We start from the raw sequence: 72,089 nt of genomic DNA on the forward strand, positions 1-72,089 counted from the left end.
ATGCGAAAAATGTTCTGATTAAAGCAAACCTCTAGTTTATAACTAATAGCTGAACAAAATGTCTCAATAAATTATCACCTTTCTTTAACAAAATCAATTTCTTAATTAGGTTTTACATGTTCACGCATCTATTTCTTTTTTTTTTCTTTTCTTTTTTACTTTTTTTGTCTTTTTTTTTCTTTTTCTTTTTCTTTTCTCACTCATCTATTTAAATGCTACATTTTGTGAGTCAAAATGTCTATGCTTCCCCATTTACCTGCTATTTATTTATTTATTACTTACTGCTTTTTAAGGCCGTACCCACGGCATATGGAGGTTGCAGGCTAGGGGTCAAATCAGAGCTGTAGCTGCTGGCCTACACCTCAGCCACAGCAGTGCAGGATCCAAGCCACATTTACAACCTATACCATAGCTCACCGCAACACCAGATCCTTAAACCAATGAGCAAGCCCGGAGATCAAACCTGTGTTCTCATGGATGCTAGATTCATTAACCTCTGAGCCACAGGGGCAACTCCTATTTGATATTTAAATTGATATCAAAGCAAGTTCATTCATCATCTATTCAGTACATGACACAACTTGAAAAAATTTTCATGCTTTTAATTCATATATGTATATACATATATATATATAGAGAGAGAGAGAGAGGGAGAGAGAGAGAGTAGTTTCTTATCTGAAATTTGGAGATTATATCTAAACTATTTATCAATTAAAAAAATATCAAAAATATCCAAAGAGACTAATATTTCAAAGTTAAAATGAAGGAAGGAGAGCTCGTAAATGCTGAACTCAATTCAACCCCCTGTTTAGTTTAGTTCAATTTGTAAGACAAAAATTAAAAATGGTATCTCAATTTATAATTGTGCAAATGAAAAATTACTTTTAAAATCTTTGACAGAAATAGCTTGAAGACTTTGAAATGTTTTAATTTTTGTGGAAAACATAAACCACTATGTTTTACCTCTCAGAACAGAGAATTTTTAGTGTTTTTCCATTGACAAGGACAAAAGATCCATTTTCTGAATGTTCGACTACTCCTGGTCACAGGTGTAAGAAAAGAAACTTACTGGCAAGTTCCTGCAAAGCTGACTTTTTCTTTTAGCTGAGGGACTCTGTTTCCTTTCAGTAAAGGAAATTAAGTGAAAATGACTTTGATCTTGGCCTTTCAGTGCTTTAACATTAAGATTATGTATTCCCAAAATTCAGTGAGCATAATTTGTACTTTCAGAGATAACATTCATAAAGTGAAATGAAGGATGATTTTCTGTGATTTGAAGAATGTATCCCTTGAGTTAAAATTAACTTTCTGTCTTTCTCTTTATACATATATCTAACTCTCTGATTTTTTATGTCTTCATATTTTTCTTCTTTCTGATCTTTCCTCTAAATATGGCTTTATTATTTTTCTCATTTCTGTTAATCAATAACATAAAATAATTCCATAATATACCTTTAAAACATTCTCTGTCCTGGGCACTTTCATATCATTATACTTAATTCTCATCATAACCTATTAAAGTAGTTGATATTAAGCCTATTATTATTACATGTAAAAATGACACTCAAATGAATATATCATGAAACATCAGACATTTAAGACATCAAACATTAGTAAGAGGTGCATCTGTGCTGTTCAATGCTAACATTCCACTCCTCTCTGTTTCCTCAAGGTTATCTCTCTCTTATAATGTCTATATCTCTTTATTTTTACCCCAATCTTAGTGGTTCTCTTGCTCTCATTTTCCTTATGTGTCTGTAGGTTGTGCTTCCTCTGATTTTCTCTTACTTTCTCAGTTTTCTTTCTTTTTGCCTCCCTTCTTAACCTCATTGGATCTCTATCCAAGTAGCTTTATAGCAAATTTGGTAGAGTTTGGTAGCTATGGAATTAAGTTTTATGCACCCAATTACCATTTTAAAGCATATAAGGAGCCCTTTTCCCTTTGCTTGTATTGGTACCAAATATGTAGACTTTGGGGATAGATATATGAATATGAATGAGGCATAATTGTTTTCCTTATAAGACATCATAGTATCCTCCCCTTACTGCCTTTTTCCCCTATTTTCTCTTTATTTTCACCTTTTCTCCTTAGACCTTGCCTTGAGATTTTACTTTGCATTTCCCCTGCATGTAAATCCATCAGAAAGGAGTATTAGCATCTGGATCAGTATGATTACAGACAAACATACTTAAAAAAAAAAAAAAGAAAAGATTCCTATCTCAGAAAACAAAACAAAAGAAAAATCAATATTTTCCCTTTCAAAGTTCTACTTTTGGACTTGGTTTCTACTCAGAAAGACTTACACGCCTAAATATTTAAAGAGCTCTTATATCCAAAGTCTCTTCTAAAAATAAGTGGTATTCAAAAAATGAAAATTGTCAGTATAGTATGGCATCATTTATTCCTCATCACTTCTTTCTCTCCATCCCAATATTTTATTTTCTTGTCTTAGCATATTTGTGTTTATTTACAAATAAAAGAATAATTATAGGTCACAAAAGAATATGACAAAAGTGTATTCACTTACAAAGAATGGAATGACTACTCAAGCTGTAACTGTAGGAAAGAAGAAAATAATTCCTGAAATGTATATATTAAATGCACCTATACATTTTCCAAGCTTCTGCTCTTTTCATTTGCATCTCTATGTAAAAGATACTGCATTGCAGAAACAAATAGCTGTATTAGACATGTCTGCACAGCTGCTGGGCAAGTTAGGTTTATTAAAATCTTACGGTAGATATTTAAAATGCTTGTTGGACTTTTCTAATGTCATGGAGACTAATGAGGTGAAGTGTATTCTTATTCATTTTATCTTTTCTAATTCACACCTCACACAAACTATGTATGCTCATACAGTAGATGCAATGGATTCTACAGTTGTCAGAGGCAGAGCTGATATATCTGTATGTGCATAAATATAGGTAGCAATTAAATCTGCTAGTGAAGTGTGGACAAAAATCAAGCATAAAGAATCTTATAGCAAAAGTTTCTCTACAGCTTGGTACTTTGTAAAGATATTTGGCTGGGGGTAGGAGAGACAAATTCTCAAATTAGAAACATACAGGCCTTAGCAAAAAAGAAATATTGTGAAATAATATTTTAACTAGCATACTGGAAATGTTTCATCTAGTTTTTGATAAGTTTTGAAAATTGATGACTTAAAGGCAAAGAGTTTTTCCATTCCTATAAATAGCAAGCAGTGGTTAAAAACACATTAATGGAATCTGAGTTGGGTCTGTAACCTATCATGGGAGATTAAACATGTAAAAATCTGTATAGCCTTGTACAGAGTAACACAATTATTATATACTACTATGTTTAGTATTATTATCTTTTTTGTTATTACTATTTTATTGTTAGAAATCATCTCCACATATGTTGATTAGTGAAAATATGTACAATGCTTACAATCAGGTAAATACTCACCAGAACAACAGGCACATTGTGTTTCCTGTTAATTTGTCTGTGTGTCTATTATTGGATATATTTTTGGATCTTACCTGTCCCCTGTGGTTGAGGTTATGAAATCTGGAGCCAAACTGTTTGAGATGGAATCTCAGCTATGCCACTTAACAGCTGTACAATCTTGCCAAGTCATTTAATCACCGTCTTGGATTCCCTCTGCAATGTGGAAATAGAAACAATAACTTAACTAATTCAGAAAAAGAAGACAAATACCATATCATTTATATATGGAATCTAAAATATGAAACAAGTGAACTTACCTATAACACAGAAACATACTCACAGGCATAGAGAACAGACTTGTGGTTGCCAAGGAGCAAGAGGGGTGGAGGAGGGATGGATTGGGAGTTTGGGGTACAGAGGCAAACTATTATATACTGAATGGATAAACAACAAAGTCTGACTGAACAGCACCAGGAACTATATGGGAAAAAAACTGTAATGGAAAATAATATCATATAAATTATCTGTTTAGCACATATTAACACAACATTGTAAATCAATTATATTTCTGATAGAGTTTTTAGGATTCTCTAGGTATAGTATCACGTGATCTTCAAATAGTGATAGTTTTATTTCTTCCTGTCCAATTTGGATTCCTTTTATTTCTTTTACTTCTTGACTGCTGTGGCTAGGACTTCCAAACTGAGCTCATCAATGAATTTGGCAAAGCCACAGGACACAAAATTAATACACAGAAATCGATGGCATTTCTATATACTAACAATGAAAGATCAGAAAGAAAAATTAGGGAAGCAATTCCATTTACCATCGCATCCAAAAGAATAAGAGACCTAGGAGTAAACCTACCTAAAGAGACAAAAGACCTATATACTCTGAAAACTCTAAGACACTGATGAAAGAAATCGAAGATGACACAAAGAGATGGAAAGATATACCATCTCATGGATTGGAAGAGTTAATATTATCAAAATGACTTTACTACCTAAGGCAATCTACAGATTCAATGCAATCCCTATCAAATTACCAAGGACATTTTTCACAGAACAAAGTATTTTAAAGTTTGTTTGGAAGCACAAAAGACCCAGAATAGTCAAAGACATCCTGAAAAAGAAAAATGGAACCAGAGGAATCAGGCTCCCAGACTTCAGACTATACTACAAAGCAGTAGCCATCAAAACTATATGGTACTGGAACAAAGACAGAAATATAGATCAGTGGAACAGGATAGAAGGCCCAGAATTAAACCCATGCACCTACAGCCAACTAATCTACAACAAAGTAGGCAAGAATATACAACAGAGAAAAGACAGCCTCTTCAATAAGTGGCACTGGGAAAACTGGACAGCCACATGGAAAAGAATGAAATTAGAACACTCCCTAACACCATACACAAAAATAAGCTCAAAATGGTTCAAAGCACTATACATAAGACCAGAAACTACAAAACTCTGAGAGGAAAACATAGGCCAAACACTCTCTGACATAAACAACAGCAACATCTCAGATCCACCTCCTAGAGTAATGACAGTAAAAACAAAAATAAACACATGGGACCTAACTTAAAAGTTTCTGCACAGCAAAGGAAACCCTAAATAAAATGAAAGGACAACCCACAGAATGGGGAAAATATTTGCAAATGAATTGACTGACAAGGGATTAATCTCCAAAATTTATAAACACCTTCTGTAGCTCCATATCAAAAAAACAAACAACCCCATGGAAAAATGGGCAGAAGAGCTAAACAGACAATTCTCCAAAGAAGACATATGGATGGCCAAAAAATAAATGAAAAGATGTTCAATATCACTCATCATTAGAGAAATGCACATCAAAACCACTATGAGGTACCACCTTACACCAGCCAGAATGGCCATCATCAAAAAGTCTACAAAAAGTAAGTGCTGGACAGGTGGGGAGAAAAAGGAACCCTTGTACACTGTTGGTGGGATTGTAAATTGGAAAACAGTATGGAGAGTCCTCAGAAAACTAAACCTAGAACTACCATTTGATCCAGCAATCCCACTCCTGGGCATCTACCCAGAGAAAACCATGACTCGGCAAGACACATGTACTCCAATGTTCATTGCAGCACTATTTTCAATAGCCAAGACATGGAAGCAACCTAAATGTCCATTGACAGAAGAGTGGATCAAGAAGAGGTGGTACATACACACAATGGAATATTACCCAGCCATTAAAAGGAATGAAATACCGGCATTTTTAGTAAGATGGATGGACCTAGAAATTATCATGCTAAGTGAAGTCAGTCAGACATTGAGACACCAACATCAAATTCTATCACTGACATGTGGAATGTGAAAAAAGGACAGACTGAACTTTGTAGAACAGATACTAACTCACAGACATTGAAAAACTTATGGTTTCCAAAGGAGACAGTTTGGGGGGTGGGAGGATATGCTTGGGTTGTGGGATGGAAATCCTATAAAATTGGATTGTGATGATCATTGTACAACTATAAATGTAATAAATTCACTCAGCAGTAAAAATAAATAAATAAATCATATTTCTTTTTCTTTTTTTTTCACTTTTTAGGGCCACACCTGCGGCATATGGAAATTCCCAGGCTAGGGGTCGAATTGGAGCTACAGCTACCTCTGCCAGCCCACACCACAGTCACAACAACATGGGAGCTGAGCTGTGTCTGCAACCTACACCATGGCTCATGGCAACACCAGATCCCTGACCCACTGAGTGAGGCCAAGGATCAAACCCACATCCTCATGGATATTAGTTGGATTTGTTTCCGCTGTGCCATGACATGAACTCCCCCTTTTTTTTAAGTCAATTATATTAGTCAATAAAATATATTAAGTCAATAAAATATATTTTTTAAAATAGTACCTTCCACACATAGGATATTTGTGACAACTGAAGGAGTTAATATGCATAACTATGTTAGTGCAGTGCTTGACCCTGGGCACAGAATAGCTCTTAGCTACTTTCTACCTACCTGCCTATGCAACTCATTTGTTTTTCATACCCTTTTTATCAAGAAAGGTGATAAAGGCAATATCTATAAAATCAAAAAAAATAATTACATACATAATACTTCAGAATTGTTTGCATCTGTCATGCACTGCTTTCCCAGTAACCATGGGAAACAATTATATCATACATTGGATTATACAGATTCATGTGCACTATATTTTTTAAGTTTTCCTATTGCATAGAGACATGTGAGTAGATTAATAGAGGGAAAATAATTATTTTATGCACAAAGTCACTGTGGAAAATATTTTTAGTTCTTTGAAGTGTTTTTCCCTCTCTTGGCTAATTATCAAGTAGCTGCCTGATTGCTGATGATTGATGACTGATGGAGAGGAGGTTCAGCAGGTGCTAATAGTTTGGTTAGCATAAGTGGTTCTGAGGAGGGAGCTGCACATTTTTGAGGCAGACAGAGCTACAGAAGATTCTCTCAAGGGTGGTGATTTGGAGGGTATGTGTAGAATTTGTGTTACAAATTGAAAAGCGTGGGATCTGAAGATTGTCTTAAATATAATTGCTAATGATAATAATAGTTCTCCTTCTGACGATGATGCATAAAAAGATTCTTTGTATTTTAAACTTTGAGGAGACAAAAGAAAGTCGAGGAAAACTTAGAGACAAACCTAATTTCCCTAATCTAATACTTTAAAAAAAAGGTGGGTATATATTAAAAAAAAAAAAGAAACTGATGCTAATCACAGGGAACTATATTCACTATCTTATAGTAACCTATAATGGAAAAGAGTCTCAAAAAAGAACATATTCATATGTATATGTATAACTGAATCACTTTCCTCTACAACTGAAATTCAACTATACTTCAATAAAAATAAATTTTAAAAATCCTGATGTATATTGCATGGCAAGTAAATCAGAGTGCTAAAATAAAAATAAATGAATTATAACTATATAATTTATTATTTCTTAAATATATTTATAATTAATGTCTTATTTATTAAAAGCAATGAGACTTGCATAATTCTATTCAGTAAATGATTATGTGTTATGGGTTTTTGGTTTTTTTTTTTGCTTTTTAGGGTGGCACCTCCAGCATATGGAGGTTCCCAGGCTATAGGATGAATTGGAACTACAGCTGCCGGCCTACAGCTGCCAGCTAGGGGTTGAATTGGAACTACAATGCAGGATCCGAGCTGTGTCTGTGACCTACACCACAGCTCATGGTAACACTAGATCCTTAACTCACTGAACAAGGTCAGGGATTGAACCAGCAACCTCATGGTTCCTAGTCGGATGTGTTTCTGCTGCACCATAACAGGAACTCCATGTGTGTTAAGGGATTTTAAAGTTTAATTTTCAACTAAAATTAGAAATTAATACATTTCATCATTTTGATGTTATGCAAACACATAATATGTTTGACAATTTTTGGTAATGATAAGCTGTGACATCTCTAAAAACTAGTATATTATTTTACTGGAAGTCTGTGCAACTAAAATTTCAACACACAAATATTCTTGGAAAACTCCTCCCTTAACAGTAACTTGCTGATTTAGTTGAGGTAATCTGGAAGAAAAAATAAATAAATTTTACAGGGTCACCAACAATGGGGAAACACATGCCACATTTTAGATGATGTGAGTGAGAGCCTATGGGTAAGACCCTGCCTGCATCTATCACCACAGAATTTGAGTATCCTTAACACACAGGAATGGATAATAGGACAGACATCAAATATCTACAACCAGCTGCTATATCAATGCTTAGTTGAAATATGTGGCCCCAAGCTAGATACATAGCTTTCGCCTCCCTTTTATTTATTTATTTATTTATTTATTTTATTATTTTTTCCACTGTACAGCATGGGGATCAAGTTATACATATATGTATACATACTTTTTCCTTCCATTGTTGTGTTGCGATGTATCTAGACATAGTTCTCAATGCTACACAGCAGGATCTCATTGTAAATCCATTCCAAGATCAATAGACTGCATCCGTTAACTCCAAGCTCCTGATCCCTCCCACTCCCTCCCTCTCCCCCTTGGCAGCCACAGTCTAGTCTCCAAGTCTATGATTTTCTTTTCTGTGGAAATGTTCATTTGTGCTGTATATTAGATTCCAGTCATAACTGATATCATATGGTATTTGTCTTTCTCTTTCTGACTTATTTCACTCAGTATGGACAACCATGTGACCCAGCAGTCCCACTCTTGGGCATTTATCCGGACAAAACTTTCCTTTAAAAAGACCCATGCACCTGCATGTTCACTGAAGCACTATTCACAATAGCCAAGACATGGAAACAACCCAAATGTCCATCAACAGATGATTGGATTAGGAAGATGTGGTATATATACACAATGGTATACTACTCAGCCATAAAAAAGAATGACATAATGCCATTTGCAGCAACATGGATGGAACTAGAGACTCTCATACTGAGTGAAATAAGTACCTCCTCTTAAACACAATTCTATATCATGATTTCAACACACTGTCTTGATGCCTGAAGGAAAAAAATAAAACAAGACTTAACAAAATGGAACTAGGCAGGGAGCTGTGGACAAAATGACCTGACCTGTATCAATGAGCTGCATGCAAAAGGGATATAGAAAGAGGGGAGAGATTAGGATAGATTTTCTACCCTAAAGGTCTAGGCATTGCCTTGGTCTTCCTACCATATGAAAGGAGAAATGCAATGCGAGACCCCTAGGCATTCACCTTTTAATCCACAGTATACCTGACTGTAGTAACTGTTCAACTAGACTCTGACAAGACTATATCTGCAATCCCTGTGCCTGAACATGTATCTGAGAAAAATTTAGGCAGAGCCAGCTGTAAAAGCCCCTCTCTCACTAGAGAGCTTGATTTCTTTCCCCCATGGCATGAATTCCTTTCCTCATGATACTAAAAGACCTAGGTAAGGCCAAGATTGTAATTAGTGAAAATAAGATCAGCTAAACTTAATTGAACCCTTATGATTTCCAGACATTCTTCTCCAAATAAACTACCAATTTGATCCTCTCAATAAATGCTATTATTGCCCTTTTTTACAAATAATGAAACTCTGGTAGAGAGAAATTGAGAAACTTGATCAAATTTTTATTCCAAGTAAACAGTAGAGCCAGAATTTAGTTTGAACCTAAAGCCGTCCCTTAGAAAGGTACCATATGTCCCACAGTTGCACAGACTTAGGTCCAGACTCAGACTGTTTTCCTAGGACAGTTACTTATACACGGGAATTTTACCACCTAGCTGATAGAGTTATTGTGAGACTGATATTAAGTCACTTATAAATTCTATCTCTCTGGTCATTTTTTTTCCCTCTACAGCACTCTTTAACTCCCAAGTGCTCTCAGCTTGACTGTCCTTTGTTCATGTTACTCCAGAATGTGTTCATTGATCTTTATGGAAAACGTCTTACTTGATAAACATATCTCTCAATTCTATTCACAAACACATTGATTTTATCTCTTAAATTTTACTGAAAACTATTTCCCCTCCAGGTTTTTCCAGCTGAATTTTGTCTTTTATTCCTAAACTCCTTCCCCATGGAGTTCCAAAGCCAATGCTATAGATAGAATATACAGTATATGTATTATATTTATATATATATGCATAATGTTATTTAATGTGTGCATATACAATGTGTATATAGTACATATTAAGAACCTAGTAGACTATATTCTATATTATATTAATTATATTAATCTATATTTTTACTTTCAGTCTTCCCCAAATGTCAAGAGAGCCCATGAGTTCAGGGCATCACTAGAGAATACGGTAGTGCCTGGTACTTAGTGGGCCTCAAATTATATTTGTTAAATGAATGAGTGGATGAAAACTGAATTCTAAGTGTGTATATATGTGTGTATATATGTATATGTATACATGCATATTTATGTTTATACATATATATATATATATATATACTTATAAATCCTGAGACGAGAAAATCAAGGAGAATATGAACCGTTTCCTAGCATTTATCTCCATAAACATGTAGAAATCCCAATAGCATATAAAAGCTCAATTTGTTTCATCTAGCAAAGCAAAAGAACACTGGCATCTTTGATATTGCTGTGCTTCAGATCTTTAGTTTTATGAGAAGCACACCTAGGTCTAATTGCATCCAATTAAGATAAAATCAGAATACATTGTTGATGTTATTGACTTCATAAATCTAATGCTCAATTACAAAATGACTCGAAACCACTGCCAAGATCTAGACAACTGTTGCCTCTCCCAGAATTTCTTCTGCAAAAATAGCTTACATTATAAATCACTTTGAACGCAAAGAAGGTCAGCTGTCTATAGTTAATGGAATGTTTTCTTACAGGATAATTTATATATATTGCCTTTCTTTAATCACAATACACTTCTGGCTACATATGGCCTGATACTGAAGTGTTGCTATATTTCTGAAGACAAATGTTTTAGTGGATGAAGGCTTGACTGAAAGGAAAAAAAAAAAAAAAAGAAGAGGGGATTTATTCTATATAATTAAAATTTAGACTTTAAAATTATTAGTAGTAATTATGCGACTAATGGGTAAGTTTTTAATTTCAAATGAGAAAATTTAAGACTTTTTTGTATGACATTAAACTGGACAAGGGAGTATTCAAGCTATTTAGTGGAGGAGTTCTTGGTTTTTTAAATAGGCAAAAAGATGAAGATGTCTAATAGATAACAACATATCTATAAGAAAGTATACATTTTATAAGTCAAAATTACCCAAGCTTTATGAAGAGAATCCATCTCTGAAACCTCCTTTACCTAAAATGTTTAGCCAACCTGATTATAACAATGTGGAGACAGGCCCAGTGACCTCTCCAACCAAGGAGTGTGTTTGAAGGCAGTAATGTCAAATGACCTGGGTTCAAATCCCAAACCAACCAGGTACTGCCCGTTAAGTCTTGGTCCAGTTTTCTTAAACTCATTTGTAAAATGTGAGCATTCACCTCTTTGGGTTTTCATGAAGATCAAATGAATTAATACCTATGACATGTTAAAATAATACCTGGCTCAGAGTAATTACTCTTTAAGTGTTAGCTCTTACTATTTCATTGAGGAACTTGTTCTAGCAAATATTTTTCCAAGGCATAAACAGAATGACAATCTACCCAAAAATAGTAAAGTCCTTATGGGCCTGTCTCAAGTCATAGCTTGACATGTCAAAATCAGTAAGGGCTTTAGAAAAATAAAGATTAAATATGCCATTACTTGTTTTATCACTTACCCAATTATATTTTTTTAGCAATCTATTTATCATGACTAGGAATTTTAAATGATCTATTTACCATGTACTATTGTTTGAAATCATAAATTTGCAATCTTTTCCTTATCTTTTTAGGTTAACTCCAGGCAATATTATAAAGGAAACAAACCCGAGGTGATTGCCTAAACTGTTTCAAGGGAAGTGTTTATTATTCCTTCTTGGACAACTTGCAGTGTTTATACTCCAGCAATTTTGCCAAAAAAGAGCCCTAATTTGTAGCATTTGCCAATTTCTGTGGTGTAAATTGTGAAGACCTCTTAAGAGGAATTTCAAGTTACCATGATGACGTCAATGAATGTAGCACTGGTATAAGATACACACAAGGCTCTCTTGAGCCAGCAGGGATGGTCTGGTTTCAAAACATAAATGATTCTATCCAGTATAGGATTCTCATCAGCTTGTGATCCATGTACAAAGGAACTTTCTCCAGGGTAAAGAAAAATAACCCATCACAATAGTCACAGAAAAATCCATGATCATATGTTGAGTCTGCAAATTCCAGAGTAACCAGTTATACAAATGGCTCAGATTTAGTCCTATTATCTAAAAAGCATTTTGCAGAGTATAATGGAGTGGGGAGCTAGTATTCTATAGGACTTAAATGCTAAAAATCTATGTTTTTTAAATATTCTACTTAGAACAAAATCAAGGAAAAGACGTGGAGTAAATAATAAGAAACTGAAAGCAACAATTGGGCATCAAAGCACCAGGGTGCAGAACAAGATAAAATATAAACTGGAGGGGAGAAAAAAAATCCAGTCTGCATTGTATCAGCATTTTTCAGACTTTGATATGCATACAAATCACCTGGATCTCTTGTTAAATGTAAACTGTGATTCACTAGGAGTAGGAAGGAGTCTGAGATTTTGCATTTCTAATAGTTAATACTGATTCCTCTGGTCTCATAACTACATTTTGAATAGCAAAGTAATAGATTATTTTAGCCACCTTCGGTTATTCAGCAGTAAGAAAATGGAAACTAATTTCAAGAAAAAAGATGCAGAGTAAGTAAATAACACTAAATTGTTTTCAGAAATTGAAAACTAAGTCATTCTCATGGGGGTAAGATAGGGAAGAGGTTTTTTTGAATGTTTATTTATTAGTTTGATGGCTTATCTAGGAAGCAATGCCAAATAGTTTGGAAAGCCGAAATAACTTTGCTGAGGCTTGAGAGTAGGGGAAATTTTTCTAAGAGACCATTCTTAGCTCACATTGTAACTTATAATAAAGGCTGCTAGTGTGAAGAAAATCTAGGATGTCCATGAAATACATAAGCTGAATTTCCCTCACTGCTCAGCAAAAAAAGTACATGCGTCATTTACTACCCTCCACCTTCTACCACAGAGTTGAGAACTGTGGACATCTTTCTAGGCTCCAATGGTTTAGCGAGTCTATCTCTAAGCCACTCTGTTCTCAGTCCACCTGTGGCATCATAGAAAAAAACATCTATTAACAGTCTCCTCCAAAGATTGGGAAGTGTCAAGTTTCTCACTAGCCTTCAATTGTTAGTAGCATGTGATTCATTCAAACTAGGAATTTAAAGAGAATTAGGTTCTAGTTATGTGTTTTCTGTTCTTGAGAGACTGTTCTCCAAAAAGCATCTCCTTCATATTTCACTGGTAAATATTCTGAGAGTGAACATATGTAGTTCCTTCTTTGCTTGCTCCTCTGTGTAAATAAATACTACATTCAGTGCTTAGGGACTGTATGTGGCCAACCGCATAATACTATTCTGGGCCATCCTGGAACCTAAGACCAAAGAAAAATATCAGCAATACTGATCCCATCTTTACTTAAAATTTTGATACATTATGCATCATGCTTTTTTGCATTAACTGTGGTTTTTCAGAATTACATTTAGCACTATTAATCATTATTACTGAGATTTTTGGTGTCTCCTTAATTTTGTGACCAAAATGAGTAACATATCTATTAGGCAGATGGAAAGACACCAAAGCTTTCTCATTCAGGTTTTACAAAAGCCTAAGCCTATTGCCTAAGACACAGTTTACAGGAAGGTATAGAGAAGATATGGAAGAATTCCCTGCATGAGTGGGAAGAAAATCTTTGAGCCAGGGATGGGGGGGCAGTAAATAGCTTTGTGTGTGCCAGAGTAGCTTGGATGCAGGTTTTTACCCAAGAAATACTCTATTAAAAAGGAAAATGCTAAAAAGAAATGGATTTTTGTACTTCTAAGGAGATGAGATTTTAGCCAATGGGATTCTCAGACTTGGAAAGAGATTCCTATGCCCCAAGGACAACATGGAAGCAGATGAAAACTTTTAGCTAGGAGAAGACCATGGGATGAGAATAATAAATACCTTGGTGGGATGTTAATGTGAATCTAGGACTCTTACGAGGTTACTAGAAATAAACGAGGTTAAACTTTTTTATGGTTTCAGCAGACTGTGTGTCTATGTGTTTGCTGAAGAGGGCTCCTAGAGGATAATAAAGAAATATGCTATTTCTTATTCATTTTGGACAATAATTCATATAATATATAATATATATTATATATGTATATGTGTGTGTATATATATATATATATATATGCTTACATCTGATGATTCAGCCTTTTAAAGAGCATCCAGACACTGGATGCTCTTTAAAGTATTCCCTAAAGGGTTTACCTCATGGGAGACCATTTATTTATGGGAATATTAGATATTCTAATTATTGCTTCTAGGTCCAATTCTAATTATTATTTCTAAGAATATCATTTCCTCCATCTCCCTGAAAGAAAGAGGATCCATCTGCCACAATTATATTACTGAACCACAATTCCCAGACCCCGAGATGACTGGATCTGAATGGATCTGCACCCCAGTGAATTAATTCATAGGCTAAGTTGACCGCACTTAAATATCTTAAAAATATGTAATTAGGACACCCTCACTGGCCAGTTAGCCAGTTCTAATGTGAAGGACACTAGAATCTAATAGTCATGTAGAATCAAGAAGGAAGTTAGTGCTAGGACTATGTAAGATCCTCTGCATATTTATACATGATACATTTATAGGGAAGAAAGAGAAGTCTTGTAAAATTGAGAAATCGGTACAGTAGATAGAAGCACAGTTTAGAGACAGACAGAGCAAAGCTGAAATTAAAAAAAAAAAAACTATACCACATGGAGAAAATATTTGTATTATTTGAGAGTATTTAACTACTGATTCCCGCCAGCTTTTGGTTGAAAGCTCTCCTGGGGGGATGCCCTGCGCCCAGCATTTTCGTTCTGCTGACTGCCTCTGCATGACTGCAGAAGACTCTAGAAGCCAAAGAGAGCCCAAAGTCACAGGTAGTAGCAACTGGAAATTAGGCTAGCATGCAGAGAAATGTTAAATACTAGAGAGGGACAGGGCCGAGGGTGGGAGGTTCAACTTGTTAACCATTTCTCCAAAATTAAAAAAGTTAAAAGAACACTTAGATAAACCATATGGGTTTTAGGAGAAAAAAAAAAAAAAAAAAAAAAAAAACCAATGATAGAGAAGAGAACTTAGAAATGGGACCAGCAAAAGCTGTGTCTGCTATAATTGGCGTACATTGAGAGTTACACTACAGAATTATGAAAGGGCTGAACACTGATCACATAAAAGGCCCAAGCGCTTGATGTTACAGGCATCATACTTATGTGATGCCCTGAAACACAAGTCTATGCATCAAATCCCTTCTGAGATAGGACTAATCTTTACACTTTAAATTGGGCCATGGTACAGAGGAAGCATTATTACACTCACTGGAAGCCACATCTACCTCAAAAGAAAAAAGTGCTTTGACCACAAAAGTAAATTTTCAGAGATGAAAGACTAGGGGTCTGTAGGGAGACTCAAGTTGGCAGCCTGCAAAAAATTCAAGCCAAACTGAAAGCCATTCTATAGCCACATACTGGGCAATTGAATCATTCCACTGGAAATTTTTAAACCAGTTACTATGCAACTACTTTTCAGGTACTCAGGGATGCTTTAAAGTGGCCTGTGAACTCTATTTAATGTGTAAGCATTCTGAGAAGATTTTGCCAAGGCAGTGATAACCTTATGTTAGAGAATAAAAATGTCTATTCAAAGTTAAAAAGGGGAACTTTAAAGAGACTACTGTGTTTTAAAAATTATATCAATTGTAATTTCACTAATTAAAAAATATGAATGTTTATACAAAAAATTAACCAGATAATTAGATTAAACTTATAAAGCCCAAGGAAAACATTTTAAGGAATTTTCTTAAAGATAATGTTGTTTGTTAGGTCATTTTCATAACAAATTACAATATCTGTGAGATGACAGTTAAAGGTAAGATATTTAAAAGAAGAAGGTATAACTTTATTAAAAAATCTTTACAGTGTGTCAAGATCAAAAAATCAAATAGCAAGAGACTTAAGGGAAAGAGATATTGCTGATCAGTTAGATGTAAGTCTAAAAATAGTTAAGGTTACTGATTCTGTAACTGTTATGTAATTTATCAAAAATGTCTCAAATGAGGATTTTTTTTCCCAGTTCTGATCTAGCAGTACCTCAGAAAATTTTTCTTTAATAAGACAGTATAAGAGCAATTCTAAACCCACTCCTCAGTTATTAGTTCTTAAATTCTGACCTTTTTATTCACTCTCAGTAAGTCAGCTTATTTCTGACATTTCTGAAATTTGGGTACATTCCTTTCCCATATTCTACAAAACATTCTTTTAGTAAAACTTATTCCGCCCCTCTCCGTATTGATATTCATTATCCATGATTCTACCTGTACAGATAAGCATTTTAGATTCATCACCGAGGCTAGAATCTAGCAGGTGAAACAGAAAGAGAAATTCTAGGATTAGGGAAATCAAAGTATCTGAGGGTTCAGAAAAAGAAATTAAGACCTGAACTAAGGGGAAAAAACAGGATGATGACCATCTGAATATAAGAGTCAATCTACAGAGGGCTCAGATTTTTGCCCTTGGCAACTGAATGGGGCCATTCATTGAGGCAGAGACACAGCAGCAGAGAAGTGTTTGTATGGCTCTGCGAGTGTGGGCATGCCATGAAGGTAGAATGGGTGGCACTTTGGCAATGCTCATTTCATTTATGTATTTGTACATTATCTACATTTGTCCTTTTCCAGTATTATCCTTTCCCACTAAGTTATAGCTGTCTTTTCCTTTAGTCTAATTTCCTTAACAATAAAAGTCATTTGGAATCATCATCATCCCTTGAAATTTTTTTTGTTCCAAATGTATGTAAAATTTAACATGATATCTTCTTGAGATTGTTCTTACAGATAATCTATACATTTAGAATATATAGTAAAAATTCAAATCAAAAGCCCACTAGATTCCAAGGTGGAGGCCATCCAAAATAAATGGGAAATTTGACTCATTTGTGTATAAAAATCATATCCCCAGGCTCAGTCTAGAAGAAAACCAAAGGCTGACACTATTTAAAAAAATCAAATCCAGCTGCTGATTTCTAAATTGATCTTGTCATTTTGTCATTCAGAAGGTTAATATCTCTGCTAAAATATGGAAGTTCAAAGCAACAAAAATAATAGGAAAAGGAAATTTGATAACACACTTCTGTGAAGCATATAAATCCAAATAGTTAAAAGCAGGCATAACCAAAGAATGATTAAGATGTGATACATATATTTAATAGAATATTACTTAGCCATTAAAAAGAATGAAATTATGCCATTTGCAGAAACATGGATGGACCTGGAGACTATCATACTAAGTGAAGTAAGTCAGATGGAAAAAGATGAATGTCACATGAGATCACTTACATGTGAAATCCAAAAGAAGGATCCAAATGAAATTATTTGCATAACAGAAACAGACTCACAGACTTTAAAAACAAACTTATGGTTACAAAAGAAGTCAAGTACTGGGAGGGATGGACTGGGGGTTTGGGACTGGCCTATGTACACTGCGGTATATGTAATGGTTGGCCAAGGGGGACCTATTGCATAGCATAATGAACTCTACCCAATATTCTGTGGTAAGCTATATGAGACAATAGTGATATCTACTTCAAATGAAACTTTCTGATGCTTAAATGATATTTAAGTAATGTAAATTGTCTTATATTAGTAAGTGAGCAGTAAATTATTATTATTTTTTCTCTTTTTAGGGCCACACCCAAGGCATATGGAAGTTCCCAGGCTAGAAGTCAAGTTGGAGTTGTAAGCTAATGGCTTATACCACAGCCAGAGTGACACCCAATCCAAGCTGTGTCTGTGACCTATACCACAGCTCAGGGCAACACCGGATCCTTAACACACTGAGTGAGGCCTGGGATTGAACCAGTGTCCTCATGGATACTAGTCAGGTTTGTTACAGCTGAGCCATGACAGGAACTCCTAAAATGTATTGTTTATGATAATATTATATCATTATAATTTGGCTACAAAGCAACAAATTTATTACTGTATATGTCCCTGATCCATATGTCCACTGATAGGAACTCTTTACATGGTAGATGAGTGGTTTGCCAGTTATGTATGTGGCCAAAGTTGCTCACACTGTGACTTGTCTTTTCGCTCTCTTGTTGGTTTTATTAACAGATACTTTTAATAGAATGTAATTTTTAAAGTGTTTTTCATGCCTATTTCAGGGTTATGAAATGGAAATGAAGGAAATGGAATAATTCAGGTGGACATGTTGATAAATGGGATGCAGAAACCGCAATCAAGAAAAACATCTGGGTTTTTGCCATGAACAACTGTGTGATCAGTAAGACCACCTACTGTCATTGGAAAAACCATAGAAATAGAAGACACAACCAAAACTCTATTCTGAATATGTTAGGTTTAATATTATCCATATCAATTTTTGCAGATGATGTGGTTCACTGTATGTCTCATGCTCATTGGAATGCTAGTACTACAGATTAAATTTCACCACATGATACTTAAATATATGATATTAGAAGAGAGTTTCTAAGAAATATGTATATATAGAGAAGTGGATACAGGGCCAATGCTGGGATAAGCCTGAATTTAAAGTTTTAGAGGAAGAAACTTGAAAAAGTAACTAAGGAGCAGTTAGTTGGGCAAAAAATCAGGACTGGTTGATGACATAAAATCTAAGAAAGTAAAGTATGGCAAGAATAATACTGCTGAGATGTTAAATAAAATAAAATCAGAGAAGTGTCATCGGATTTGGCAACACACAAAAGTTATTTTTGATCTTAACAAAGCAATTTCGATGGGCTGGATAGAGGGAAATAAACTGAAGAATGATGACAATGAGGTCAAATGCACATTTCAAAAGTCTATTCTATAGTATAGAAGACAATAAAAACAAAGGAACATTTAGAGGAGAATATGGAACCAAGGAAATTTTTTTTTCTGAAAAAACTACCACTATTTATTGAATACTTAATAAATGCAAGAAACTGAGGGAGACCAATACAGGGTAAGATCCCTAGCCAGAAGGAGCTTACCATCTACAAGGGGTGTGGCAGATATGCAATGTGCAATGACAATAACTAATACATGGGAGTGCTTACTATGTGCAACTAAACACTTATACATATTAACTTACATAATCCCCACAAGGACCATAAGGAAAGTACTATTATCTCCATTGTATGGAGCAGGAACAGAGAGGTTAAGTAGCTTGCCTACATCTGCCCAGGCTGGGTCAGGAACGTACACATTCCCCAGCCTGGCAGCTAGAACACCAGCTCCGTGGGTACGGGAAGGCTGGTTCCCGGAATTCCCGCCAGCCATCGCCCTCATGTCTATTGGCCCTTGAAGGTCGAGGAGGCCGCCTCCCCATACCCCTGCCGCTCGGCCAAGGAAATTTTTAAATAATTTTATACAGGGAGGAAAGAAATATTATGAGAGGGCAAGAGATCCAGAGCTCAATGGAAAAGCAGTTTAGACTAGATATGGACTGGAACTTAGTTTCATTGTGAGTAGGGAAACCATGATATGTAGATACAGACCTAGGTTTGTTTGTAATCAGAACACTAACAGCACTGAATTTATATTTCATACAAATCATTCTAGTTGCAATGTGGACAATGAACTGAACTGGTTATTTTAGTACTTAGAGAGATATGGTGAGAGACTGATCTAGCAGAAGACCAGAGATGATAGAGAACAGGAAGCAAGTTGACAGACATTAAAAAGAGAATAGACTGAAGGTGATTATGAATTAGAGGCAGAGAAGTTATAGGTAAAATAAAGAATTTGAAGACGATTTCTACTTATTTCCTATGGAACAAATGATGGCATCTTATTATCTAGCTAAAGAATACTCGAGAGAGGAGGGGGAAGCTTAGAGGAAAAAACAATTCTTATTAAATTACATAGATTTTGAGGTGCCTGGGAGATGTGCAGGTGACTGTTAGATACATGTTTTTCATTTAATTTTGTTATTAAAGACCAAGATACAAGTCTAAATGCTACATAAGCTGTGATGTTTTTACTTCAATTAAAAATAATGGCCAGTTTGACTTTTTAATTATGATTTGTTTAGCCTCTAGACATATGAAAAAATTAAAAACACATTTAACTAATCAGTACAGAAATTGCTTCTATTAAATTAAACAAACATTAAAACACCTAACCTAATGTACCATATCAAGAGGAGGTGGCAGTGCCTTGAGTAAAAGTAATGGATTCAGACCCAGCCAACACTAGACTATAATTGTTAAAATAACTGATTGTGATAGTGTGGGTTACTTACCTAAGACTCTTAAAAGAAGTAAACTGCATTACATTCATCTAATTGATAATATGATCAATGTATAAATAGAGATATATTTAGAATTTCCATTTCCCATCTTGACAGTCAAACATTTGTTTTCTATACATATCACATATACATTGCAATTGTATGCAAATGATAGCCTGGAGACCATTTTTGTAGAAAATGGAATTTTTGTTGTTGTTTCAAACATGCTTAAGATTGGAATGAAAGTAACACATTATAATTTCTAATGTGATTCTTTTCATTTCCAGGAAGATTGTATCTTGCCCAAGGAAGATATGTTCCTTTCGTGGATTGATTTATTTAGTTTTACCAAAGTTTAGGTAAGGAGACAGCAAGGTATGAAAAACACAATTTTGAAATTGCTGTGGAACATTTCAGATAATTTAAACTTAATTATGATATCTTATTTCAGTGTTTCAGTCATACTGCCCTTCACCATTAATTAGGCAACAAAACACTGTCTATGTGGATATATTTATACACAGCTTCCAAATTTTAAGTTATCCTCTACGATATGAATATTTATCATGCTGAGCAAAGTCGGAGAAAGACAAGTATATGATACTACTTATATGTGGAATCTAATAAAAATAACAAAAGAACTTATTTATATAAAAGAAACAAACTCAGATTTCAAAACCAATCTTACAGTTACAATAGGTGAAACCACTGAGGGGGAGGGAAGAATTGGGAGGGTGGGAGTAACATAAACACACTACTGTATAAAAGAGATGATTAATGAGAACCTACTGCATAGCACAGGAAAATCTACTCAATCATATATAATAATCTATATGGGAAAAAAGAATGAATATATTTATATGTATAATGATCCACTTTGCTATACACCTGAAACTATTATAACACTGTAAGACAACTATACTCAAATAAAATTAAATTTTAAAATGTTACCCCATTTCCCTTTCTTTTTCTCGCACAGAGATGACACTGTTGTGTGAAAGGAACTATGACCACTAATCTCACCTTAACATGTCAGGTTTATCATCTTAGTATGGGCAGCAGGTGAGAGGGAGAAAATAAACCAGTTACTGGGTGCCAGCTGTTGTCACAGATTCTGTATATGCATGACTGTGTCTAATAGCCACATCTCTGTGAGGGTGGTATTATTACTGACTGTTCCCCTCATTTTAGAGATGATAAAGTGATATTAGTAGACAATTTTCCCAAATTCATACAGCTTATTAAATGAGCTAAAATAGCCCTGATCTATACAATTTGTGAACTCAAGTTCTATCTATTACATGATTTTGGGAGTAAAGAAGGTTGCTCCATAGATCTCTAGAGATCTATGTAGACCTCTCTAGAGATCTATGGAGTTACCTGCTGGGCTGGAATTGTTTTCCGTGGTTTCCCTGGGATCCTAGAGACATTTTACGACTTGCTGTGTGATTCTATCATCAAGCCAAATTTGTTTAAATGTAATTCACCTAAATTAATTCAAAGTATAAATGAGCCTCACTGGGAAATAACAGATTTCTTATCAAATTTGATAAATGAGCAAAGAAAAGCTGGGTCCCATGCAAACTGGAAATGAAAATCAGAAACCAAAATTATGTTCTCTGCCTCTTCAGGACAACGTGGGTTTTCTCTTCTCTCTCTTTTTCTTTTTTTTTAATATCAGCAGTGTCCTACTTCATTTGACTCTGTTTCACCCAATATACACCTAGCCCCACAGTTACTTTCCTGACTACTACCACGACGCTCTGGATCTTGCTATCAATAAGTAGCCACTAGCCACATGTGACTATTTAAATCCAAATTAATTATGTTTAATAAAAATTCCATTCCTATGTTTTCAGCCACATTTCAATTGTCCAAGAGTCACAATTCTATCATCCCAGAAAGTTCTCTTGAACAGCAGAATTACAGTTCTTCTTTGCCCATCACATGATGTTTGTAATTTCTGTGCCTCTTTCTTCAAATCTTAAATTCATTTGAAACAATTTATGCAAATTTGCAATCTCCTACCAGAATCAGGTGTTCCATCTCTGGTCAAATTGCCTTTCACTAGAAATAGAAATGTTTCTTGAATAACTGGCAGAGCATGTGGTAAGGGCACATGCTTTATTTCACAGACACAATATCCACACATGATTATAAATTATCTACTACTGTTTTTTTTTTTTCTGACAAAGGATCATAGGTTGTGACTTTAGTTTGTATTGTTCCTCTTATTCTTATAAAATTTGTATTAGATTTGAAATTGGTAACTTGCAGAGGCATAATTAAACTAGCAAAGGATCCACAATATTTTCTCTGATAATTGGATTTACTTCAAAATTAAGGTTTCAGTAGAATATAAAGCTCAAAACTATATTCTGGAGGAGGAAAACATTTTTCAACCATATTGGAAAATTCATTCTTTCTCTGTTTTACTTTCGTGTATGAGGCCCCCTGCAAGTGCTCTCATGAACAAACTACCATTTGATATTTGGGGCTGGAATATATGACTGTTAATGTAACAAGTGAAGACAGTAAACTTTTTTCAACCCAGAGCTACAAATGTCAACTCATTTTCCCAGTAAGTAACAGCAAGGGAGTTTTATCCTCCATATGCATCTATGGACTTGGCTACCACTTGTTTATGACCTTGTGAACAACATGTTTTTAGGATATCTACCAGGACCATGGAAATGGATGTGCAACTGAGGGAAAGCTTATAATTCATTATCTGCAGAGAAAATTTGTCTCTGATCCTTGGTATATGAGGGGTTTTTCTGAAAATTTTATTGTGATTTAAAGGGTCTGTGAAGATTGCATGAACAATGAAAAAGTAACATCAAAAAATAAAATGTTCTGGAGTTTCCGTCATAGCTCACAGGTTAAGACCCAATGCTGCCTCTGTGAGGATGCAAGTTCAATTCCTGGTTTCGCTCTATGGGTTAAGGTTCCATTATTGCCCCAAGCTGCAGTGCAGGTTGTAGATGAGGCTTGGATCTTGTGTTGCTATGGCTGTGGTGTAGGCCTCAACTGCAGCTCCAATTTGACCCCTAGCCCAAGAACTTCCATATGCCTCAAGGGTGGCTATAAGAAAAAATAAATAAATAAATAAAATGTTCAAATAGCATACTCTTCTTTATCAAGATGTACGTTAATTTTATGCTTCAAATGCTCTGTTTATCAGGTATATTGCTTTTTAATGCCTTTATATGTAGATGATTCTAACAGAGAAATCTACCCAAATGAATCTAACCCTTGGAGACTTTTAAATATAATTAATGTTTATGATAGTTTTTAGTTATTTGGATTAAAGGACCTTTTGAAATAAATTGCTTATTGACATTATTACATTGTTGGTGATAGAAAACACATTTTAAATATTATTTATATGAAAATTGGTACTATGTTTCCAGTGTGAATAAAAGAACAGAATCCAGTGAAGTACATAATTTTACTACTCTTTAATATAAAATTCAACTTAACATTGTGTTTTATAAGACTAAGATAAATAGCAGGTCTATTTAACAATTTTAAATGAGGTTAATATTAGGGTTAATATTCCTGTACATTTCTCATCAAACTGAAACTAAATCATCAAATATCTCTTATCATTGATATTTTCCAATATTCTTCAAAGCTAAATTTAACAGCTGATAAATTGTTCACCTCTAGTAATTACAGATATAAAATTCCCTTATGCTAAGTCCTTAGTTTTCATCAAAACTCTCATTGCCTCTAACAAAGGCTATGTCAATACCTTCCCAGCTGGTCTCCCTGCTCCTCTTTTAGTCTCTTTCCTCTCCAAACCATTCTTGTTAAGGCAGAGAGAGAAGACAACTGAAACATACGAACAAATTTTAAATCTATTTCAGTGTCACTTGGGAGCATCATCTTATTGCTATAATATTGGCTTTTTCTCTTCTGTAAAGTGAAAATAATATGTGCCTTGCAGGATTACTTAATGATTAAATGATGTAAACCATGGGCAAACAGCAAGCCTAAGACAGAAACACAATAATCCTAACTTGTAGAAATGCGTAATGTCTCCCCACTATGGGATTAGAAACCAATCTTCTTACCAAGACAACTAAGTCTTGCATCATAAAATCATGTTCCCTTTCAAGGCTTTCAAATATCAGGGTTCTGGACAAGCCAGAAGTACCACTGTGTGATAAAGATGGCTTTCCTTTTTTTCTACTCTTAGCTTGGACTTCTCTCTAAAGCCATGTTTTCACCTGCCCTGCTCCCTCACATGGAATGACCCAACACATAATTTACTTTATCTAAATCATATCCACATCTAATCTTCCTACCACTTTCTTCAAGACACTTCTGAATTTCCAGAGCAGAAATCTACCCTCTCTTCTCTATACTTAGAGTTTACAAACCCAACTAAGATGCAATCAATAGTTAAAAAGTGAGATAATTACATATGTGCAAATATTATGTGAGTTTTACTCCTTGAAAATTAACGTTTAGAAAATAGGGAGCATTTCACTGTGAGCATTTCATTTCTAACAGACTTCTGTTTTACAGGGAGTCCTTTTTAATTTTCTTTTAAAGAGATATATACAAGATATACCTTAGACAAAAGTCATCCCTAGATCAGGGAATTTATAGAGGTGACTTGACGTAATTAGTAAAACAAGGATCAAAAAACAATAATAACAAATGCAGACTCAGTCATCATTCTGGGTATACTCTCTCACAACTGGAAGTGTTCATTAGAGAGAGAAGGATAAAAATTTCATAAATATTATGTGAAAAGTATATTATAAGTTGTTAAACACATGAAAAAAATTGTAAAAGAAAAATTTTTCTCTATTTTAGTACTATGGAACTTATTATTATAGGTTACACTATCTTATATCACACGTGATTCATCTTGAACAGTTTAGATGAGAGAGAAATGTGGAGACAGGGACTGTGTTAGGTAATAAAACGATTTGATGTATAATGAGAATAAAAATATAATATTTTAAATTAATTCATTATGATATTTTAATTGTTGTACACAAGTTAAATATAATAGTTTTCAATATTATCAAAATCCTGGCATTGATACACTCAAATTAGCCAAAAAATTATTTAGTGTGTCTTTTAAATGGGAAAACAGAAATCACCTCCTATTTGATGTTGTCATATAGTCAAAGATTGGGAGATTCTTGAAATGTTGTGTAATGTTATATAAAGAACAATGTATGTGCAGCTAAGTAGGAAATCATAAAATATTAATTACCTTTATTCCACTTTCTGTTCCCTACCCAGTTTTGGAAATTATATATATATGCCATAGCATTTGTTCATTCATTTATTTACTTAAATATTTAACTGAGCACTACTTATATTTCAAATATTATACTACACACTAGAAATACAGTAGGGAAAGATAGAAAAAAAAGGCCCTGCCCTCATGAAGCTTTCAATCTTTATGTAGAGATAACAGATAAATAGATAGATCAATTGATAAATTACCATAGATAGATGATTGATAGACAAATAGATTACCAGTTGTTAATAAGTACAAAGGAAAAAAATATAAGTGGGTAAGGCACTTAGTACTGGAGGTGGGTTGTGGTTTTAAATACAGAGGTCACAGAAGCCTTTTGTTAAGGTATCTTTTGGACATAGACCTAAAGGCGTTGTAGAAGAAAGCTTTGAGAATACATAGGGCAAGGACCTTCCACACAGACAAAAAAGCCCTATGAAGGCCCTGATTCCAGATGGCCTCTGTGGCCAGAGGAAAGTAATTAAGGCTAAGTTTATTAGGAGTTAAGTTTGAGAAGAGAGTGGAAGTGCAGTTCACATAATGCCTTTGACTCCTGCTTTTACTCTGAGAAATAATGGAGATCACTGGATTTCAAGCACAGTATTAATTTAGTTGCCATAGGTAAATGGGCATGTGTGTAGATGTGTGTGATGAAAAAAAAAATCATGGACTTGGAGAAGAGACTTGCGGCTGCCTGATGGGAGAGGGAGGGAGTGGGAGGGATCAGGAGCTTGGGCTTATCAGACACAACTTAGAATAGATTTACAAGGAGATCCTGCTGAGTAGCATTGAGAACTTTGTCTAGATACTCATGTTGCAACAGAACAAAGGGTGGGGGAAAAAAAATGTAATTGTAATGTCTACATGTAAGGATAACTTGATCCCCTTGCTTACAGTGGGAAAATAAAAATAAATTTGTGGATGGTAAAAAAAAAAAACCACACTAGTTAAGAATCAATTATACAATCCTCAGTGAAAGATGATGGTGGTTTCTACATAGCTGTGATGGTGGAGGTCCTGAGGAATGGTTTTATTTTGGATTTTATTTAATTAATTAATTACTTTATTTTTTGGCCACACTGGTGACATATGGAAGTTCTCGGGCCAAGGAGACTGAATCTGTGCACAGCAGTGACCCAAGCCACTGCAGTGACAACACTGGATCCACAACCTACTGCACCACAAGAAAAGTCCTGGATTTTATTTTTTTAGCAGATCGAAAGAGATTTGCTAATTCAGTGTATGCAGGAAACAACAGAAAGATAAACACTGAAGATAACGTCAAACAGCTGAATAAATAACTGCATTACATTATTCCAGGCATGACATATCTTTTGGGAATCTGGAAATACCGATGACACAGACAGTGTCTTTTCCATTTTTTCTTTACCCATATCAACTAGGAAGTATAACCTCACTAGAGTTAATTTGACAAGAATGTTATTTTAAATGAAAATTGTGATTGAAGAACCACACTCATGTTGTTAAATGAGACACAAAAAGTAGATTTAGGTGAGAGCACTGGGATGGAAGAACCATACCTGCATTGGATACACTTGAGTTTGAAATGTCTTTAGCATTGTAAGTGGAAATATGGGAGATCAAAGTTAGGGTAACAGATTTCTGAATCCCTCCCATGGTTTAGCATTTGAATAATGTAATTAAACGGAATTCCTAGAGAGACCATGCATAACCAGAAAGCAAAGAGGACTGAAAATAAAGCATTTGAAAATTTGCAACATGTGTGAGATTATTAGCAGTATGAAACAATGAGATAAGTAGGAAGAGAACCAAGGGAAAAGGCTGGTTAGATATGCAAGTAAAGAGTTCTATCAAGAAGTATCTAACTAGAGTTCCCTGGTGGCTCAGCATTGTCATTGTTAGGGAAACAGGTTGAATTCCTGACTCTGGGAACTTCCACATGTCACAGGCAAGCCAAAAAAAAAAAAAAAAAAAAAAAGAAAAAAAAGAAGAAGAAGAAGCATCTATCTAAGTATGACCAATATGTCAACTCAAAAACCACTTCCACTATTCCACTATAAATGACAGATAACACCCAACACATAATGATTTTGACCATTTGTCAATAGTGGTTATAAAGTGACTTCCTTCTGCCCACTGAAAGGATTCATTAAAAACTTTGTAAGCCAATTTGAAAGTATCAAGCCCAGAGTTTCAGATAATACTGGAGAATATCATTAAATTTAATTTATTCATAAAATACTTAATGAAAATTATTACATCAATTTTAAATGTTATTTATCCACTCTCACAAAATAATTGGAGGAATAAAATAATCAGGGGATAATCAGGGTAATCAGGGAGCCTAGGATCCTATAACCTCTGGTATAAAATGATCCTGCTATTATCACATGGGTTATGTTGGGGTGAGCATATAGAATGTTTTTAGATATTCAGACATATGAATAAGTGCACTGCAATACTTTTGAGAAAAAGAAAAATAATTCTGTGTAAAAGGAGAGAACAATGTGATGAAGAGGGTCCTCTCCTTTTTCCTGCCTTTATTTATTTATTTATTTATTTATTTATTTCCTTCCTTTTTAGGGCTTCACCTGCAGCATGTGGAAGTTCTTGGGCTACTGGTCGAATCAGAGCTGCAGCTGCCAGTCTACACCACAGCCATAGCAATGCCATATCCTCAACCCACTAAGTGATGCCAGGGATCAAACCCACATCTTCATGAATACTTGTCTGATTCTTAACCCATTCAGCTACAAAAGGAACTCCCTTTTCTGCCTTTAGACATATGGAGGATATGATGCCTAAAGGTGTGATAGCTATTTTAACTGTGTGATTTCCTGTCTTGTACCTCTAAAGGCTTAATTAAGCCTGAAGATGAATATCAGCAAACGTCTGATGAAATATTAGAAGAAAAAAAAAAGAATAAAGAACTGAGGTCTCTGAAATCAGTATTGAGCCATTAAACTAACTCTAATACTGCAACCCCTTGACAGTTTGTCTTGAGGGTTAACATCTATTTTTGAAGCCAATTATGGTCAGATGACCTCCATCTCAAAATGGTTTACACAATGCAATAAAACCAGACAAAAGTTAGCCAAATGGCAGCAAGCTTGATTTAGACACATTTAACATGACAAATTGCAAGCTTTCAAATGGGGGACTGAAGCAAGAAATAAAGATGGTAGGTAATGCCCAATATCAAGCAACTAGAAATGCCGTATTTTTAAAAAGCATTCTAGTGTCTTACCGCTAATTTGTTCTCTGAGTAGCTTCCAAGACACGCAAATCACAATCACTTTAAGACACTTGTTAAAATGTTGATTTATCGGCCCTATTTTCAGATTCCAAATTCACAAGGGTTCATGGATCTGCATTAAAAAACAAATAAACAAATATACAAAACTCCAAAGAGGGGATTCTTCTATAGATTAAAATAAAGGCTGGCAAGAGGTAAATTTAGAATGCTAATCCTAACAGCTCCCAACTAGGGGGAGTGGAACAGGGATCTCAGCCTCTCAGACAAGTAAAACACTTCCAAAAACAGAACTTGATAGGTACATGACTGTCCAGGACTATACAAAAAAATATAATAAAAACCAAATCCATACAGCAAGTCTGAACCTCAAAGACTGGATTGGAGAGCTGAAGCTGATGACAAATATCCTGCATTGGAGGTAACTGGCTGGCTCATGGAAGGTCAGGTGCTGAACCTTCAAACGGCTGCAGTACTTCCCACTGGATAGGACACAAAAAGCTGGGCCCTAACAGAAACACAGCAGAGATTTTAAGCAGATGAGGTCTGAAAAGAAACATTTGTTTTTGGCAATTAAATAAATTGAAGAACTAAGTAAGACAAATTCAAACAGTGGCCAAGGCCAAATTAAGATAGTTCAGAATAAAGAACAGCACTTATGAAAGTACAGAACATGAATACAGAGGATGTTTTCAAGAAAACTCTGGATAAGGGAAGGAGAACTAAAAAGAAGTCCCATCGCCACTCCACTTCCTGAAGACATGGTTTCTTTTAATTAAAGGAGACAAATAGTCAACTTGTGTTACTATATTATCAGAGAAAAAGTTTTGGTCAATATTCACGACAAAGAAAGAAGCTAGTGCCTGACTCTACCGGCCACTTCAGAAAAAAAAAAAAAAAAGAAAGGTTAGAAACCAAAATGTTCTGGAACAACAATGAGTTGTCAATATACTTCCAACTGAAGCAAGTAAATGTCAACCTGAACTTCTTATCCCAAATGAGGGCTATAACTCTCTGTGAATGGACTCTAAGATGGAAGTTAGCCAAAGTACTCTTGCAAGTTTTTAATATAATAAATGAGTTATAAACTGATTGTTACTGAAGAACATTGTTTATTCTCAATTACGAAGGGTATCAAAATTTGGTGATTACTTCAATTTTATCAGGATGGAAACTGGGGACCACTAATTAATGTTACATTTTCCTACTATGTTCTTTTAGTCATTTATCAAGAAATGCATCCAAGATAGAAATTAAAGTATCTCAGATTAAATAAAATATATGCAGAACTCCTTGTACATGCATTCATTCATTCTTCTAAGCATCACTATCACTCAACTAACTGTTCAGGACAAAAATGTTATTGCTTGATAGATTCTCTAGCACTAGAATCTACTTTTTGAAACATCAATACATGAGTCTTGAAAATGGGTTAAAAACAGACTTGATTGTAGTGGCTCCACTGCAAAACAATGAGCCATCTGTTTCATTAAGTCTTTAACAGTGCTCGGTCCTTTACTTCCTCTTGGCTAAATCTGTTTTTGTTATTTTTTTTTTCTAGAATTGTTGAGTTTCAGCCAGCCTAATTCACAACCCTCTTCAAGAGTTGTTCTCTTGCTAAATAGCTGAGCATCAGCTGGCTCTGCCACTAAATCACCACCAGAATATTACTGCTTCCCTCCTCCCCACACTCTCTTTATTTAGAAATCCATTTTCTCTTAGTGGGAAACAGCTGACATACATTTGAACAGAAAGAATGTTGTATATGATATAATGAATTATAAAATATAACATTCAATAGATATGTATTGGGTATGCACTTACATAAGTATATACATACAATAAAAGTGGTGTCTCAACTTTTCTTACAATTTCAATGTCACAAATATTCAATATTCAACATCACTTAGAAATCGTCACCAAAATGATGCCATTGTGGCAGATACTATTGATTTTCTTGTAACCATTCTCTTCACTGCTTTTCCTTTTTCTAAAGAGGATCTTGATTTCACTTAACCACTTCCATCAATTTGGCCATTTGCTTTTGCTTTTACTCCAGAGAAAGTGGTCCTAAGTGGATCTCAAAGGCTGTTTTATTAACTTATTAAGAGAAAACGACCAATTATAATTAATCATTCATATGTTTAAGAAACTATCAATGAGATCCTCCTATACACCAGACATGGTGCTAAATTCTAAGGAGTAAACGTTGGGAAACCTCTGTTCACGGTACAGTTGTAAGGAATAATATGCAGAGAGTTCATAAGGAGAGCAATAAAAGAAGTGAAATCTGACTGGAAGGATAAGGGAGATTGCTCCAGGGAACAGGCTCTGCTATGATAAGTAGGAGTTTGTTATAAAAATAAGGAGAAAAGGAACTGTGTCAGGCAAAAGGAGAAGCTCAGTGATGTAACACAGTGCATCAAGGTAACTGCTTACAATTTGGGACCAACGTGACACAAGGTATGAGGAATGAGAAGGCGTACATTATGTCTGGATTTAGATCCTAGAGGACTCTATACCAGGCAAAAAGTGATTAGTCTTTATTCTGAAGATTTTAGACTGGGCATGGGTATGGATGTGACATAAGACTTAGAGTCTAGAGAGATTATTTGGTTACCACCATGAAAGAAAGACTAAGACTGTTCATAGATTATAACAGAGGCACAGAACATGTTACTATCCAGAGGCAATATCACTAAAGATAGAAAAGATAAACCTGATTTGAAGCATATGCGGCAGGTAATATCAAGAGTGTTGGTGAGCAAGGAATGTGGAAAATTAGGAGATGATGCTTTAGGATTAAACTTTGATTTCAAGTTTAGGTTATTGATGATATCGTGAGGCCATTAAAGTTTACAGTTAGTGGAAAGAATAGGTTTGTAAAGTGTTAAAAAGTGGATTTCTTATGGCAACTCTATTTTTAGCTTCTTAAGGAACCTCCATACTGTTTTCCATGGTGGCTATATCAATTTGCATTCCCACCAAGAGTGTAGGAAGGTTCCCTTTTCTCCTCACCCTCTCCATATGCCAAATGATCTAGCAATCCTAGATACTCCTGGGTATAAATGCAGAGAAAATTATAATTTGAAAAGATACATGCACTATTTAAAATAACCAAGACATGGAAGCAACCTAATGTTCATTGACCAATGAACGGGTAAACATATTCAGCACACACACACACACACACACACACACACACACACACACACACACACACCAGAATACTACTCAAGCATGAAAAAGAATGACATAATGCTATGTGTCACAACATGGATGCGAATAGAGATTATCATGCTAAATGAAGTCAGAAAGAGAAAAACAAATATATCACTTACATATGGAATCTAAAACATGATGCAAATGAACTTGATTTACAAAATGGAAATGGACTTATAGAAAACAAACCTATGGTTATTGAAAGGGAAAGGGGGGTCGGAGAGGGACAAACTAAGACTATAGGAACAGAAGATAAAAACTACTATATACAAAATAAACAATGAGGTGCTACCACATAGCACAGGAGATTGTATTCGATATCTTGTCATAAGTCACAATGGAAGAATATGAAATTTATACACACACACACATACACATAACTGAATCACTTTACTTACACCAGAAACTAACACAACACTATAAATCAACTATACCTCAAGAAAAAACAATTTAATGGGTTTCTTTTTAGACATATTAAATTTGAGATGCCTGTGGCCCATCTGAATAGATACCTGGATATGTAGATTAAGAGTAGAGTCTATGTTGGAATTAAGATTTGGAAGTCACCAGCATCAGCAGTGATGATAAATACAAATATCAATGCAAGTGTCCAGAGAGTTGGGAGCAAGAAGAGGGAGCTAAGGCTAGGAACTAAGTACTTTCTGAACATAAAGAGAGAAATTCCAGAATGACACAAGAAGAAGAAATGTCAGAGAGGTGGGAGAGAAATAAATGTTGGTTAGAAAGTGGATTTCAATATAGAAAGAAATTTGGAGAAAAATAACATTTAAAAATTTAAAAGACAAGTACATAAAAATTAGTATTATTCACTGAGTTTACTATTAGTAGTTGCTAATTTTGAATAAAAATGCATATAAAAGTTATTTAAACACAAGAATCAATATACCTCCCAAATAAAACATTTTAAGGTCCTTTTCTGATAAATAAATTCCTAAAAGGCATAAAAATTAAGATTCCATTTCATTACAACAAATTTTTTACAATCTACTCATTGTAAAGTATTCTACTTCTGGGTAATTTTAAAATACCAGGGCTCTAAATGTAGGTATTTTGTGTCAAAATTTAAAGATGATAAAAGGACAATCATCAATTTGTTTTCAATCTCCTTTCCAGGCTACAGTCAAAATGTAAAATAAACTGTTTATCCTCAAATACTGTATATTTTATTTCAAAAATTGTCTCAGAGTTGCTGTCATGGCTCAGTGGTTAACGAATCCAACTAGGAACCATGAGGTTGCAGGTTCAATCCCTGGCCTCACTCAGTGGGTTAAGGATCTGGGCCTTGCCATGACCTGTGGTGTAGGCTGCAGACACGGCTCAGATCCCGAGTTGCTGTGGCTGTGGCGTAGGCCGGCAGCTGTAGCTCCGATTAGACCACTAGCCTGGGAACCTCCACGTGCCATGGTGCGGCCCTAGAAAAGACAGAAAAGACAAAAAAAAGAAAAAAATTGTCTCTTTTTCCTATAAACTCCCTTATCAGTCTGTCTGTACCTTTATATCACTATCCATCTGGAAAGTATATACATATATACATATATATATATATATACATACCTTACACTTCAAAAATATTTAAATCTCCTTAATGGTAGGTGAGGTCTATTATTTTTCATTGAATATTCTGAAACCCTGAAACAGTATGTTGTGTGAAATACATGTGCAATAAATATATGGTCACATGAATATTACAAATAAATGAATACACTAAAAGAGAAAAATGGAAAAATTTCCAAAATCTTGAACCCATGCACATGAGTACTGAATGAGAAGTAACATAAACAAGGCAAACAGCCAAAATATGCCAGCTGTGGTAACCAGGACAGAGACAGAAAGAGAAGGGCATGGTATTATGAAGAGTGAGGTATATGCAGTCTGATTTGGAAAAGATCACAGGTCACTAGTAGATATGCGTAGTCTTAGATAATACAGAAACACTCCTGACTGAACCATTTTTGAATAACTAATGATAATGTCAGTAGCATGTAACTCTACTCTTCCGGAGTTACTGAAATCTGTCAAAAGCATGAACTGATGTGTTTGTGCATTGGCAGGTAATAAATTCCCCTAGTCATGGAGATTAGATCACTACTGAGAAAACATGTAGATAGAAAGATTACACACTAAGCAGAGTGAGGTTAGGGGCTAAAGTCCAAATAACTCTCCTTTTCTGACATTTGTTAGGCCTTAGTTCACCTTGAGCTTTAGAGTAAATGCCACTCTTCCTACAGGATATCTAAATTTGATTTGTGTTGTATTACATATTTTGATTAAGTGAGCTTATTAGATAGTTTATTGACAATTCCACAACCATAAATATTTGGTTTACACCAAAAAGTACTACGTTTTTGCAAGTACAGAACTTCATGTAAGCCTATCTTTTCTTGGAACACTTTTATTATTAAAAGTCTAGAACAGAAGTCTGCTTATGCTAATATTATTCTAGTATCTTTTTTTTTTTGGAAAATTTTTATCATTTCATTTGAGCAAGTAATTGAAAGCTGGTTCAGAAGAAAAGTGTCCGTGCTTCCATTTTTGATCTTATCCAGAAAGCTATCATAAGAAATACCAAATGTCCTGTTGAAGTCCAGGTGCAGAGTTCAATATATTTGCCTCTTCAACCAATCAAGTAACTATATAAAAAGGGAAGTAATGTCACATAAAATGCCATTATGTATATAATCCACATCTCTCTTCTTCTACATTATATATATGACCTTTGATTCATTTCTAATATTAATATCTTTAGGTGTGTGTCCTAACTTCTACTCATCTTTCATATCTTAATTGTTTTCTAATCCCCAAAGTCTAGTCGCTTTTCTCTTTTTTTCTAGTATATCTATATCCATTACAACCCACACATTCCTATCAGATACGTCTTTTAAAGGCACCACTATGAACAGCCCTGCTCAACAGCCTTTATTACCTCCCTATGCCTACTGATAATATATCAATGCTTTGCATCTTAGTATAACCATTCTCTCTACCAGATTTTAATATTTTCAAAGCATGTTTGTCATTTGGTTTGTTCTCCTCTTTACCTACACTATGTTTAATGGCATACTAAGGGCACGTGATGGGAACAGTCTACTCTGGATGTAGGCAATAAAGGATAGGGCATAGGGATGAATGTTGGGTGTACTATCCATATGAAATTATTAATGATATAATTATTAATATATATACCAATACATACACAGCCTTTGATGAAGGCTAGCTCAATATATATAGAAAGATGTAGATATAGATAGATTAGATATAAATATAGATATCTCACAGTATCAAAGAAAATAGAGGAAGTCCATATATTTTGGGGTGATATAAAGTCAACAGATTTTGGATCCAACTACTATGAAAAATGATGATGTCAAGGGTATAAGAAGATAAGACACAGAGAAACTACTTGCAAAAAACATATCTGATTAAAGATCCATTATCCGTAATCTACAAAGAACTCTTAAAATTCAATAAGAAAATAAGTAACCCAACTAAAACATGGGTAAAAGGCCTAAACAGATATCACATCAAAGAAGATATACAGTTGGAAGCTAAAGCATATGAAAAGATATTTAATATCAGTTGTCATTAGGGAAATACAATTTTTAAAAAACAGTAAGATGCCACTGTGGTATGGCCAGCATCCTTAACTCTATAGCGTCAAATGCTGGTGAGGATATGGAGCAATGGGAACTCTTATTCATCCCTGGTGGGACGACAAATGGTATAACAATTTTGGAAGTCAGTACACAAGTTCTTTAGAAACTAAATATAGTCTTACCAAACAGTCCTGTAATCACGCTCTTTGGTATATACTAAAATCAATTAAAAATTTATGTACACATAAGTTTTTGTAAACCTGCAAACAAATGTTAATGGTAGCTTTAATTATAATCACCAAAACTCAGATGCACCTCAAGAGCTGAATGGACAAACTATGATACATTCATATAATCGAATATTATTTAGCTCTTAAAGTAAATGAGTTATCAAACCACAAACACACAAAAGGAGAAAACTTATAAGCATATTTTTAAATGAAAGAAACCAATCTTAAAAGGCTATACAGCATATGATTTGAACTATGCCCTCCTATAAATAGTGCAAAATTTTTGAGACTGGTAGAAGATCAGTGGTCCTAAAGGTTGTCGGGGGAAGGAGGGATGAGCAGGTGGGACACAGGATACTTTTAGAACAATGAAACTATTCTACGTGACACCAACGAAGTGGATACTACTTATTACACATCTTTGAAAACTCAAAAAATGTAAAATGCCAAGAATGAACTATAATATAAAATATGGACCTTAGTTTTTAATGATAGATCAATGTTGGTTCACTGATTATAACAAATTTTAAAACCATATCAGTGTTAAGTTGTTAATAACAGGAAACTCTGGTGTAGGGGGCAGTGGAGGGTGTACATGGAAACTGTTGGCACTATCCATCCTGTTCTGCTGTGAATCTAAAACTTCTATAAAAAGTCTTTTTTAAGTGGATGTCGAATGATTTAGCAGAATGTCTGAAGAGGAGGATGCCTGCCAATACGAATTTAACCTGTTCATTACCACAGCAGAGTAGATGTTGCATCCTTGGAAAGAGAAAAGGATACAATTAAAAAATGCAAAGCCAGGGAAGATTTTGCATATTATAGTAAAAAATTTATAGAAACATAAGCTGAAGTTGAGAAAACCCCAGAGAAAGTGGATGTAAAATGAAAATATATAGATAATAGAAAGGAAATCTTAAGAGTATTAATCTATGAAATTTAATACATAATTAGTAGAAATTCAGACAAAATGGACAAAGTAATTCAAAAACATTTTCAGAAATTGAATGAAATGACCCAGCAAAACCTGGGAACAACAACAAAACAAAGCCTACAAAATTCTGAAAAAAAAAACCATTTCAACTTAAAATTCTGAAATTTTCAAAGTGACCTTATACCTCATCCCAAGAAGCAACCAGAATGATTACTTCCCATGCGATACACTAAATTAAACAAGAAAAGAAAAGAAAGACTTGGATCCAGCAAATAGTGCATTTACTACTGGAGGATGACAAAGAAAAATCCAGTATGGAGTCAAGAAAATTCTCAGCCATGACAACTCTGCAGCATTCTTAAATTTAAGAAATTATGTAATAGATACATTTGAAAATACATGATTTTGTAAGAGCAATTATTATCTATAGGAAAAGAAGAAAGGAAATGCAATCTCAGTAAGTGCTTACAATATTTACAGAGTTTATCATAATATAGGACTATAGATTTAATAAAAAATCATAATATTAATTTAGAAGGGTTGAGGAAAGGAAGATGAGTAGTACTTAAGAGTGAGAATTCTTTATCTTTTATGAAATAAGATAATGTCTGAAGTTGGTACTTGGAAAAAAATAGCAGCTCTATATATATGTAATATTTATATATAAATATATATATATATTTTCAAACATGAACATAAACAAAACTTATTTTATAAAAGGTGAAAATAGGAGTTCCTGTCATGGCTCAGTGGAAACGAATCTGACTAGTATCCATTCTCCCTCAGCGGGTTAAGAACCCAGTGTTGCCATGAGCTGTGGTATAGGTTGCAGATGCGGCTCAGATCCCACATTGCTGTGGCTCTGGCATAGGCTGGCAGCTACAGCTCCAGTTCAACCCCTAGTCTGTGAACCTCTATATGCTGTAAGTGCAGCCCTAAAAAGACAAAAAAAGTGAAAAAATTTGTCTGTCAGGAGTCAGACTAAGTGAAGCAACAGAGTTCTAATGCTTTATTATAGCCTGTAGTACTAGTTGACTTTTTCAACTATGTGCATTTATTACTCTCATAAAATAGTTAAAACAAAAGATTAAACAGAATAATAGGATGAGGAGGAGTAAAACATTTCAAAGTCTGATGGTTTTGACAGTTCCCCAAGTATGGGTGCACATAAAGTAGTTACCAGTACTGCAAAGCTATTGTGGGAACTGAGACAGGCACCTAACTTTTCTCTAGGCAGAATATTTAAAGAACAAAGAGATTTTCAAGTTTCCATAATTATATTTAATAATGTATATTGGTTTTTCTTAGTAAGAACTGATGCCCCTCAATTACTTGAACTTCTTCAAGGTACTTGAAATACTCATCTGAACACACACAAAGACACAGATATGCACCCACAAAGTCAATTTCTATGGTTTATATTTACTGCCCTTTCTAGTTCTTATGGCACCCCATATCTAAACTAAAAAGTCAAAGATCATAATGTTATTTACAATACACCAGTTATTATATTTCAAAACTGGAAATATTCATTTATTTCTGCAGTTAATAACTCTTGAGCAGATTTTTTTTTCTCCTTTATTTGTTATAATCATGCTGAGCAAGCATACACCCACTAACACACTCATATGCACTGTTAGTGTCCAACTAAATAGTTACAATCATTTCTTTAATAGTAATTTGATTTTTAAAAGACCCAAACAACTTATATTCATATCTGAAAAAAAGAATGAAGTGAGGTGATGGTATTTCACATGGACATGGCTAGAAAAGGATTCACCTGTGCAGGTTGGAGGGCTGTGGAAATCAAACTTCCCTCCAGTGCAAAGGGATTAAGAGGGGCACAGGGGTTTCCTTATCTAAAACACCAGATGTGTGGCGGTGAGGAAGGGAAGTGTGAAACCTAAACCCTGTCAAGGGCCAAACATCAAAAATCATGTCAGAATTATTATATCTTCACTTACAAAAGTTAAATATAAGTTGATATTTTGGCGATCCCCAAGGATTTTATTTTCCACTTAATTGATACTGTTGTTAAATCCCAAGATGATAGATACATGAGTGTGTCCTACTTGTCTAAGTGCAGCTAGAACTTTAAAGAGTTTAACTTAAAAATGCACTAAGAATGTTGGAGCACCCTTCCTGTCAATATCGGTTTTTATTTACCTTAATTTTTACTATTTTCATTACTCTTTTGTCTTAAACCTTTCATCTGGGATCGCACTCCTTCTGCCTGAGGAGTACACGTTAACATTTGCTTTAAGAGGACTTGGCTGGTACAGAATTTCTAAGGTTTTTCATTTTTATTTTTATTTTTAAGTTGTTGCAAACCTGTGCCACAACAGTGACAACAATGGATCCTTAACTTGCCAGGATGGCCAGGGAAATATAAATTTTCTTAGTTTTTGTTGTAAAATATATCTGCATTTTTGCTTTTATTCTTAAAATAATAAATTTATTTATATATAGAATTCTTGGTTTGTAGTTAATTTTTTAAACATTTAGAAGATATTAAATATATTGCCTTCTGGTTTCTATTACCTCTTTGGGAGATACGCTCAGTCTATAACTGCTTTCAAAATAGTATGCCTATTATCTGCCCTTCTGAATACTACTATTATTTCACTCTTTTGTTGATTTTCAGCAATTGTACTGTGATTTTTATGTGGTTTAATTATTTATAATTAAACTTATTTGGGTCAACAGTAATTTTAAAATCTGTCTTAATATTGTATATATATCTTAAAAATTTCTTAACCATTTCTAATAATTAATTGCTTTTATTCCCTTTCTTTACATTTCCCTCCTGGGATTCAATTACATTTATGTTCAGACATTTCTCTGTGTCCTTTACGTCTCTCACCTCCTCCTCTCAATTTTCTACTACTTTGTCTCCTACGTTTTAACCTGTATATTTTCTTTAACTGTCTTCTATTTCACCTATTCTATTTCCAGACATACTGAATTTGTTATTACCTCTATCTACTGAGGTTTAAGAATAAATTAATGATTTCCACTGTTAGAATAGTTGTGTTTATAGAGCTTATTTTATTAACATCTTGTGTTAGCATGGTACATTTGTCATAATTAATAAACTAACACCGACACATTACTATTATAAAGTCCACTGTTCATTCAAACATTTTTAGCTTTAATCTATGGCCCTTTTCAGTTGCATGCAGGAAACCTCATTATATCTAATCATCTTATATCCTTAGGTTACTCTTGGCTATGACAATTTCTCATATTTTTCTCTTTTTTTTTTCCCTGAACCATAGCTGTAACCAGAGCCATAGCAGTGACAATCCCAGACCCTTAACCTGCTGAGGCAGGAGGGAACTCCCCAGGTTTTCCTTGTTTTTAATGATTGTGATAGTTTTAAAAACTATCAGTCAGGTATATTTTAAGATGTCACTACAAAATTTATCAGATGTTTGGAATTTGTTATAGATTAGGGTTATAGATTTTAAGAAGGAACAGCATACAGGTAAAGCGCTATTTTCATTCCATGACATCAAGGGTACATGATTTTTGAGTGCTAATGTTGACACTGACTTCCTCCCTGAAGTACTGTTGGTCAGGTTTCTCTACTGTAGAGTTACTCTTCTTACCCCCTTTTCATACCCTTTTCTCTGGAAGGAAGTCACTCTGTGCAACTCATACTAAAGGACTAAGGAATTATTTTCCTCTTCCTTTAGGGCTGAGTATCTACATGAAGTAGTCCAAATTCTGAATAGGAAATTTATTTTTTTCCTTACTTATTTTCTCACATATTTTTATCATATGGTGTCATAAATTTTTACACATTGAGTTGTTTTTTTATTTTATTTATTTATTTATTTTTTTGGCCACTCATGTAGCAATTCCCAGACCTGAAATCAAACCCATGCCACAGCAGTGACCTGGGATGCTGCAGTGACCTCACCAGATACTTAACCTGCTATGCCACATGGGAACCCCTAAATTGAGTTTTAATAAAATACTATTTTGTTACTCAAATTGTTCTAGTTTCGGTCACTGATACCTGTTTCATTTGGTTCCTGCTGTCCCTTTCACTTACCCTCATGCTGCATTTGCTTGATATTATACCCCTTTATTTCCTGGCACTACAAGCTGTTTTGTGATCGCCTTGTTTATTTCCTGCCCTGGTCCTAGAATAGCCATTTATCCATGTTGCCCTAGTTCCTTTTATTAGAACATGGAATTAGAAACCAAAATCTGGGTACCGGGTGTGTTCACTACTACTGGTGTAATCCATTGAGGGTTTGGGGAGAGGATGGTTTTTGTTTGTTTGTTTTTTAGTTTGGGGATTACCTTATTTCTTATTTCTCCAATGTATTCTGTCTCTTTTTTTAGTGTTTTCTTTTTGAATTCTTGGTCAAAATTATATTTAATTTCTGTGAATAGAGAAAATTTAAAGTATCTGTCTGATGATTCAAATATTTGGAGCCCCTCTAGGAATTTTTACTAGATGTTGTTTCTTCTCTTGGTTGCTCATGTGATCTTACACCTTCACTAGATAAATGTTCATTGCCAGGATACTCCATTAGAAAAACTAAGAAAATTGGAGTTTCCGTCGTGCCTCAGTGGTTAATGAATCCGACTAGGAACCATGAGGTTGCGGGTTTGATCCCTGGCCTTGCTCAGTGGGTTAAGGATCCGGCGTTGCCGTGAGCTGTGGTGTAGGTTCCAGACACAGCTCGGATCCCATGTTGCTGTGACTCTGGCATAGGCTGGCGGCTACAGCTCCAATTGAACCCCTAGCCTGGGAACCTCTATATGCCACGGAAGCGGCCCAAGAAATGTCAAAAAGACAACAACAACAACAACAAAAAAAAAAGTTATGAAAATAATTCAAGACCTAGAAGTATATTATCTTTCTCCAGAAACAGTTATGATTTGTTTACAGCAGGTGGCTATGGGCACTAGCGATCTGGTAACTCCTGACTAGATCAACTCAAAACTCCAAATTAAAGGCAGAAATAAATACATGTCATTTTAGGCATTAAAACTATTTAACTCCATATCTATTATCTTGACATCTAACTTCACAAATAACTTTCAAGGTATACAATAAAGCAAGATAATCAACATACTGTCAAGAAATAGATTCAGATATGACACAGATATTAGGAGAAGGAGATATTTTAAAATAATCATGATTAAAGAATCTTTAAAATGGGAGTTTCCAAAGAACCCATTAAAATAGCATGACATATAATGAGCTGCAAATATTTTCAAAGATCTGAGAGTGCTGATGCTAGACCACTACCACAATACCCACTGAGTAAAAACTTTTATTCTATGCTTGTCTCCCACCAAAGTGTTTAAACCTTGCTCCAACTTTTCCTTAATAGAAGCTTAGTAAACATTGAGATTGAAGCTAGCAATATGGAAGCAAGGAGTAAAAATGATTGTTGAGAACAAAAAAAATGATCAAACTATGGATTCCTATTTCTTTCTTGACTTCAGACTCTGCCATGGGATTGGAGAAGACCTACCTTCCTTTTTTTTTTTTTTTCCTTGTCTTTTTAGGGCCACACTCATGGCATATGGAAGTTCCCAGGCTAGGGGTTGAATCAGAGCTATAGTTGCCAACCTACACCACAGCACTGCAATGCCAGATCTGAGCCACATCTGTGACCTACACCACAGCTCAAGTCAACATTGGATCCTTAATCCACTGAATGAGGCCACGGACTGAACCCATATCCTCATGGATACTAGTCAGGTTTTTTATTGCTGAATCACAACGGGAACTAGGAGAAGACCTACCTTAAACCCATGTTCATAGTTGTGATTACTACACAGTAACAAACACTTAGACTACTGGAATGAGACTGTTTTGTAACTTAAAGTAATCACAGGAGTTTTTTAGTTGCTAAAAATAACCAGAGAAGACCTAGGAACCACTCAAGTTTAAATGCATAAATTGATCAATCAATAATCTGGCCCCATAATAGTTTTAAAAATATAGATTAAAAATTAATTGAGATCCTTAACCAAGTATCAGGAAATGAAATCCAACAATGTATAAAAAGAATTGCATAATATAACCAAATAGCATTTATCTCAGTCATGCAAGTCCAGTTCAAAATTTGAAAATCAATTAGTAAAATCCATCACATCAACTGACCGAGAAAACAAATCATATAAGCTTGTCAACAGATGCAGAAAAAGCATTTGACAAAAATCCAACACCAATTCATGATTAAAAACTCTGGGTAAACTAAAAAGTAGAGGTAAACTTTTTCTACTTGATAATGAAAACCTACAAAACAATATAGCTAATATTATACTTGATTATGAGAAATTCAAATTTTCCCACTAAGATCAAATACAAGGCAAGAATTATCTCTCTCATCACTCCTTTTCAACATCATACTGTAATTTCAGATAATGCAATAAAAAAAGGAGATGAAAGATATGTAAACTGAAAAGATATAAAACTGTCTTTGTTCAATACTGACATTATCATCTATGTAGAAAATCTGAATGCATCAACAACAACAGAAGAACCTCCTACAGCTAATAACTGATGATGGCAGGTTTATAGGGTACAAGGTTTCCATACAAAAGTCAATTGTTTTCATATATATCAACAATGAAAACTAGTATAATTTGAAATTAAAAACATAGTACCATTACACTGTCATCTCCCCAAAATCAAATATTTAGGTATAAATCTAACAGAATATATGTAAGATACATATGAAGAAATCTACAAAACTCTAATGAATGAAATCAAAGAACTAAATAAATGCAGAGATATTCTACCTTCATGGATAGAAAGACTCAATATTGTTAAGATGTCAGTATTTCCAACTTGATCTATAGATTCAATGCAATCCCCATAAACATCTCAGCAAGCTCTTTTGTAAGAACTGAAAAACTGATTCTAAAATTTATATGAAGAGGTAAGCGATCCTTAATATCCAACACAATATTGAAAGGTAAGAATAAAGTTGGGAGACTGACACTACTCTACTTTAATTCTTATTATAAAGCTACAGTAATCTAGACAGTGTAATATTGAAAGAATAAACAAGTAAAGCGACAGAAGAAAAGAGAGCCCAGATATATACCCATATAAATATAGGAAGCTGATCTTTGACAAAAGAGCAGAAGCAATTCTGTGGAGAGAAAACAGTTTCCACCAAATGGTGCTGGAACAACTGAACATCCACAGGCAAAAAAAGAGGTGAATCTAGACATAAATCTCACATTCTTAACAAAATGTAAGTGAAAATTGATGACATACCTAAACATAAAGTGCAAAATCATTAAAACCCTGAATGATAGCATAGGAGAAACTCTAGATGACTTTGGGTTAGGCAATAACTTTTTTTTTTTTTTTTTTTTCCCACTGTACAGCAAGGGGGTCAGGTTATCCTTAGATGTATACATTGCAGTTACAGTTTTTTCCCCCACCCTTTCTTCTGTTGCGACATGAGTATCTAGACATAGTTCTCAATGCTATTCAGCAGGATCTCCTTGTAAATCTATTCTAAGTTGTGTCTGATAAGCCCAAGCTCCCGATCCCTCCCACTCCCTCCCCCTCCCATCAGGCAACCACAAGTCTCTTCTCCAAGTCCATGATTTTCTTTTCTGAGGAGATGTTCATTTGTGCTGGATATTAGATTCCAGTTATAAGTGATATCATATGGTATTTGTCTTTGTCTTTCTGGCTCATTTCACTCAGTATGAGAGTCTCTAGTTCCATCCATGTTGCTGCAAATGGCATTATGTCATCCTTTTTTATGGCTGAGTAGTATTCCATTGTGTATATATACCACTTCTTCTGAATCCAATCATCTGTCGATGGACATTTGGGTTGTTTCCACGTCCTGGCTATTGTGAATAGTGCTGCAATGAACATGCGGGTGCATGTGTCTCTTTTAAGTAGAGCTTTGTCCGGATAGATGCCCAAGAGTGGGACTGCAGGGTCATATGGAAGATCTATGTATAGATTTCTAAGGTATCTCCAAACTGTTCTCCATAGTGGCTGTACCAGTTGACATTCCCACTAGCAGTGCAGGAGGGTTCCCTTTTCTCCACACCTGCTCCAGCACTTGTTATTTGTGGATTTCTTAATGATGGCCATTCTGACTGGTGTGAGGTGGTATCTCATGGTGGTTTTGATTTGCATTTCTCTTATAATCAGCGATGTTGAGCATTTTTTCATGTGTTTGTTGGCCATCTGTATGTCTTCTTTGGAGAAATGTCTATTCAGGTCTTTTGCCCATTTTTCCATTGATTGATTGGTTTTTTTGCTGTTGAGTTGTATAAGTTGCTTATATATTCTAGAGATTAAGCCCTTGTCAGTTGCATCATTTGAAACTGTTTTCTCCCATTCTGTAAGTTGTCTTTTTGTTTTCTTTTGGGTTTCCTTGGCTGTGCAAAAGCTTTTCAGTTTGATGAGGTCCCATGGGTTTATTTTTGCTCTAATTTCTATTGCTTTGGGAGACTGACCTGAGAAAATATTCACGATGTTGATGTCCAAGAGTGTTTTGCCTATGTTTTCTTCTAGGAGTTTGATGGTGTCCTATCGTATATTTAAGTCTTTCAGCCATTTGGAGTTTATTTCTGTGCATGGTGTGAGGGTGTGTTCTAGTTTCATTGCTTTGCATGCAGCTATCCAGGTTTCCCAGCAATGCTTGCTGAATAGACTTTCCTTTTCCCATTTTATGTTCTTGCCTCCCTTGTCAAAGATTAATTGACCATAGGTGTCAGGGTTTATTTCCGGGTTCTCTATTCTGTTCCATTGGTCTGTCTGTCTGTTTTGATACCAGTACCACACTGTTTTGATGACTGTGGCTTTGTAGTATTTCTTGAAGTCTGGGAGAGTTATGCCTCCTGCTTGGTTTTTGTTTCTCAGGATTGCTTTGGCGATTCTGGGTCTTTTGAGGGTCCATATAAATGTTTGGATTGTTTGTTCTAGTTCTGTGAAAAATGTCATGGGTAGTTTGATAGGGATTGCATTGAATCTGTAGATTGCTTTGGGTAGTATGGCCATTTTCACAATATTGATTTTTCCAATCCAGGAACATGGAATATCTTTCAATTTCTGTACATCTTCTTTGATTTCTTTGATTAAGGTTTTATAGTTCTCGGCATATAGGTCCTTTCCCTCTTTGGTCAGGTGTATTCCGAGGTATTTGATTTTGTGAGGTACAATTTTAAAAGGTATCATTTTTTTGTATTCCTTTTCTAGTGTTTCATTGCTGGTATACAGAAATGCAACTGACTTCTGAATGTTAATCTTATATCCTACAACTTTGCTGAATTTATGATTCAGTTCAAGGAGTTTTGGGGTTGAGTCCTTAGGGTTTTCTAGGTATAGTATCATATCATCTGCATACAGTGACAGTATGATCTCTTCTCTTCCTATATGGATGCCTTTGATTTCTTTTGTTTGTCTAATTGCTGTGGCTAGGACTTCCAAAACGATGTTGAAGAGCAGTGGTGAGAGTGGGCATCCCTGTCTTGTTCCAGATTTGAGTGAGAAGGCTTTCAGTTTTTCCCCATTGAATATTATATTTGCTGTGGGTTTGTCATAAATGGCTTTGATTGTATTCAGGAATGTTCCCTCTATACCCACTTTGGCGAGGGTCTTGATCATGAATGGATGTTGAACTTTGTCAAATGCTTTTTCTGCGTCTATTGAGATGATCATATGATTTTTGACCTTTTTTTTGTTAATGTGGTGTATGATGCTGATTGATTTGCGTATGTTGAACCATCCTTGTGAACCTGGGATGAACCCAACCTGGTCATGGTGTATAATTTTTTTGATATGTTGTTGGATTCGGTTGGCTAAGATTTTGTTGAGAATTTTTGCATCTATATTCATCAATGATATTGGCCGATAGTTTTCTTTTTTGGTGGTATCTCTGTCTGGTTTTGGAATGAGGGTGATGGTGGCCTCATAGAATGTCTTTGGGAGTATTCCTTCTTCTTCAACCTTTTGAAAGAGTTTCAGGAGGATGGGCACCAATTCCTCTTTATATGTTTGATAGAATTCACCTGTGAAGCCATCTGGTCCTGGGCTTTTATTTGTAGGGAGTGATTTTATGACCTCTTCAATTTCATTTCTAGTGATCGGTCTGTTCAGTTGGTCTGTTTCTGCTTGATTCAGTTTTGGCAAGCTGTAAGATTCTAGAAAATTGTCCATTTCTTCCAGATTGTCAAACTTGTTGCCATACAGTTGTTCATAGTATTCTCTTATGGTTTTTTGTATTTCTGCTGTATCCGTTGTGATTTCTCCTTTTTCATTTATAATTTTGGTTTTTTGGGTTCTTTCTCTCCTCTTTTTAGTGAGTCTGGCCAGGGGGTTGTCAATTTTGTTCACCTTTTCAAAGAACCAGCTCTTGGTTTTATTAATTTTCTCTGTTGTTTTTGAGTCTCTATTTTATTGATTTCTTCTTTGATCTTTATAATTTCCTTCCTTCTGCTGACTTTAGGACTTTTTGGTTCTTCCTTTTCTAATTCGTTTAGGTGGAGGGTTAAGTTGTCAATTTGGGATCTTTCTTCTTTTTTGAGAAAGGCCTGTATTGCTATAAATTTCCCTCTGAGCACTGCTTTCGCAGCATCCCATAGGTTTTGAGAGGTTGCGTCTTCATTATCATTTGTTTCAAGGTAGTTTTTAATTTCCTTCTTGATTTCCTCATTGAACCATTGGTTTTTTAGTAGCATGTTGTTGAGTCTCCATGGAGTAGGTTTTTTCTCTTTCCTTTTCCCATGGTTGATTTCTAATTTCATGGCATTGTGGTCAGAGAAGATACTTGAGATAATTTCTATGCTCCTAAATTTATTGAGATTCGCTTTGTGTCCCAATATGTGGTCGATTCTTGAGAATGTTCCATGAGCATTTGAGAAGAATGTGTATTCTGATTTTTTGGCATGTAGTGTCCTGAAGATATCAATTAAGTCTAACTTTTCTATTGTTTCCTTTAGGACCTTTGTTGCTTTATTGGTTTTCTGTCTAGAGGATCTGTCCATTGATGTGAGGGGGGGTATTAAAGTCTCCTACTATGATTGCATTCTCATCAATATCTCCCTTTATGTCTGTTAATATTTGTTGTATGTATCTGGGTGCTCCTGTATTTGGGGCATATATGTTGACGATAGTAACATCCTCTCCTTGGATGGATCCCTTAATCATTAAATAGTGTCCTTCTTTGTCTTTCTTTATGTCTTTTGTTTTAAAGTCTATTTTGTCTGATATGAGCGTTGCAACTCCTGCTGTTCTGTCATGTCTACTGGCGTGAAATATTTTTCCCCACCCTTTCACTTTCAATCTATATGTATCTTTTGTCCTAAGGTGAGTTTCTTGTAGGAAGCTTATTGAAGGTTTTTGCCTTTTTATCCACTCAGCCACTCTGTGTCTTTTGATTGGGGCATTCAGTCCATTGACATTTAAGGTGATAATTGATAGATGATTATTTATTGCCATTTGAACCTCGTGTTCCAGTTGATTCTATGGTTCTCCATTCTTCCTTTCTTTTTTTTCTTTTTTTTTTTTGGTTGGATGGTCTCCTGTTATTATCTGCTTGAGTGGTTTTTTTTTTTTCATTTTTTGCAAATGCAATATTTGGTTTTGGCTTGTGGTTGCCCTGTTTTTTAAGTATGCTAACCCCTTCCCATAAATGTGTATTTTAGCCTGATGGTCCTATAAGTTCAAACACTTCATTACTATATTAAAATTAAGAAGAGAGACATACATATAAACTAAAAGGGTTATTTACCTCCTGACATCCCTTGCCCACATTTTATGGTTTTGATGACTCTTTTTTATTTTTTTCTTTTTAATTTTATTTTGTTTTAAGCATGTTCATGATTAAATCTGTATGCTGGCTTATTTGAGTGACTGCTCTCTGATTGCAGTTTCCTCAGTCCTAGTTCTTCCTCTTCTTTTTTTTTTTCTTTTCTTTTCTTTTTTCTTCCCTTTCCTTCCTTTCTTTTTGGTTTAGAGAAGCCCTTTCAATATTTCCTTTAACCTGGGTTTTGTGTTGCTGTATTCTTTAAGTTTTTGTTTGTTGGGAAAAATTTTTATTTCCCCTTCTATTTTAAATGATATTCTTGCTGGATAGAGTATTCTAGGTTGCATATTTTTTCCTTTGAGCACTTTAAATATCTCTTGCCATTCCCTCCTGGCCTGTAGTGTTTCTGTAGAGAAATCAGCTGATATTCTGATGGGGGTTCCCTTGTAGGTAACATTCTGGTTTTCTCTTGCTGCCTTTAGGATCCTGTCTTTATCACTAACTTTTGCCATTTTTATTATGATGTGTCTTGGTGTGGGTCTGTTTGGGTTCAGTTTGTTTGGGGCCCTCTGTGCTTCTTGTATCTTGAATCCAGTATCCTTTAGATTTGGGAAGTTTCCAGCAATAATTTCTTCAAATATATTTTCCATCCCCTTATCTTTTTCTACTCCTTCTGGAATTCCTATTATGCGTAGATTGGCCCGCTTTATATTATCCCATAGGTCTCTTATATTGCTTTCCAGTTTTTTGATTCGGTTTTCTGTCTGTTGACCAGATTGAGTGATTTCCATTATTCTATCTTCCATATCACTGATTCGTTCTTCTGCATTATTCATTCTGGTTTTTACTGCCCCTAGTTCAGTTTGCATCTCTGCAAATGAATGTTCTAGTTTTTCTTGGCTCCTCCTTATATTTTCTAGTTCCTTTCTGAGGGTATCTGGGTTACTGTTTATATCTTCTCTTAATTCCTTCAGTATTTTCACTATTTCTCTTTTGAACTCCAGGTCTGTCAGACTGCCGAGATCTGTTTCATTGTTGACTGTTTTAGGTGAGTTCTCCTGTTGGTTTGACTGGGGGTGGATTCTCAGCTTCTTCATCTTGCTTGTTGTTTTCTTTCTCCTGAGGGAGTTGTACTCTCCGTTATTGGGCAGTGTTTGCCTTGTCACTGCCGTGGAATATTTCCTGAGGGCTGGCGTTGTTGGTCAATCTTTTTTGAGGCAGTGTGGCTTTTCTGGAGTGTTGATGGGGCTAACAGTGTTTCTTTGAAGCAAAGGAGGACTTCCTGAGGGCAGACAGGACTGGGAGGTCCACACCACGATGGTAGCAGATTTCACTTGGTCATGCAGAGCTTGCTCTGGTGTTTTTAGGCTGTGGGGTTCTTGCAGGGGGTTGGTGGTGTTGGGCAGCTGCTCTTTATGGGTGCATCACCCCCTGGGGGCTGGAGCAGCTATCTGGGGCACTGAGAACCTAAGAGGCTCTTCCCTAGGGCAGCCCAACTCAGAAGGACAGCCTGAGAATGTAGGTGGATCTTTTCACAGTCTGGCTGAGCTTGTTGCAGCTTTTCTGGGCTGCAGGGGGTCCTGCCTGGAGCTGGCAGTCCTATGCAGCTGGTCCACTAGAGCATCCCCTGGGGGCTTGGGTGGGTAGCAGGTCTGTTGGAAACTGAAGAGGCTCCTCCCCGGGGCAACCCGACTCAGAAAAACCGTCCGAGAATTAGGCCGATCTATTCACAGCCTGGCTAAGCTTGTTCTAGCTTTTCTAGGCTGCAGGCCTTTTCTCGGGGGCTGGTGCTGTTTGGTGCTGCTCTTCGGAAGTGTAGCCCCACCAAAGGGCAAGCAGGCCTGTGCAGGGACAGCCCCTTCGGTGGTAGGCTTCAGGCAATTGTTGAGGCCAGCCCTCCTGGATGGCAGGCAGCCCCAGGTCCGTGAGAGCGTAGGGCGTGGCGGGGGTGGGGGAGGGGATGCACTGGGAAGCAGTTTTCAGCTAGCTAGCGGGCCTGTAAGCTTGCTGTGGCGTGGGGGTATTCTATGGGGACCCACCCCTTCTTTTCTCCCCTCCCCAGCACGGGCGCAGACCAGGCTCTTCTCCCAGGTTCCCTCTGATGTGGCTTTCCACTTCCCCGCCCCTGGAGTATTGCTCCCTTCCTCTGCAACAGCTTTGTTTTCTAGTCTCCCAGGCAGTCTCTGCCCCGTCAAATGGTTCCTAGACCTCCCAAGCAGTTCCCGCTCTGCCCCGCCCCCCTAGCCCGTGGACTAATCTCCGGAGGCGAGGTCTCGGTGCCCAGCCCCCACCCAGGCGGCGCCCCCCGGCCCTTTCTCGGGGACTAACCTTCTGCGGCGAGGTCTCGGTGCCCAGCCCCCCTCCCAGGCGTCCCCTGGCCCTTTCCCGGGGACTAACCTTCGGAGGCGAGGACTCGTGCCCAGCCCCCACCCTGGAGTCTCAACTTTTGGTGACTGTGCCCGTAGTTCAGATGGTCCGCTGGGTTCTTGATCGGCCCCTCCGCACTCCAACTCACTGCCACACTCCTCTCTGCATCTGGAGATTCCTCCGGTTCGTTTGATCTTTCGCCCGGTAGGTGACTTTCCAGGGTGGGGGATCCCTTTCTCCTCCGCAGTTCCCTTTCGGGAGCCCCCGTCCCACTCGGATTCACCTTCTCTCACTCTCCTCTTTTCTCCTGTTCTGCCCAATAATGTCACGAATTTCTTGCCGTTATTGGAGTTTAGGTTCCTCTGCCAGCGATTGGTTGCTGTTCTGTGCGAGTCATTTATTCTGTAGATGTGCTTTTTTTGTTGTGTTTGTGGGAGAGGGCGAGCGTGTCTTCCTACTCCTCCGCCATCTTGTCCTCTGAAGTGAATTTTATTCACTTTAGATGTCTTCTTTTCCTCCTTCCTGCTTAGCCTCGTTTCGCTTGCTCCCAGAATCCCGTAGCAGAGGCGTAACACCAGCTCTTTAGCACAGAATGGCTGTGCCGGAACACTGTGGACGGAGCAGCGAAGGACGCCACAATCAACATGGCGGCAGCCAGCTATCGGCAATAACTTTTTAGATGCAACACCAAAGTCAAGATCCATGAAAGAAAAAAATTGATAGGTTGGACTTCATCAAAATTAAAAAATTTCTGATCTGCAAAAGACACTGCTGAAAAGCAAAAAAAAAAAAAAAAAAGAAAAAAAAAGAAAAGAGCCACATACTGGGAGGAAATATTTGCAAAAGACTTATCAGACAAAGGACTGCTACTTATATATCCCTTAAAAGTCAACAATGAGAACACAAACAACCTAATTAAAAAATGGGGCAAGGACCTTAACAGACAACTCACCAAAGAAGACATACAAATGGCAAATACATACATAAAAAGATGCTCCATATCATAGGTCATAAAGGAAATTAAAATTAAAACAAGATACCATACACACCTACTAGAGTGGCCTAAATCAGGAAAACTGACAACAAATACTGGTGAGGGCATGGAGCAATACAATCTGTGTCATTGCTGGTGGAAATACAAAATGGTCCAGTCATTTTGGAAGACAATTTTGCAGTTCCTTACTTAATGAAATATACTTTTACCATACAATCCAGCAATCATCCTCCTTGGTATTTACCCGTAGAATCTGAAAATATATTTCCAAACAAAAACCTATTCTCCTATATAAAAATCTACTACAAATGTTTATAGTAGCTTTATTTATAACTTCTGACACTTGGGACCTGCAAGCTTCCTTTCAATTAGGTGAGCAGACAAGTAAACTGTGGTACATCTTTATAGTGGAATAGTATAGTTAGCATTAAAAAGAAATCAACTATCTAGCCATTTAAGACACGGAGGGAATTGAAATGCATATTGCTAAGTGAAAGAAGCCCATCTGCAAAGTTTACATACTATAATATGATTTCAACTATATGGTGCATCAGTAAAGGCAAACCTCTGGAAATAGTAAAAAGATCAGAGGTTGTCAGAGAAGAAAAGGCAGGATGACTATGCAGAGCACAGAGGATTTTTAGGCCAATAAAACTACTCTAAATGATACTAAAATGATAGATATAAATCATTTTACATCTGTTCAAACGCTTACAAGGTACAACACTGAGTGAACCCTAAGGTAAACTATGGAATCTGGGTGATAATGATGTGTCAAAGTAGGTTCAGTTGAAACTAAAGTACCAAACTGGTAGGTGATATAAATAATGAGGAAGCTGTGCATGTATGTGGGCAGAGTGTATATAAGGGAAATCTCTGTACAATCTCTTCAATTTTCCTGTGAACCTAAAACGTCTCTAATAAATCAAGTGAGAGACAAATATTAAGTTTCTTTACTGTTATACATGACTATTATTTTTTGTAAATTATAATATGAAGGTTTCCAGATAAATACTGTGTTAAGTCAAAGAAGAATATGTTCTAAAAATTAACTTGCCCCTGGAATGGCAAACATCTAGTTTGATCATTACATGGCGGTGAGGGGGGGGGACCTGCCCCCCCCCATTTTTGAGAGCTGGATTACTCAACAAGTAACTGAACAAGACAATATTTTATGTTGCTATTATCATTAACTTAGAATTATGGGATTTTTTAAATTTTAAATCTTCATCTGGTTATATTTGACCACTGGGATGATTTTAAAAGACTATTTATAAAAATACTGTTGCAAACACATAGAAACATCAAATTTATGAACTAAAATAAGTCAGTCTTGAATGAGCTTTTCAAACCTGGAAAGACACTGCCTTAGCAAAATAATCAAAATTATCACAATCAGTACAGGGATAAAGCAACACCATGGGCCTCTAGATACATTATACTGAGAATAATTTCACACTGTTTTTGTGCTATTGCTTTCTCAAACAAAATAAGTTCAGTGTAATTCTGAGAAATATTAGAAATAAAATTATGGGACATTCTGTTAACAACTAAACTGTTGCAAAATAAAGAGTACTAAAGAAACATGAAATATAAATGTACTCCATGTCCCTGGCTTAGAATAATAATAGTTATTATTACTATCTGCTATCAAAGTCTTTATTGAGATAACTGCCAAAATCTGAATATGGTTTGTACACTAGATAATGATATTATACCAGGGTTAATATCCTGATGTTGATGATTTCACTATAGTTATACAAGAAAATATCCTTATTTCAAACTAAATAAACACTAGAGTATTTGGAATGTATTTCTCTTTCTTCTTAAATATCACTATCTCTCTCTGTCTCTCTTCTCTAAATATCCCTAAATATCTGAGAGAGAGTTTTAGGTATATAAGAGGAAAGGGAAAATCACAGAGAGAGACAAGGAGTTGGGAAAGAGGGAGAAAGAGAGAGAGAGAGACAAAGAGACTGAGGAAGTGAGAGAGAGATGAAGAAAATATCGTAAAAAATAATTGAGGAATATGGTTGAATGCTATGAGTTCTATACACTAATTTTAATTTTTTTCTCTAAGTTTGAAATTATTTAAAAATAAAATTTATTCCACAAAAAGCATCTTTGTATTCAGATGAGGTAAAGCTACAACATTAAAGAAAATTTTAACTGATTTTTATTTAAATTAATATGATAAAGGTGAAATGCACACATATAACCACAACTTCCAAAGTCAACAAAAGTCAAAAACTAAGATATCTTTAAGATTCTATGTATAATCTTATTTTACATGATTAGCAATGACCCTAAGATATGGAACCCATCATATTTACTTGTATTTTCAATTTAATGTTTCACATTTTAAAAATATGACTATTTACTCTTTCGGCCAAATTAAGTTGAGCTTCTTTGTGATGTAGACCTCTCACACTTGAGGTATTATCTCTAATATTTTTAAAAGTCTTTACATCATCATTCCAAACTAAAAGATAAAATTTAAATGTTATTAGTTACGATACTAGGATAAATCGTTTTCTTTGAAGTTAAATGCCTGTATCATATCAGTATTTGATCACATTCCAGTAGCTCTAATGCCATTTTCCAACACTGCCTTCTCCTGTGTGGTCTGATTTTATGAAGAAATAAATTTCAAGGTCAAAGCTTTAATGAATACACCTGTCTCCCTCATTATTTCAAAAAGTATATTAGTTCCCTTTGAATTTTAGGGATATCTTTGCAACATTACTATCTGTAAATACTTCCTAAACTGGAAATTGTCCCACACACAATCAAAAACAAAGAAAAAAAAATCAGTTAATTAATTAATTACAAAAAAAGCTACATCATCACTTTTTTCATTAAAAATTTAAACAGAAAGATGAACCAACTCCTGGGAGTTCTGTTCACTGAAACTTCAGAGTAAGGGAAGGACAGTTGAGCATCTGTAAAGTGACAAAATCTGGAAGCAGTTCTCATGTAGTGCTCCTGGAACTGACTTTGGTTTCTGGAGAAAGCTGTCTAAAAGAGATTAAAAATCTCATTGCTAAACATTGAACCTCTTCCAGCTTGCAGGGTAAAAGGGCTTGACTGAAACCCAAAGTAACTGAGTATGATATGAGAGAAGAACTGTCTGGAAAAGGATCTGTCTGCTCTGGGAGTAGTGCTAACACTTAAGCAGAGGACTGAGTCTCTGCTGTTAAGGGTGTTTAAGAAAGTTAAGGGAATCACAGCAATTTGGGTGTTTAAAGGAAATGTACCTGGTGGTTTTTTCACAGACTGGTGATAAGAGGGCATACTTTTTATTTATATGAATAATTCCTTTAGAAATAAACTTCAGAAGGTCATTGACCTCTTTTGAAGAAGTATAAGCTGAAAACTTAGGCTTATAGTGAGTGAGTATTTTATATTTTAAGCAACCAGATTTGTAGGAAGAATAAAGTAGAGAATATATATCAACTTTCATAATATTCTGAATGAAGAAGCTCCTGGTTAGAAGAGTGTCAATGTAAGTTTCCTTAATTTGATAGACATTTTGAATCATTGTTCTAAGTATACTGTATATAGTTCATGATCTGATTCTGGTAGTGGATAACAAGATATTTTAATAACTAAACTCCGCCTTTAAATAAATTAAGTGCTAAAATTATCAAAAGCATTCATATGTATAGTGCATAAGAACTGTCAACAAAATGTTAAAAAAAAATAAAGCTACATTTCCCTGCACATTTCCATCATTAGTACAATTTATAGTTAAGTAAATTAAAGACACTCAATGCATCCTTTATTATCTAGAGTTTTGGTCTTTTGGCATTTTTCTGGTTGACTGAGCCTAAGAGAAACTGATGTTGGAAGAAGGATGTGTTCTTGTTTAATATTGAATCATGCTAAGGGAATATTTTCTTATTATATTGAAGGGCATACATATTCAACTGAGTGCTTTTGTCCATTTTGCTGAAAATGGGGGGGGGGCAGTGTTTGGTTGTTTTATCAGCTACACCCTCAGTATGAAGAAGCTCCCTGACCACAGATCAAAGCCCACACTATAGCGGCAACCCAAGCCACAGCAGTGACAATGCCCTCTAAGCCACCAGGAAACTACTGAAAATGTTTTTAAAACCGATCAAATAAGAGGTTATTCATATTATTGAACCCAATAATATGAATTTAAATATGTTTAAATATGCTAAGCAAAACAAAATAAAAACTTCAGATCATAGATACATATATATAGATAACATAAATCTAATTTCAATTCAAATACTGAAATTTTGTTTTACACAACATGCATATATCAAATTCATTCTATATATATTTAAATACTTAAATATATTTATATATTAGTACATTGTATAATACCATATATATTATAATTTATATATTTTATAAGTTCATTATATTTCTATATTATATATGAGTTATGTAACACTCTATTTATACATGTTCTCAGAAGTAGCCTATTATATCTAAAAATTACAATAATGGCATCTGGTGGTTTGTAATTCTTACCAGGTATTCCCATGACTGATTCTCATTCCCTTTTTAGGAGTTAATTTAGGGGAAAAAAATCCAGACCCTCAAACTAATGCAAGCATTCCTACAAAGTGTATGAGAATTTAAGGCAATTTTACTGCTTGAAAACGTTAAAGAGAAACATCCCATCAAAGCCGCAAGAGAAAAAGAATGCCAACAACAATTAAGCTGAAACAGCTTTACTGGCTCCTCTGCTCTCACTTAGACAGAGTCGTGTAGCAATATTTAATCAAAAGTGATTTGGAAAGGATTATAAAGGATTGTGTTTACCTTAACCTAGGCATTGAATATTTAGCAATGTGTAACAAACCACAGAACCTGAAGATGTAACTACATATAAGATTTTAAAAGGGGGTGAGGCAAAGTGGAATGCAGTGTTAAAGCAAGAATCTCTACTACCTCTTTCCTCTGGTCTTAAGAATTACACTTAGTTCAGATGAATATAGGAGACCCATCTTATTGGTAGCAGCCTAATAGACGGTCGGAAAAACTGTAGCTTATAGCTCAAAGGTTATTAGCTTGTGCTCCAAACAGCCATATAAATATAGCATAAAGTCTGGCATCAATTATCTATAGATGCAGTCACTACGTAACGTTACGGACTTTCTTATCAGTGGAGAACTCTAAGAAACAGTGTTCAGTGGGCCATCCACCTCATAAAGCATAGGCACTCGGAGACTGAGCAAAAAAGATGATGAAAACTCACATTTCTCTTATAAATCATCCACTCTCCTCGAGAGTCTCTTTACCAACTGAAGTAGTTGGAATTATGCAAGGAAGGACTTCTATTCATATTTTTAAAGAAAAAATATGTGTAAATAAAATATCTAAATGGAAAAAATTAACCTAAGTGTTCACAGAAACATTACAAACTATAATATTTACATTCTTTCTTTCCAAAGAAATGTTTTTAAAATAGCCATCAAATTTCTAGTTGAATAAAATGCATCCAATTTTAACAAGCTTTTTGAAACAAACAAAAAATGATCATTTACTAACCAAATACTTTGCAATGTGCTTTGGAAGAGATAAGCAAATATAAGGTCAACTTTACACATCTTGCAATCTAGTGGGAATGATAATAAGTGTAGCAAAATCATCTTAGTATTTACCTGAAGATAAAACACTTTAAACTTAAAAAAAAAATAATAATAATAGCTCAAAGAATAAAGAGAAACTAACTAAGACTGATGAATAGGATCAAGTGTTCATGGACATGTGACCACATCAGCTGGGTCCTGAAGGCTGAGTAAAACTTTCATAGGAAGAGAAAGCTGTGAGGTATATTCTAGGCAAAGAGACAACTAGTGAGATCATCTCTGGAATAAAATTGACAGATATCAAGGTGATGTTAAGTAATTTGTTTTTACTTGGTTGCAGATTTTAAGACTTGGGGTGAAAGTAAGTTGGAAATAAGATCGGAAGTAGACACTGTGTTTCAGCTCAGGCAATGCCAGACCCAAATCCAAGCCTCTTCTCCCTCAACTGCCTCCAGCCTAGAAAATGAAAAAGCTACAAATCCCCTCTGATAGTTGCCCGTCAAGGTGGGCCATGAAACACTGTTCCACTAATACAGAAAAGAAAGTGTGCTGGGTCCTACCTTTCTCTCATCTTCATGCCTCCAAAGTCTGTTTCTTTTAAAACAGGTGCTTCACTGTAAAATGCATGATGCATTTAAGTGTGTGTATTGTCTATATATAAGCCAGAGAAGAAAAACTGAACTCCATACAGTTACCAGCCAGTTTTAAAAATAGCAAATTATTTTTTCTTTATATTGGTCTCGCTCCTTTATATTGTAAGATTTTTCTCAAATATCCAGTAATATACCATATTTAAGTGTGATGTACAAGGGAGTTCTTTGTGTGCAAACTGAGTTTGTTAATTTTTTTTATTATTGGGCAGATGTCTAGGAATTTCAGTAGCAGACCATAAAAGTTTAACATTTGTGTGTTTATTATCCTGTGCCATTCAGTTTCTCTTGAAAATATTCTTTTCATTTCCTATAGAAAGTGCAAAGGCATCCTGCACTCATGTGGGAAAGACCAAGAGAATGAAGAGATGTCAATCATGACATCATACAGCAGATAAACTCTACCTCAGAACTACTTGTTATGAAATAATAAGAGCAATAACATTCAATTCCATTATGCTATTTTTCATCAGGATTCTGTTATTTCCTGCCCAATTTTCCTAAGTGATAGAACACCCTGAATAAATTGGGAATAAATAAAAAGAATGCACTCTGGAGAAAAACTCTGAATGTTATCAAACATTGGCTTACATTAATTGGTACATTTTGTTTTCTGATAATTATTGCTGAATGAGCACTTCATCTCAGTTGGACCATCAGACTGAACTGAAGAATTTAATATTCTATGACTCTAGGATAGATTCTTTTCTTATTTACACTGGAAATAAAGAAGGAAGCTCACTATTTGTTTTCTGCTAACAGCCATCTTAGGACCATGAGCAAAAATGCAGTCTGAGAAAACAGCAACAACAACAAACACAATTGCATACCAATGGGGGAAGAGCTGAGAGAAGACAATGTAGCAAGTGCTTAGAATTATCTTACTCCCTGACTTTGGGTCATGTGAGATAAAAATGCCTTTGTCCTTTTAGCCATGTGAGTCAAGTTTTTTAATCCTTAATTCACACAACTATTTTCACTGATAACACACAAGCACGCCTAACCCCCCCCAAACACAGTGTTCATGTTACTGAATATTAAAGACATGACATCTACCTGAGACTTTACCTTAACACTCTACCTTTGTATTCAGAAAAATAGTGTTTGTTTCCAGATTTCAAGGTATTATAGGATGCTTGAAGTTATCTACAGCTATTGATTAAGACAAAAATTGCCTTGTCTGTGACAAGCCCAAAACTCAAATTTTTTCAATTACTATAGAAAAATAAGTTAAATAAATAAAAATTTGCTTTAAAATAAAAGACATAGAAAGATATCATCTCAGCACAAGTTAAGAAGCAGGACGATATTTCTGTTTCTAGTCTCTATACTTGTATGATACATGTCATCTCAATTCCCACTATACTGCTAATCCCCATTACAATGGTGACTGTCCTAATGCCAAAACACTAGCAGCCAATCCCAGGTTTCCTGAGGGATCCTGAAACCCAGTCCCTAGATAGCTCCACTGCTTCTTTCTCACTGACCAGTTCCAGACCTTGCACAGGCAGGAAGATAGAAGAACCATTGTGAGCATCCACCTCTAGTTTTAAAGCAAGAATGAAAATAATGCATGGAAATGATTGGCTGGAGTTACTAGGGTTCTGATTTGATTCATATTGATTCACCTCAACAGCAGAAGAGTAAGGTTGGATTCCCTGTCTTTCTGGAACGCTGAGGGTTGTGCCCAAATGTTGAAAGAGTGGCAACGAAAGGTGAGGCATTATTAGTTCAGGGAATTTCCATCTTATTGAACATCTTAGATCTTAGTTTGGCCTAATGAAAAGAGTATTCCTCTTCGAGAAATCTTTTGGTTAGAAGTTTTATTTACTGGGAGGGATAAGTTAGGAAGAGGGAATAACACATACATGCTAATGTATATAGAACAGATAATTAACAAGGACCTACTATATAGCACGGTAAAATCCACTCAATACTTTGTAATAACCTATATGGTAAAAAATGGATATATGTATATGTATAGCTGATTCACTCTGCTGTACACCCAAAACTAATACATTGTAAGTCAACTATACTCCAATAAAATTTTAAAAAATAAAAGTAATATATATCCTCTTACTGAAGCACCTGGGGACAGAAATATTTATGTTTGCTCTTGGAAAAATTGAACAGAAGAGGCAGGTTGGGATTAGATCATGTGTAAGCCATGTTGAGGATTTTGGTCTTTATTTAAGAGCAATTATAAATAACTGAAAACTCATGTGAGATGGAAGGGAAGCTCTGGGTCAAATATGAATCCCGGGAATCCACCCTAAAGCAACCAGGAAGGCATTGGAATTGAAGGAATGGGATTTTACATAAAGACCTCTATATTAGCCCTAAGGATACAAAGTATTCTAAAAACAAAAAATTAAAAACAAACAAGCCAAACTGAAGCAAAACCCAGAATAAATGTATAAAGAATCAGAGTGAAAATGAGTATGGTTTATTTCGATTCTACACCAGTAATTTCATAGTTCACTTATAAAGCTAACATATAAACAGTCTCATAAATGTGAATTTTATTGTACATATACCCTTCCCACAAAGACTGGTCTGTTAGTGCAGCCCGGCACTAGTCCAAAGATACTCCAAAATAAAGAATAAAAAGACATAAATGGGGGCATGGATTAAAAAAGTAAAGAGCAAGTTTTAAATGTCTATAAACAAATAACAAAATCTAAAAAATCTTTATAAATTATGTGTATGATACAAAACATAGATTTCACACTTCTTGAAAAAAATATCTATAGCAGTCCCTGGCAGTGGTCGCTGAGAAACAACTCCCTTCTTTTGAGGTCTTACAATCTAGGCTCCCTGCCCTGTATCTTTCAGCACTTTTCCATCAGGGAGAGTCTTGCCTGGCTTCATGGTCTTGCCTGGCTTCACGGTCAGCCATGGCACTCCCTTTGGTCAGTGGAACAGGATCAGATGTGACATATACCAGGTCTGAGCAAAAACTTTTAAATATGGCTCAGTTTGTGTGTCTGTTCTTAACAATGAGAGTGGCACTTTCCAGACAGAGGTTGATCCTTCAGATCAGGTCCTAACACAAGGAGGTACATGAGTGCAGGCCAAGTCCAAAGGCCCTGTAACAATCATAAAATTTCAGACAAAAAAGTGAAAGTTCATTATTGTATCTGCAGGGATTTGAGCATTTCCTTAGTTAACATATAACCTTTAAAAAGTTCACTAAAATATATATAATTAATGTTTTGTCAAAAATATTAATAAAAGCTTCTCCCCTCTAAATACAATGGATCATGATTATAGACGTATAAATTTATATACAGATAGAGATGCATCTAGAATATTTTTTAACCAAATTCTATTTGTGGGTTAACTTTGAGTGTCATTTTTTTTCTGTCCTTTTTAAAAATACTTTTTTTAGTATCTTGTGAATATGTGGGAACATAGTTAATTTAAAAAATCCAAGTAACAGAAAAATAAAATAAAAACAGGGCTTCTTAAAAATGATTATTTAAAATGCAATCTAGGTATCTGGGTTTATTTCTGGGAGCATGATAATGTGAGAAAAAAGCATGTATATATGTATGTGTGACTGGGTCACCTTGCTGTACAGCAGAAAATTTACAGAACACTGCAAACTAGCTATAACAGAAAAAATAAAAATCATTCTTTAAAAAATGCAACCTATCTAAACTAACAATGCTTTATAATAGTTTATAATATATTGGGAAAGAAAATTTTAGTGAAGAGATGTGTGGTATGTACCACATGACAGACAAAAGCACTGCTTCTTCAACTAGTGTGCATCAGAATTACCAGAAAGCTTCTTAAAACATAGATTACAAAGTCCCATCTCCAGAGTTTCTAATCCCTTAGGTAAAAGGAAGGGTCCAATAATAAGCATTTCAAATATTCCCAGGTGATACTGATGCTATTGGTCTTAAAAACACACTTTGGGAGTTCCCCTCATGGCGCAGTGAAAACAAATTTGACTAGGAACCATGAGGTTGCAGGTCCAATCTCTGGCCTTGCTCAGTGGGTTAAGGATCCAGCATTGCTGTGAGCTGTGGTGTAGGTCACAGATATGGCTGGATCTGATGTTGCTGTGGCTGTGGTGCAGGCTGGCAGCTGTAGTTCCAAATGGACCCCTAGCCTGGGAACCTCCATATGCCATGGGGCCTTAAAACCAAAAACAACAACAAAAAAAAACCATTTTGAAGAGTAATGCATTAAATGTTCAATTACATCCCTAGATAAGAATTTTATTTTGGATCCATAATTTCAAAAAATTAGTTGATTTGATTGTTCATTTGGCCAAACTGGTGCTTGAGGAAGACTGAGTTGTTTGCTCTTCGTCTTTTCTTTCTTTTTTAAATACACTAAGTAAAGAATTAAGGCCAGGTGAGTTAGTTCCAATTAAAAAGCTCTAGTCTTATAATTGCATATCCTATTTAAACCTATGCATAGAGTTAGATATTAGGACACGGACACACACACACACATACATATTTCCTTCCTGTCCACTGAAAAGTTACATTTTCAGATGTAAGACAATGACTTAATGATTTGAAATAATCATCTCTGCTACTGTAATCATTGTTTTTCCTTTGCTTTTGACTTAAGTTTTTCTCCAGGCAGTTAACATCCTTGACCTTGTTCATAATCAGTTCACAAGTACCCTACAGAACTAATTTTGAACTTCAGATTCTCTTATAAAATGCATCATTCTCACAGTAGTAGCCAGAGAAAAAAATGAGCATATTACTGCTTTTCTTTGAAGAAACTAGAATATTGCTGAGTTCGGTTTTCGATTAGAAGAGAAAAAAAGAGAAGCAAAAGAAGAATTTTGGAGGTTTTAAGTTTTTTCCAGTGTATCTTCGTTAAAGCTTAGGACAACATTTAAGCTTTATCATACAATGTTTTTATCAAGGTCAAGATTCAGTACCTCATTAAAGCATTTTGCCAGAGGAAAAAGTTGTTAGAAGGTACATAAAATGCTAGGTAATCTGCTTTTGGTGGAACTTGACTTTCTGAAACATCTGAAACATAACTGTCTTTTATGAAATTGAAATGGAGAGGTCTGGGCAGGAGCCTTGCGGGGACAGAACACTCAGCCTCAGAGTCAAAGCCATAAAACATTTCTTGTTATCACCGAACAGTCACCCCTTCTAGCCAGCTAACAAGAGGAGCATTAATCGTCTTTGAAAGGTATCTGATACAGTTTGCCTTGAAGACAGTTATGTTGGTAAAACTGCAGGTCTTCTAAGAAACAGTATGATTAAAACTAGGATACTGGGAGGGGGAGGTTGGTATTTGGGAGTCAAAGAATTTTAGAGTTAGAAAAACCTCATTCAATCTCCACTTTCAAAGCCAGACAATAAGTTTTTGTGCAATAAAAAGAAGAAAAATTAAATTATACTTTCTTTCTGAAACCCCATAGAACCTGATTATGGAGGAGAAAGTTTTCTGTATTATTACTTTTTTTTTTTTTTGAGTTTCTCCTGACACACTATGACTAGGGAACAGTCTCTAATGTGCCTATTCAAGGTTAGAATTTCAAAATCTTCATTAATATTTTGCTATTGCACCAGGATCATTCATGCTACGCTGCATTTGCTAATTAAATTAATAGCTACAAATGCTTACCAAAGAGATTAACTTAGGCACTGCCCTCGCTAGAAGAGCTGGTTGCTAGGCAGCCCTGGGCAAAGACTTGGCATGAAGCTCCTTCTCTCTTGGGACAGACTCTCTGCATCCTTGACTGAGTGAATGCTACGCTGCTTTCAGGAAGAGCATTCACCTTCGTCTTTATATCTCAATTGCTCCACTTCAATTATTTTAATCACTTGGTGCATTCTACTGTTTCAAGTCTATTTAATCTGAAGTATATTGTGTCACATGCTTTGTGGAGTTGCTTCAACATTTTATCTTATTCTTGCCTCTTTACAAGCATCAATTTTATATACACATGGCTTTCCTACCACCAAGAGGCACACTTCCTGACTCCTGAAGCTTTTGCTATGATTTGTAAAAATATAGATTTTGTGCGTATTTCTGCAACTCATATAACTATGTGTTGCCAGATATTTATATAACTTCTGGTTTCCCATACTACCCAATTCTTTATGTTTTGAGACTGCATCTTTTTTTTTTTTCTAGCTATATCTATAGACAGCACAGCCACTTGGTGTTCACACTAAAGATAGATGTGACACTTCTCCTCTGCTCTAGGATGTACTTTCTGCTGCTAAATTTGCTGCCAGTTTTGTCATTTGTAAAACTCGGCCTTAACCCAAATTTGAGTTGACATTCTTTCTTCCTTGCAAACAGGTGGCCCTTCTAAACTTTACACCAAATACAAGTGAACAATGAGACTGTGTATAACAATTACAGAAACAAAGGAAGAAATGCATTTTTATTGAAAGCACACTGTTTTAAAAAGTACTTTGACCTCAATATTAAGCTAGCTCTAGAATGATCAAGGAAACTTTGCAGGATGAATATTCTTGGAGAAATTTAACAGTTTTTGCTTAAAATAATTTATTAGGAATCAGAAGGCTGTATGTCTGTTCCATGCCCACCTGCTTCTGGTATTACCTCCACCTGGGTGTGCAACCTTGTCCTTCTTATGCGTGGTACACGTATGGGCTTAATTGTAAGTTTATGTGTGTACCTGTGTGTTTGTGCATGTGTGTGTGTGCCCACACTTGTGTGCCCACACACTCCTAGAGTAGAGGTCAGGGGAGGAAAAGTAGCAGTAGAAGAATATCTAAAGGGCTCCATGAACATCCCTAGAATTAAGTGATAACGCCCTTAATAACACTGCTTTGTTTCTCTAGCTAAGGGAACTGGTAAGCCAATTTAAATAGGATAGATTTTTTCTTGTGTTCATATAACATGCCAGAGGTGTGAGATCCAGGCTGGCAGCATAGCTTGGCTCCAGAGATTATTCAGTGATCTGGGTCTGTTCTCTCACCCTCATTTACATGTTAAAGTTGGGTCACCATATATCATATTCCATCTCATTGGGCAAAAGGAAGAGAATGTGGAGATCAATTTTCTTTTAAGGAAATAAGAGAAATTGCATACATCTTTGCCCATAACAACATTTACCTGCAGGACCTAGTTGCAATTAAGGCTGTGAAGAAATAGAGTCTCCAGCAGACAACTGCACGCACAGCTAAAACTTTAATATTATAAATGAAGGAAAGAATGGACTTGGCTGAAAGTATCATTCAGGATAATATAAGAGAAGCAGAACCATTTTGATTGCTTTAAAATAAGGATTTATAATAGAAATTAGAGCTCACACACTGTGAGAGGAGATGAGTAAGTAAAGGTCTAGAGGAGAAGTTAGACAATCAGAGATAAACTAAATTCAGCCCTCCTGAAGCCCATGAATGAGAGAACCCTGAAGGGAAATCTGGGACCATTAAAGGACAGCTGGTGAAGAAGTACATGAAAAATGCTGCATCTGCATGGCTACTGCCTCTGTGGTCCCACAGTGAAGTGTGTAGTGGTGGGACTGAAGTGGCTGCTGGTCAGCAAAGACAGCAGTCAGGAGGAAGACCTGAGGAAGAAAAGAGGAAAGCAAAGACAAGCTCTGACCTGCTGGACACTTCAGTTTCTCTCTTATTATGCTACCTAAAAGACCATTAGAGATGTATGGCTAGTGCATCACTTTTGTCTCCTAAAGTTGTGCAATTTATAATTGTGTCCAATTCTAACCCAGGAATTTAAGGAAAGGGAGTTTTAGCAAATGCACCAACCTGTCAAAACAAGTTGAATTCAGGAAGCAACTAGATGGCCACAGTTTCTTCATCAAAGAGTTTGCAGAATGAGAACTAATGTCTGAATGTCATTTTTTTAACAATAAATTTCATCACAACTTCCCTAAATAAACAAATGCATTTACTTCTACTCTCTTTATGATTCTACCTGTTTGTAATATTTTAAAAAGAAAATCTGCTAATAAGACAAAGAAATGAAGAGGAAAGAGCAGATGACAAGGAGGAATGGGGAGAGAGAGCAAGCTGTGGGATGAGTGGATGCTGATCTCTGGTCGTTATTAGCCAAGAACACCTGGATAATAGAAGGAAACTGACATCCCTATAAAAAAAAAATTCTAAATGGGCCAACTGACTTCGCTTAAGAGATATCTTTTAATTTTTGCCCTCAAATATTTAATCTTAAGAAGTTTCTTTAACTGAAGAGAACAGAGGAGTTCCTGTTGTGGCTCAGTGGTTAACGAATCTGGGTAGGAACTATGAGGTTGCGGGTTTGATCCTTGGCCTTGCTCAGTGGGTTAAGGATCCAGCGTTGCCATGAGCTGTGGTATAGTTTGCAGACACGGCTCAGATCCCACATTGCTGTGGCTCTGGCGTACGCCGGTGGTTATAGCTCTGATTAGATCCCTAGCCTGGAAACCTCCATATGCCGCAGAAGTGGCTCTAGAAATGGCAAAAAGACACACACACACACACACACACACACACACACACACACACACAAAAGACAGAACAGAGAAGAAGGATATATAAAAACTCTTCTGGAATTGCTCACAGTATATTTATCTTATTAGTAAATAAAAGATAGTCACCTACTTGTCCCATATTTTCTCAAAGTATAAAAAAAGTTATGCTTATACATTATAGAATTGTCTTCTTAATTAGTAAGGGAAGGTGGAAGAAAGAGAGAGTAGGAGATTTGAAAGGTCATTATCACTTTATCGACATCTAACATTATTCTTCCTCCTACTTTGGAGCTAATATTAGCTTCACACCCTTACTGTCAGCTACAGTGAAACAATTTCTAAATCAATTCTTCATCACTATTTGCCATCACAGGATCTTATCACCTTGTTCCTGCATTAGTAAAACAATTTCATGGATCTAAATCTTTCTAATTTAATCTGTCTATTTGGTGTCTCAAATAAAATTTTTGATTTTTATTGAAGGAACATTGTAAATCAACTATACTTAATTTTTTAAAAAATTGGCTGCATCAGTGGTGTGCAAAACTTCCTGGGCCAGGGATTGAACCTGCACTATAGCAGTGACCAGAGCTACAGCAATGACAACACCATATCCTTAACCCACTAGGCTATGAGATAACCTCTATAATTTTATAAAAAAACAAATTTTTCTTTAAAAGGGTGGCTTCAGTAAAATTGCCAATCCCTATTCCTCACTTCAACCATGATAGCAAGTAAAAAAAAGTACAAATCCATAATTAAAAAAAAAAAAAACTTGGAAAGGTGATAATAGCAAAGAGTCAGAAGTAAATGTTGGTATATGACAACATATCAAAAAATAGATGTCAAAAATAAATAAGATATGGTAATTTACTAAAAATTATGTGAAGGGTATAATAAGTAATCCAGTATTTATTACTATAAGGACCCACCTTAAACCTTGCATAATTATTGTTTAAAAAGCCAATACCAAACTACATCATTGTGTGTTTGTGTGTGTGTGTGTGTGTGTGTGTGTGTGTGTATACTATATATAAGTAGAAAATCCTTAAAATCTCTAGAGGGGGTAAATATAGTTCATATACAATGATATTTAACACTATTAGAGGCATCTTCCTGAAAGAGAAAACAGATTAATACAAAGACTGGGACAACCAAATGACTCAAACCTCCTACCATCAACTCTAAAATTTAGAAAGTATAAAGGAATGTCTTCATAACTTGATCAAAAATGATGCCCTACCTAAAACACTGTACTGAGGGAAACCACTATGTGAAGTATGGGGCATTCCTCATGCACTGTTCTCAGAGAGGACACTGGAAAAAAGAACAAATTTAAGAAATAATGAAAAGATCAAGGAAAAGGAAGAGGAAAAGAAATATACTGGAAACAGGATATTGAAAGGCAAAGCAGAGAATCTAGCTTGTCCAGGCAGTCTTGGTTTAGACTTGTACTGACATAATTTTAATAGTACATCACTCATTCTCAAAGATGCCCTACTTGGTCTAATAAAATGTCACAAAGGTACTACATGAAAAGATCAGCCAGTCCACACTGGAAGGGAAAGTCAGAGGACTTCAGGGAGGATGTCTCCTAGGAGTGAAAAAAGAACTGATGTTTTACCTTTAAGAGGGAAATTTACAGTATTTTAGTTCAATCAGAATATTTGAGGCTGAATAAAATGTTAGCTATCAGGTCTAGGGAAAATGAAATAACTTTCAAAAAAGATGAGGCATATAACTGGAATACAGTGATTCAGCTATAAATAGTAGGTACAAAGTTATACAATGTAAACACTAAGGGACTATTGATTTTTTTTAATTCTAATTACAGAGAAAGTATTGCAGGGGGAAGGATGTATGTAAGAAAGCTTAAACTTTATTTTCCTTTTTATGAAGATATAACTTTATACTTGGAGAATATAAATTAAAAGTATAAATAAATTATTTAAAATTACTGAGGTAAGTATTGAAAGAAAAACAAAATGACAGAAGTGACTAACTCCAAGAAGCAGGATGCTGTGGTGGGGAAGAGTAGGTCAACAGAACATTCTTTCTCATTATTGTCATTTTAAACTACGGACAGAGGATAGGTTGATAAAAATAAATATTAAAATAAGAAACCTGATTTTATGAGCTCATCCTTTAATTAAGCTACCTCATTTACCCAGAATGCCTTACCACACTCTTTAAGAATAATTCAAATGCTGTTCCTTCCTTGAAATTGTTCTTCATCTTGTAGGCAATTAGTTTTATACTACTTTACACTGCCACAAACTTGCTTATTGTTTATTTTGATTCATTTTTTACAATATCTTATAATTAGGATATACATGCATATATATTTACTGCCCCCGTTCCCTGCCTCTGGTCAAATTATGACATGTTGAGAGTGTGTGTTAGTGTCCTGTTGCTACTGCAAAATATTACCACACACCTCGTGATCTAAGCAACAAAAATGTATTCTCTTCTGGAGTCCAAAATCAGTCTAAGAGGGCGAAAGTCAAGGTTGTTGCAAGGAAGGCTCCTTCTGGAAGCTTTGAAGGAAGAATCCATTTCCCTGCCTTTTTCAGTTTCCAGCAGCCACTTATAGTTCTTGGTTAGTACATTAGGGGTCCCTTTCTCCATCTTCAAGGCCAGTACTGTAGCATCTTCCCATTCTTCTCCCTCTCCCTTTCCCTGCCCTCCCCTGTTATGCACATTGACACACACATACACCACCTCTGCTTCAATTTTCACATCTCCTTCTTCTCTCACTCTCCTGCCTCTCTTGTTGGGTCCACCCAGAAAATCCAGGCCCATCTGAAGATCTTTAACTCAAACACCTCTGCAAAATCCATTTGCCACACTGTCCCAAGTCTGTAGATACTCAGTTTTTGTTTTATTCAGTCTTTGTTCCTTTGGTTTTTCAACTTCGTAGGTTTCTATTGATAAATCCTCTAGGGCAGATACTCTTTTAGCAACCATGTCCAGTCTACTAATAAGCCCATCAAAGACAGTCTTCATTTCTGTAACAGCATTTTTTGATCTCTAGCATATGTTTTTGGTTGTTTCTTAGATTTCCATCTCTTTACTTATATTGCCCACCCATATTTATCTGTCAGAGCCTTCCACATATTAGCCACAATTGTTTCAAATTCTCAGTCCAGTACTTTCAATACCCTTTGTCTTGTTCTGATTCTAGTTTTGTCTCTTCAAATTGTATTTTTTGCCTTTTGACTTACGTTCTAATTTCTCTTCGTAACCAAATGTGAGGTACTGAGTAAAAGAAACTATTATAAATAGGTCTTTATTAATGTATTGTTTAGGTGGAGAGGGAGGAGAAGCTTTCTATGGACCTATGATGAGATTTGTCTTTTATTTTTATTTTTTTATTTTTTTATAATGATTTTTATTTTTTCCATTATAGCTGATTTACAGTGTTCTGTCAATTTTCTGCTGCCAGCAAGGTAACCCAGACACACATACATGATACATTCTTCTATCTCACATTATAATGCTCCAGTCTTTTAGTGAGCCTGTGTTACTAGACTATGAACCTCACATTTTTCTCAGGTTTTTTTTTTTTTCCATACCCCCAGCTGCCACCACCCTGAGTGGGAGAGGATGGCTAGAACTGACTGAATCTGGGCATTTCTCTTCTCGCAGAACCACTAATGATACCCCAGAAGGTTGGGATCTGGTTAGCTAGGTTCTCCTGAGGACGGTCCTTGTTAAGAACAACAGAGTGCATTCGTATATTTCAAAATTCTTCCTTTCTTCTCCTCCTACTAGAAGCATTAAGAGATTTTTCTCTGATGTTTACTATACGAACATGACCAAGCTCCTGGAAGTAAATCTCACAGATTATGATAGCCCTCCTCTAACTGGGTCCTCCTGGAGTCTTTAATGCTCAGAGTTGTTCATATTGACTGTGAAGTTTTAAACTCATGTCATCTTCAAAACACAGTTTGGCCTCAGAGGATTCTATGAAATATGAGCTGAAACATCAAGATTGGACATACAACAATTCCAAATCCCACTTCAAGAAACACACCCACAATATGACTGTAAAACAAGACTGTTCGAGATGAGGTATTTGAAAACCAATTGAGAAGAGAGAAATAAACTGATGGGCGGATTCTAATCCACAAAGAAAAAATTATAATTAAAAATTTTTGATCTGGGATCTCTGGATAGGCTTCAGATGTTTCTGTAATCTCTCTTACATTTTAAGCAAAGCGCTTATTAACATTTTTCTAAGGGGAAGTACTAATGTCCATCAGATATACAAATGGACCTGAAATGTAAGCCAACAAAACTACTACCGCAGGAAGAAAATAAGAGAAAAAGCTATAACAAGACAATATCTAAGATAAAGTTTCTTTCCCTTATGACTATACATTCTATTAACTATCATATACACAAATCTGTGGATTTATGTAAGGTAGTAAGGATAATGGAATCACTTTTTCAAATATTTAGTGCTTTGACAACAATGGGACTCACTGAATATCAGAGTATATTTCCTAAATGAAGGAAGCTCATTGTAGTAAGTTTATTGCTAAATCTCAAATTCTATTTTTTGTTGTCACTGATATGATTATTACTATTCTGCTATAGTACACAAACTTGAGTTATTATTCATAGAAATTTTAAGATCTAAGTTTATTATGCTATTGCTCATACAAATATGCAAAAGTAATATATAATTGCTACTGATTCAAAGTCTATTCCTATGCAAAAATTCATGTTTATTGAAAATTATAATGCAAATTTAAGTTATGCAGCTCTGCCTTGTGCTTCTTTAGTAACTGAGTGCTTTTTTTTGTTTTTTGCTATAAATGTCTACATAAATTAGAATAATTTCTCTATATTTTATCCATAAATGCCTCCATAAAGTGTGACTAATGTTTTTAATGTGATATTCTAATGTTAGTACAAAAAAGAATCCAAGTAAATCCTTGTAAAAGTAAAGAAAATAACTGCCAGAGCTTTAGCACAGCCTCTTTTTCATACTGTCTGAAAACACTTCTGATTCCCCAGCAATGCATTTCCAAGTTATCTGAAGTTGCTCCTGTCTGTTCAAAGTACTTAATATTTTTTTTAACTAGACTTGGTTTTCTAATCCTTTTATTGTATCTTTTGTGTCCTTTCCTCATCCTCTTTTTCAATCTCATGATGGTTTCACAAACTCTGGACAGAGTAACTCTAACATTGTTTATAGGCTTTTATCTTCAGTGAAATTACAAAGCAGTTCAAAGCACAGAGATGCAACATAGAGAGAAACTGTCCAAAAGAGCATATCTGGCATAGGATTGTTAAACAAATGTATAAAGTAACTCCCTTGAATAGAAAAGTAAATGCATAAATCACAGATCAGGGCAAGGAATTAATTAATACTTAATTATTTCTAGAACATTTGAGAAGAGGATGTTTAATTAAAAATGCCTGATCTAGCCACCTAGCCATTTCTTCAGCCACTAAAAATA

The sequence above is a fragment of the Sus scrofa genome, chromosome 8 (genome assembly GCF_000003025.6).
Source record: "Sus scrofa isolate TJ Tabasco breed Duroc chromosome 8, Sscrofa11.1, whole genome shotgun sequence".
Lineage (NCBI taxonomy): Eukaryota > Metazoa > Chordata > Mammalia > Artiodactyla > Suidae > Sus > Sus scrofa.